Source organism: Nicotiana sylvestris, chromosome 12 (assembly GCF_000393655.2).
Source record: "Nicotiana sylvestris chromosome 12, ASM39365v2, whole genome shotgun sequence".
Taxonomy (NCBI): Eukaryota; Viridiplantae; Streptophyta; class Magnoliopsida; order Solanales; family Solanaceae; genus Nicotiana; species Nicotiana sylvestris.
The window spans coordinates 45,611,366-45,683,454 of NC_091068.1; the positions used below are offsets into that span (position 1 = coordinate 45,611,366).

The window sequence follows — 72,089 nt, forward strand, 5'->3', positions numbered from 1 at the left end:
TTAAATATCAGAAATAACACAATCTAGCATAAATACATCCCAAAAGAATATAAGTTAACTTAGAAGTTTGCTTGTTCGATATAGGATTCAATTAGGAGTTGCCAGGACCCTCCTGAATAATGGGACTTAGCTTTAAGATTTCGATTAGATAACAACGATTTAGCGTAAACACTGCTGTAGGGTAGTATAATTCAACCATGAAAGTTGTCATTCTTAAGATAAAATTGGATTTTTGATTTTAAGGACCCTCCTGGATAATGGGGAGTAGTTTAAAGATTCTCTTAGATAGCAAGATTTAGCAGAAGTCACACCTGTAAAAGATATAACTTAGATTTAAAATTGTCGTTTAGTTAAGAGTTGTCAGGACCCCCCTGCATAATGGGACTTAGCTTTCAAATTCTTAGTAATATTTGGTAATATGATTCAGTTTAACACTCACATATGTGCCCAGTTACCAAACTGGGGTAGAAAATTTTTCTTTGTTTTTATCTATTTTGTTGAAATCAGGTACCCGTCCGGAGAGCAGGGAATACTTTCAAGCGCAGCAGTCAGGAGCCCGCCTGGATAACAAGGGAGTACAATTTAAGTTTTAGCTTTCAAATTCTTGTTTTGTCTATTTTTGAAGTCAAGAGCCCGCCTGGAGGGCAGGGAATACATTTCAAGTCAGAAGTCAGGAGCCCGCCTGGAGAGCAGGGAATACTTTCAAATGCAGCAGTCAGGAGCCTACCCGGAGAACAAGGGAGTACAATTTAAATTTTAGTTTTCAAATTCTTTGTTTTGTCTATGTTGAAGTCAGGAGCCCGCCTGGAGAGCAGGGAATACAGTTCAAGTCAGCAGTCAGGAGCCCGCCTGGAGAGCAGGGAGTACATTTCAAGTCAGCAGTCAGGAGCCCGCCTGGATAGCATGGGAATACATTCACGTTTTGAAATCAGGAGCCCGCCTGGATAGCATGGGAATACATTCACGTTTTGAAGTCAGGAGCCCGCCTGGATAGCATGTGAATACATTCACGTTTTGAAGTCAGAGCTGTCACACCTCCTTTTTCTACCTACACCCCCGAAAAGGAGTATAGAGGAGTTTTTCCACTTTAAGTGACAATCAAAACGGGATTTATTTATTTAAATATTCAGAGTCGCCACTTGGGAGATTTATGGTGTCCCAAGTCACCGGTTTAATCCTGAATCAAGGAAAAGTATGACTCTGTTTAACAGTCCGCAAACCAAAAATCCGAGTAAGGAATTCTGTTAACCCGGGAGAAGGTGTTAGGCATTCCCGAGTTCCGTGGTTCTAGCACGGTCGCTCAACTGTTAACCCGGGAGAAGGTGTTTGGGCCAAATTACTGAAGCCCAAGACTTATGGAACTGCAGCTCATTCAAGTTCGAGACATGACAAGGTCCAAATCCCTTATTTTTAAATTAAGGAACCAACAATTCCCATGGTCCAAACTAACTGCTATGCCACGACTGAATTCTAACTAGCAATGCAAATAAACTTCGTACATGTGCCTTACTTTTCACAGATGTTTTCAACCTTACTCAAAAAAATCTATTTCCCAGAATGATGCTTCTTGCGATCACTGCACATTTCAATGACCATCCAGATCAAACATCAGCCCAAACAAGAGAATGAAATCTCAGATCATACATGGAAGGAAGAATGTGAAGCAACAAGTAAACACTTTGGTAAATAGAGTCCCAATAAATCTATGCCTATTTCAAAAGAGTAAGCAATTGACGTAATCCTAAGCTTAGTTCACCTGGGAATGTGCTGAATGCATAGTGCCTTTATTTTAGCATGGGAATGAAACAAACACCCTTTGAAACTAATGGAGCCATAACAGATACATCAGGGATGCTGATTCTGGCACATGAATAGAACTTATTCTAGATGAAGCTAAATGCTAGCCAATATGCATACTAGTTTGAGATGTTCAGATAACCTTACGCAACAGACTAATGCAACCAGATGCTAAGATACGCAGCCACGAACTGGGTGATTCACATTTTAAACAGCATTCCCAATTTCCTAGCTGCCAATGCAAGCCTTTCGTTTCAGTAGGTTATGCACACAGTGGACAGAAGAATGAAGTGCAACAGTCCCATTCGTAATCTGAAATCTGGAAGGAACAAGTGATGCACAACTACTATACGGCTGCTACACAGAAACTAGTATGCTAAATCCAACTGTGACTGGAGTTTTGCACGTCAGGAATCATAAGAATACCAACAGAGATCTTCTGAACTCTCCGACAAAAGGCAGCTCAGGATTTGTGATAAGAAACTCTCAATTCAAGGGAACCAATTTAGTTCATACATTTTCAGAATAACAACTTGAATTTGAGTTGATGCTGCCACCATCGACTAAAATGCATTCAATAACAGTCCCCAAAACATTTGATCACAAGTAAAATCATATCCCCAACAAGCAGTTTATGTTCGAACTCACATTTCAGCTACAATGCATCAGAAAAATCGACACAACCTGAATAGACTTTACCCTAAAATCTCAGCTAGTCGCAAATCAATAAGAAACTAAATTGAACTTACTAATTTAAGAATGAACTAAGCACACAAGTTACTTGGTGCTTAAACTATGGCCAGACCAACAAAATGATCGAACAAGCAGGTTCCAACCCTTAAAACCTCATGACTCTGTTTCGGTGCTCAAATTTTATAAAAAAACGAGTGAGACGATTTTACACAACCACATCCATTACATCATTGTGTGAAATCACTCGTCCGATGTAGAATAACCAAGAATACGAAAAACCTGAACCAAAGGCCAAAGGAACTCAGCATTCAAAATCAAACAACGAGCACTGACTTTCAAGTAGTCTTAAACAAAATCATAACAAACATGAACACATGAAATAGAACCATGAGTAATGGAAAGATGGAGAAGAGATGAACCTGAAATTTCAAATCTCCTTTATAATAATTACAGACTCGACAATACACCTCTTGACTCCAAATCTTAGCGAGGTTCAACAGCAAATCAGCAAGACGACAGTAGAAAACCAAACTCGAACTTCAATTTTATATCCTTGGAACTCAAATTTGGATTCAGAAAAAAGAAAAATTTGTATGCGTCTTTCTCTCCAACCTTGAAAGGACTCTTCAAAGAAGAATATAAACCCCAAAAACCATCAGTTCAATAAGCTTTTTAACCCTTTTTTTTCAGAAAATTCTTTTTGAGTCCCCTTTCACAAAATCGGATAACGCTTCTTTTGAAGACAAATCCTTGATGAATGTGGGGCTCGGATTGAGTGAAATCAATCCAATGCCTCACACTCATCCAGCATCTCGTCTCTAGAGCCTTCCAATCGTGCGATAAAACTCGAATTCGAGCGAGTAAGAGGAGAGGGGAATCTTTGGTGTCAGAAACCCTTAGAAATGGTGATGAGGAGAGAGGGGGAACGCGTGAGGTGTGATTTGGGATTCACTCGCCCGAATTTGGACTGAATTTGGGGCTTGGTTCGAGTGATTTTGGAGAAGAAGAACAGTAGGCATCAGTTTGGGACTTAGGGATCGTCCGCTTGTTTCATTTGGGTTTAATCCATTATTTGGGGAGCGGGTCGGGTTGCAGACGGGTTGGCCGGGCGGGTTTGGCGTAATTGGGCTGGGGTGAAGGATTTCAATTTGGGCTTGGACAAGAAAATTGGAGATGAGTCCAATTGGTATAGCTCTTCCTTTTATTTTCACCTATTTTCAATTTTTCCAAAAGTTCTCTTTGTTTTTTTTTCAAGATTAAATAAAAATCTAAATTAATTCCTAGAACTTAATTCACCTAACAAACACTAATTAAACCTAAATGATAATTGTCACAATTAAAAAAAATAAATTAAAGGGAAAGCTACTTAAAATCAAAGTTAAAATTAAAAATGTAAATTAAACTATTTTTGTGTAATTTTCCTTTTATAAACAACCTAATTGCTTAATTAGCCCTAAAATGTTAAATTAAATCCTAAATTCAAATGCACATATATTTTTGTATTTTTCATTAATTAAAATGCACAGACAAAAAAATGCAAACAATTAACAGAAATGCTACAAAAATCTATGAAATTTGCAAATAATGAAAGAAATTATTTTGTTTTGAATTTGTGGGAGTAATTCATATAGGGCAAAAATTACGTGCTCACAGTCGTGATTACTCAGGAGAGATTTACGGTAATAAGAGTGCTCATGATCGATATAGACAAGTAGGCAAATCTATGTGAAACATAACAGGAAGGGATTCCATCAATAGGGAAAATAATAACCTTAGATCCTTCTCTTATTTGTTTACAACTTAATCATAGTTAGCTGTTAGTTTACTTGCTTATATTCAGTTATAGTTAGTTAAATCATCACCAATTGTTATTTAAATATCTAGGAAGTTGATTACAAAAAATTTAGTGAGTCTAACAAAAGTAATTGGTAGGTTAATTCTCTGAGGATTCGACTTTGGGCTAAATACTCGGATTATATTTGCAACGACCGCTTTGTCCTTTTTATAAAGCATAGTTGGGCATGATCAGTCAAGAAAGAGGATAAGTCGTAAATGCTTACAAAAGTACAAAAATTATAAATTCAAATTTCGACAAGGATTAAAAATATGAAATACCACAACCACAACAACAAACAAATAAAAAGTTGAATAGTTCCAATGTTTGAAATGAAATACTTCAATATTTAATCAAAAGGAGAAAAAAAACACAAGTAGACAGCTCATGTGCATGTGATAGTAGCAGTGTAATGGCCTAGTGGGACCCCTTTAGCCTTCAACTGGGAAAAAATTTGCTGCCTTAAAAAAGCTTTTTGCAACAAAAAGTTGGCCTCTTTTTTTTTGGGTTTGTTTGCTTGTTTGTGTGTGTTTCAATTGCTTTTTGGTTGAAACTTGTTATTTTTCTATTTTCTGATTGTTTCTAGGAGAAGATTTTCTTATTTTCTTTTATTCTTTTTCAATGTTTTTTGTCTTCTTCAAGAGGTCCAAAACAGATGCAAAAGATATCTTCCAAATTATAGCCGGGATTCGATCATCTACTATTCTTTGACTAAAAAGTGCACTTGGAAGAGAGGGGAACACAATGTCACACCATTGGGTTCATCAAAATTCAGTATTTCAATATAGAATATAAATTTATTTATAAAAATTACTAAAATAATAGATATAAACTCTTCTTTAAATATATAGCGAATTTAATTTAAAAAACCTTTAAGATTTAAATCCATGAAATTAAATTTCTAATCTGCCTTGGAATATTGCTTAAGGAAGATGATAATGTATTGATGGCAGAGATATTGGTGTTCCTTGTATTCTTTCTTTATGTCCTTTCAATCTTCATGATAATTATGTACCAATTCAGATGTTAGGAAGTTTCAAAAGAAGGTGCTTTTTCAATTAATTGGTAGTTACATTATAATTTTGTTATGATTTGAAAGTACAAGAAGGGTGAATTATAGGCAATTAAAATCTTGGTTGACTAAATGTGAATTTAACTGACTAGGTTTTGCACAGTGAACAATTTCAGTAGGAATGAAGTAAGCTAATAGAAAGGTAAAGAAGGCACAATAGTTTTTATACTAGTTCAGTACCGGTGTGGTACCTACGTCTAGTTCCCTTGGGTCACAAGGGTTCTCTTAGATCTTTGATAAAGGATTACAAAAGTGATGGTTTTAGTTCGTTCACCATCAACGTTATTCAACAACAGTGATTTTTGTATTGTTGACACAACTCTCTTTTATGTTCTAATTCTTCCTATATTTTGTGACACTTGTAGCCTCAAAATACAGTGTTTGTACTAAGAATTAGAAAGGCTTAGAAAAACATTTGTGTAGTTGCGTAGCTTTCTAAATTCTTCTGTGTTACAACCCATATCCACATGTGTTAGTTCATGCCATATATTAGTTAACATAAATACAATAAGAAATTATCTTTGAGATGATAAGAAGTCAATCCTATTGGTCTTAAGTGATACAAGAGTGTATAAGGGTGATAAACAAGTATTAGAAGTTAAATGAATCAAGGATGTTGTAACTCGTATTTTTAGGTAAATCTAGCGGTGCTTAATACACTCAAGAGGTCATGTATTAAGGTATTTTAATTATATAATATCCGTATCATAAGTCTTGAAGTCAAACGAGTTATGAAACAAAAGTCGACAAAAGTTGTCGCAACTTAGGTTCATAATTTTACTTAAACATTAGGTCAAATATTTCTAATATTTTCTCCTAATTTAAAAGGAATTACGGGGTGATCTACCAACCAAATTAAATATCAATGAGTCTAGTTTCCAACGCATCAAACCGTTTATCGATACGATCTCGGAGTAGAGAGATATTCGCATTTTCGCGAGCCTGCGCCAAGCACCTCTCTATGGGGCCCACTAAGGCGGTTTAAGATATTTGGACCTATATAGGATGCCTCCAACCCGTTTTAAGTCATTTATTCTCACTATTTTCAGACCTTAGAACCCTAGGAACATCCTCTCAAGGTTCTCTCAAGATTCAAGACCCAAAAAAGGGCAAACAACACAAATCAAGTGTCGGGAATTCCGTGGCGCTAGTAAGTCTCTTGTTCTTCTTGTTGTTGCTCATTTTTGTGTCGTTCCAGCTCGTGTGGGAGGTTGTTTTAAAGGGTTTATGTTCTGTAAATACTCCCTCATGTTCTTAATATCAATCCTAGGTGATTTCAAGCCTTCTAAAGTGATTCTAGTGCCGAAAAACACTAATTGATCGCTAGTTTCGCTTTTTTGTTGTTGTGGCAGCATTGGAGGGATATTTCATGGAAATTTAAGGTCAAATTGGAGTTGTTCTTTCTGTATAAAGGTAAGGAACCTCTTACTCTATATGTATTTAAGATTATCCAAGTTGCGGCTAAGCCATTGAAGCTAGAACTTGTGAAATATATATCGAAAGGCTTGGTAGTAATGTTATTGTTTTGTGGACTATTTTGCGTTGCTGTTGGGCTGTGTATTTTACTACTGTTTTGTGGAGTTTTGGAGGAGGAAGGGTGTGGAGAAACACCATATATATGTAGGGTTGTGGGATGATAGTTATTCGTAACATTTCCGGGTCGTTTGACACGACTACGGTGGTCGTCATATGTATGGAGTGATTAGGCTGTGCGTGGACTATTTTGGGAGGCTCAATATGTTTATTATTGATGTTGTTTGGTCTGTTTGGTGATTGTTTTGAATGGTGTGAAGTCATATATATAGGGGAGGTGTTGTCCATTTCAACGTAAAATAGGTTGTGGTTGATACATAATAGTTATGACGATTAAATGATAATGATAGTATCGTTTCTCTTATTGTAGACTAAGGAGTTTTGACAATTGCATAGCTTGAGATTGGGGCAGTATATACAAGGTATGTGAGGCTATCCCTTTCCTTCTTTTGCACGACTCCGATTGTACATAATGTAATGAACGAGCTTCCAAAGATACTCTACTCTTAGAAGCTAGCAGTACTTACATTGTTTTCCCTCTTATGGAACGATTGATGTTAATGTTGCTTCTCTTATTCTTATGTTATCAATGTTGTTGGTACTTCCTGATTCTTATAAGGTTCATAGTGAAGAGTTAGTCCTAATAACGTGTACAGAGGATACCGACCTTACGTCACTCCGAAAGGTTTAGAATGTGATTCCATGAGTCGAGCATGCATTATATATATGTATCTATTTTACTCTACCGAGCCACGCTATAGTTGGCCGGGTACGGCACCTATTGTGCAACCACTGATCAGTTGGGTTTTACCGAGCTCCACGTGGCCGGGTACGATTCTACCGAGCCTATTATGGCCGGGTACGATATGATGATGATGATGCCCACAGAGGCGAATGCTTTAAAGGTTTATGTATTTATACATATGTATCATGCATTTCATGTAAGTAGCCCTCAGAGGTACTAAGATGTTACAGGTTGTATATTCTCTATCCTTGCTTACATTACTGATCGTATTTATGGTTCCTTGCCTTACATACTCAGTACTTTATTCGTACTGATGTCCTTTTATTTGTGGACGCTGCATGTCGTGCTGTAGGTCCTGATAGACAGGCAGGTGCAGCTCCCCCACCACAGTAGGCTGTCCAGTTCAGCGGTGATTGGCGAGATCCCTTCTCCGGACTTGCCTTGGTCTTGGTATGCATTTTTGTTATAGACATTATGGGTATGTCGGGGCCCTGTTCCGGCTATGTTGCAGCACTTATGTTCATTTAGAGGCTCATAGACAAGTGTCGACTCATGTATAGTTTGGTATGCCTTGTCGGCTGGTTTTTGTTATATAGTCTTTCATGGTAGCGTGGTAGCTCATACCTTATATGTAGTTTCTTGATTGTCTGGTCATCCCCTGCTATGTATGTTCATGCCGTCATATTTTATTGCTGGTTGTCCATGATCCAGGTCTACCATTTATATTGATCTCGTCAGCCCTAAAAGATAATAATGAAGGTTAGATGAAATGTACGTTGGTGCTCGGCAAGTATGGTCGGGTGCTAGTCATGGCCCTCCAGTTTGGGTCGTGACAAACTTGGTATCAGAGCAAGTCTGTCCTAGGGATTGTCTATGAGCCATGTCTAGTAGAGTCTTGATTATGGATGTGTAGCGCGCCACATTTATAATCAGGAGGCTACATGACATCTAGGGTTGTTACCTTCTTCCTGAATCTAGATCGTGCGTAGAGTTGAGTCGTAAGTGTTTGTCTCTAATATTCACCTTGTTTTCTTTCAGCGATGCCTTCGACTAGGAAGCAAACAATTAGTAGACGGCTTGATACAGCTGCGGGAGAGGGTACCAGTCAGGTGCCCCAAGCCAGAGCAGACCAAAGTGAGGCTCAGAGTGAGATGCCATCTCATACCTCATCTACCCCGTCTCCTCTAGAGGATATTAGGAGGCACCTAACACCTCCAGTTCCTCCGTCTGGCACTCCAGACCAGGATATGCGGAGTGCTTTGCAGTTATTGACTAGCTTGGTAGCTGCTCAGGCTCAGAGGCAGAATACAGGTGCTGCTGAGAAACCAGTTAGTACGAGAGTTCGTGATTTTATTAATTTAGACCCTCCAGTGTTTACCGGATCAGACCCCAAGGAGGACCCGCAGACTTTTATTGACCAGGTTCATCGTACACTTCGGGTTATGCATGTTAGTGATACAGAGGCAGTAGAGTTGGCTTCTTATCGGCTACGGGATTTAGCGGTTCTCTGGTATGATAGTTGGGAGAGATCCAGGGGTCCGAACCCTCCTCCAGCTGTGTGGAAGGAATTTTCTGAGGCCTTTCTTCGTCACTACTTGCCAGTTGAGATACGACGAGCTAGAGCTGATAAGTTCTTGAACCTTAGACAAGGTAATATGAGTGTGCGAGAGTACAGTATGCAGTTTGATTCTTTGGCAAGGTATGCTCCCCATATGGTGGCCGAGATGAGTGATAGGGTGCATATGTTCGTGAATGGGTTGGGACCACATCTGATAAATGAGTGTACGACAGCCTCCTTGGTGGAGGGCATGGATATTTCCCGTATTCAAGCTTATGCCCAGACCCTAGAGGATCGTAAGCGCCAGCAGAGGGCAGTTAGGGAGCAGGATAGGGGCCAGCATAAGAGGGCGAGATTTGCAGGGTATTCTGATGACTTCAGAGGCCGCATCAGGCCACAGTTTTCGAGGAGTTCGGCGCCACCTGTAGCTAGTGCTCCTCCACAGTTTCAGAGGCCTCGATATGATCGATCCTATTCTGGTCCAGGTCAGAGTTCGCGGGCATCTGGCTCGCAACATCACAGGGATACTAGTCAGATGAGACCCCCAACACCACATTGTGATCAGTGCGGCAAGGCCCACTTTGGACTGTGTCGTCGAGGTTCTGATGCATGCTATTCGTGCGGGCAGCCTGGCCATATGATGCGGGATTGTCCTAATAGAGGAGGTGATGGTATGGCTCAGCCGACTGGATCTGTGTCTGGTTCTTCCTCATCAGTTCGACCTCCAGCACGGGGTTTTCAGCAGTCGACAGGTCGTGGTAGGGGTAGAGGTGCAGTGCCGAGTTCGAGTGGTGCTCAAAATCGAACCTATGCTCTAGTAGGTCGACAGGATCTCGAGTCGTCTCCAGATGTTGTTACAGGTATTATATCTGTGTTTTCTTATGATGTATATGCGCTGATTGATCCGGGATCTACATTATCATATGTTACACCCTTTGTGGCTAATAAGTTTGGCATTGAACCTGAATTGATAAGTAAACCCCTTGCGGTATCTACTCCGATAGGAGATTCTGTGATTGCTAGAAGGGTATATAGAGGTTGCACTGTGATGATTTGTAGTCGTCAAACCTCGGCAAATTTATTTGAGTTAGAAATGGTTGATTTTGATGTGATAATGGGAATGGACTGGTTGGCCTCATGCTATGCAAATGTTGACTGTCGTACGAAGATGGTTAGGTTTCAATTTCCTGGTGAACCCATCATTGAATGGAAAGGGAACATTGCTACACCGAAAGGTAGGTTTATTTCCTATCTTAAGGCAAGGAAAATGATCTCAAAAGGTTACATTTATCATCTCGTTCGCGTTAGGGATGCGGAGGCGAAACCGCCTACTTTACAATCAATCCCTGTGGTCAACGAATTCCCAGATGTTTTCCCAGATGAACTCCCAGGCCTTCCTCCTGAAAGGGAGATTGAGTTTAGCATTGATGTGTTGCCTGACACTCAACCGATCTCTATTCCTCCATACAGAATGGCCCCGGCAGAGTTGCGAGAGTTGAAGGTGCAGTTGAAGGACTTGCTGGATAAGGGCTTTATTAGGCCTAGCACTTCACCTTGGGGTGCACCAGTCCTATTCGTGCGGAAGAAAGACGGGTCGTTACGGATGTGTATCGACTATCGACAGTTGAATAAGTCTACTATAAAGAACAAGTATCCACTTCCAAGAATTGATGACCTGTTTGACCAACTCCAGGGTGCCAAGTATTTCTCCAAGATTGATTTACGTTCAGGGTATCATCAGGTGAGGGTTAAGGAGAAGGATATTCCAAAGACGGCCTTCCGGACAAGATACGGGCACTTTGAGTTCTTGGTGATGTCGTTCGGGCTAACAAATGCCCCAACAACTTTTATGGATCTCATGAATACGATATTTAGGCCCTATCTTTATGTGTTCGTTATTGTATTCATTGATGACATTCTAGTATATTCTCGTTCGGAGGTGGAACATGCAGGCCACTTGCGGATAGAATTACAGACGCTTCAGGATCGTAAGTTATATGCTAAGCTCTCCAAATGTTAATTTTGGCTGAACTCAGTAGCGTTCCTTGGCCATGTGATATCTGATGAGGGTATTAGTGTCGACACTGAGAAGATCGATGCAATAAAGAATTGGCCGAGACCTACAACACCATCAGAATTTCGCAGCTTCCTAGGGCTAGCAGGATATTATAGGTGATTTGTGGAAGGGTTTTACTCTATATCATCACCATTGACTAAGTTAACACAGAAAGCTACCAAGTTCCAGTGGTCTGACACTTGTGAACGTAGTTTTCAGGAGCTGAAGAATCGATTGACATCCGCACCAGTGCTCACTCTTCCTGAAGGAACAGAAGGTTATGTGGTATATTGTGATGCCTCAGGTATAGGTTTGGGGTGCGTATTGATGCAGCGTGGGAAGGTGATTGCTTATGCATCAAGACAATTGAAGAAGCATGAAAAGAATTATCCAACCCATGATTTGGAATTGGCTGCAGTAATATATGCTTTGAAGATATGGCGGCACTACTTATACGGCATCCATGTTGACATCTACACAGATCACAAGAGTTTACAATACATCTTCAAGCAGAAAGAGTTGAATTTGAGGCAGCGTAGGTGGCTTGAATTATTGAAAGACTACGACGTCGAGATATTGTATCATCCCGGTAAAGCCAATGTTGTGGCAGACGCTCTCAGCCGTAAATCAATGGGAAGCTTAGTACATATTGAGGCAGGTAGATGGGGGTTGATTAAAGAGCTTCATCAGCTAGCCAATATGAGAATCAGATTGTTAGACTCTGATGATGGAGGTGTTACTGTACAGAATACATCAGAATCATCTTTGGTAGCAGAGGTAAAAGCACGACAATATGAAGATCCTATCTTAGTACGATTAAGAGAAAGCATTCAACAGTGTAAAAGTATGGCTTTTGGGATCGGAAAAGATGGGGCACTGAGATACCAGAGCCGATTGTGTGTGCCTAATGTGGCAGGGTTGCGAGAGAAGATTATGAATGAGATTCATCAATCCCGATATTCCATCCATCCCGGCTCGACAAAGATGTATCATGATGTCAAGGAGCAGTATTGGTGGGATAACATGAAGAAGTCTATTGCAGAATTTGTAGCCCAGTGTCCCAATTGTCAACAAGTAAAGATAGAACATCAGAAACCCGGTAGATTGCTTCAGAATATAGAGATTCCGACCTGGAAATGGGAGGTGATTAATATGGACTTCATTATTGGATTACCTCGCTCTTATCATAAGTTTGACTCCATCTAGGTGATAATTGATCGACTTACAAAAAGTGCCCATTTTCTGCCAGTTAAGAGAACTTACACGGCTGAAGATTATGTGAAGTTATATATCAAGGAGATTATTAGGATTCATGGTGTGCCAGTATCTATTATATCAGACTGAGGAGCTCAATTTATAGCTAACTTTTGGAGGTCTTTTCAGAAGGGTTTAGGCACACAAGTGAATCTCAGCACTGCATTTCATCCGCAGACTGACGGATAGGCTGAACGTACCATTCAGACACTGGAAGATATGCTACGAGCATGTGTTCTAGATTTTAATGGAAATTGGGATGACCATCTTCCACTCATAGAATTTCGCCTACAATAATAGCTACCATTCCAGTATTAAAATGGCCCCATACGAGGCACTATACGGGAGAAGATGTAGATCACCAGTTGGATGGTTCGAAGTCGGTGAAACAGAATTATATGGGCCAGATTTGATTCACCAAGCTATTGAGAAGGTGAAAGTGATACAGGAGCGATTGAGGACGGCACAAAGCAGGCAAAAATCTTATTCTGATGTCCGACGTCGTGATCTAGAGTTTGAGGTTGGTGATTGGGTTTTCCTGAGGATCTCACCAATGAAGGGTATTATGCGTTTTGGGAAGAAAGGTAAGCTGAGTCCAAGGTATATCGGGCCGTATAAAATTCTTCGACGAATTGGACAGGTTGCTTATGAGTTAGAATTGCCATCCGAATTGGAATTTGTCCACCCGGTATTCCATGTATCTATGTTGAGAAAATGTATTGGAGACCCTTCTCGAGTCGTCCCTATCAAAGATGTACAAGTTACAGAGGACCTATCATATGAAGAAGTGCCAGTGGCGATATTAGATCGGCAAGTCCGCAAGCTGAGAACAAAAGATGTAGCTTCCGTCAAAGTATTGTGGAGGAACAAAAATATGGAAGAAATGACATGGGAAGCAGAAGAGGAGATGAAGTCTAAATACCCTTACCTATTCCAGAATGAAGATAACAAGGATGCTGGTGGAAGACAGGATACATTGGAAGGTGAAACGGCTCTATGAGGTAAGCAATAATTTGAGAATACTCCTCCTTAATACAAAATGGTGATATGTAGATAATGTAAATATGCATAATGCTTTGTGTAGCCTTGTGAAGCCATATGTTGGGCTTAATTGCTTGCAAGTTTTGCTAGTGACCATTTTATAGGGGAAAATTGATCGGAAATTTCCATTGGAATCCACGATGATTTAAACTCCCCATGAACCCTTACATTCGAGGACGAATGTTCCTAAGGGGGGGAGGGTGTTACAACCCATATCCACATGTGTTAGTTCATGCCATATATTAGTTAACATAAATCCAAGAAGGAATTATCTTTGAGATGATAAGAAGTCAATCCTATTGGTCTTAAGTGATACAAGAGTGTATAAGGGTGATTAACAAGTATTAGAAGTTAAATGAATCAAGGATGTTGTAACTCGTATTTTCAGGTAAATCTAGCGGTGCTTAATACACTCAAGAGGTCATGTATTAAGGTATTTTAATCATATAATATCCGTATCATAAGTCATGAAGTCAAACGAGTTATGAAACAAAAGTCGACAAAAGTTGTCGCAACTTAGGTTCATAATTTTACTTAAACATTGGGTCAAATGTTTCTAATCTTTTCTCATAATTTACAAGGAATTACGGGGTGATCTACCAACCAAATTAAAGATCTATGAGTCTAGTTTCCAAATCATTAAACCGTTCATCGATACGATCTCATAGTAGAGAGATATTCGTATTTTTGCAAGACTGCGCCAAATACCTCTCTATGGGGCCCACTAAGGCGGTTTAAGATATTTGGACCTATATAGGATGCCTCCAACCCATTTTAAGTCATTTCTTCTCACTATTTTCAGACCTTAGAACCCTAGGAACATCCTCTCAAGGTTCTCTCAAGATTCAAGACCCAAAAAAAGGGCAAACAACACAAATCAAGTGTCGGGAATTCCGTGGCGCTAGTAAGTCTCTTGTTCTTCTTGTTGTTGCTCATTTTTGTGTCGTTCCAGCTCGTGTGGGAGGTTGTTTTAAAGGGTTTATGTTCTGTAAATACTCCCTCATGTTCTTAATATCAATCCTAGGTGATTTCAAGCCTTCTAAAGTGATTCTAGTGCCGAAAAACACTAATTGATCGCTAGTTTCGCTTTTTTGTTGTTGTGGCAGCATTGGAGGGATATTTCATGGAAATTTAAGGTCAAATTGGAGTTGTTCTTTCTGTATAAAGGTAAGGAACCTCTTACTCTATATGTATTTAAGATTATCCAAGTTGCGGCTAAGCCATTGAAGCTAGAACTTGTGAAATATATATCGAAAGGCTTGGTAGTAATGTTATTGTTTTGTGGACTATTTTGCGTTGCTGTTGGGCTGCGTATTTTACTACTATTTTGTGGAGTTTTGGAGGAGGAAGGGGAGAAACACCATATATATGTAGGGTTATGGGATTATAGTTATTCGTAACATTTCCGGGTCGTTTGACACGACTACGGTGGTCGTCATATGTATGGAGTGATTAGGCTGTGCGTGGACTATTTTGGGAGGCTCAATATGTTTATTATTGATGTTGTTTGGGCTGTTTGGTAATTGTTTGGAATGGTGTGAAGTCATATATATAGGGGAGGTGTTGTCCGTTTCAACGTAAAATAGGTTGTGGTCGATACATAATAGTTATGACGCTTAAATGATAACGATAGTATCGTTTCTCTTATTGTAGACTAAGGAGTTGTGACAATTGCATAGCTTGTGATTGGGGTAGTATATACAAGGTATGTGAGGCTATCCCTTTTCTTCTTTTGCACGACTCCGATTGTACATAATGTAATGAACGAGCTTCCAAAGATACTCTACTCTTAGAAGCTAGCAGTACTTACATTGCTTTCCCTCTTATGGAACGATTGATGTTAATGTTGCTTCTCTTATTCTTATGTTATCAATGTTGTTGGTACTTCCTGATTCTTATAAGGTTCATAGTGAAGAGTTAGTCCTAATAACGTGTACAGAGGATACCGACCTTACGTCACTCCGAAAGGTTTAGAATGTGATTCCATGAGTCGAGCATGCATTATATATATGTATCTATTTTACTCTACCGAGCCACGCTATAGTTGGCCGGGTACGACACCTATTGTGCAACCACTGATCAGTTGGGTTTTACCGAGCTCCACGTGGCCGGGTACGATTCTACCGAGCCTATTATGGCCGGGTACGATATGATGATGATGATGCCCACAGAGGCGAATGCTTTAAAGGTTTATGTATTTATACATATGTATCATGCATTTCATGTAAGTAGCCCTCAGAGGTACTAAGATGTTACAGGTTGTATATTCTCTATCCTTGCTTACATTACTGATCGTATTTATGGTTCCTTGCCTTACATACTCAGTACTTTATTCGTACTGACGTCCTTTTATTTGTGGACGCTGCATGTCGTGCTGCAGGTCCTGATAGACAGGCAGGTGCAGCTCCCCCACCACAGTAGACTGTCCAGTTCAGCGGTGATTGGCGAGATCCCTTCTCCGGACTTGCCTTGGTCTTGGTATGCAATTTTTGTTATAGACATTATGGGTATGTCGGGGCCCTGTTCCGGCTATGTTGCAACACTTATGTTCTTTTAGAGGCTCATAGACAAGTGTCGACTCATGTATAGTTTGGTATGCCTTGTCGGCTGGTTTTTGTTATATAGTCTTTCATGGTAGCGTGGTAGCTCATACCTTATATGTAGTTTCTTGATTGTCTGGTCATCCCCTGCTATGTATGTTCATGCCGTCATATTTTATTGCTGGTTGTCCATGATCCAGGTCTACCATTTATATTGATCTCGTCAGCCCTAAAAGATAATAATGAAGGTTAGATGAAATGTACGTTGGTGCTCGGCAAGTATGGTCGGGTGCTAGTCATGGCCCTCCAGTTTGGGTCGTGACAAACTTGGTATCAGAGCAAGTCTGTCCTAGGGATTGTCTATGAGCCATGTCTAGTAGAGTCTTGATTATGGATGTGTAGCGCGCCACATTTATAATCAGGAGGCTACATGACATCTAGGGTTGTTACCTTCTTCCTGAATCTAGATCGTGCGTAGAGTTGAGTCGTAAGTGTTTGTCTCTAATATTCACCTTGTTTTCTTTCAGTGATGCCTTCGACTAGGAAGCAAACAATTAGTAGACGGCTTGATACAGCTGCGGGAGAGGGTACCAGTCAGGTGCCCCAAGCCAGAGCAGGCCAAAGTGAGGCTCAGAGTGAGATGCCATCTCATACCTCATCTACCCCGACTCCTCTAGAGGATATTAGGAGGCACCTAGCACCTACGGTTCCTCCGTCTGGCACTCCAGACCAGGATATGCGTAGTGCTTTGCAGTTATTGACTAGCTTGGTAGCTGCTCAGGCTCAGAGGTAGAATACAGGTGCTGCTGAGAAACCAGTTAGTACAAGAGTTCGTGATTTTATTAATTTAGACCCTCCAGTGTTTACCGGATCAGACCCCAAGGAGGACCCACAGACTTTTATTGACCAGGTTCATCGTACACTTCGGGTTATGCATGTTAGTGATACAGAGGCAGTAGAGTTGGCTTCTTATCGGCTACGGGATTTAGCGGTTCTCTGGTATGATAGTTGGGAGAGATCCAGGGGTCCGAACCCTCCTCCAGCTGTGTGGAAGGAATTTTCTGAGGCCTTTCTTCGTCACTACTTGCCAGTTGAGATACGACGAGCTAGAGCTGATAAGTTCTTGAACCTTAGACAAGGTAATATGAGTGTGCGAGAGTACAGTATGCAGTTTGATTCTTTGGCAAGGTATGCTCCCCATATGGTGGCCGAGATGAGTGATAGGGTGCATATGTTCGTGAATGGGTTGGGACCACATCTGATAAATGAGTGTACGACAGCCTCCTTGGTGGAGGGCATGGATATTTCCCGTATTCAAGCTTATGCCCAGACCCTAGAGGATCGTAAGCGCCAGCAGAGGGCAGTTAGGGAGCAGGATAGGGGCCAGCATAAGAGGGCGAGATTTGCAGGGTATTCTGATGACTTCAGAGGCCGCATCAGGCCACAGTTTTCGAGGAGTTCGGCGCCACCTGTAGCTAGTGCTCCTCCACAGTTTCAGAGGCCTCGATATGATCGATCCTATTCTGGTCCAGGTCAGAGTTCGCGGGCATCTGGCTCGCAACATCACAGGGATACTAGTCAGATGAGACCCCCAACACCACATTGTGATCAGTGCGGCAAGGCCCACTTTGGACTGTGTCGTCGAGGTTCTGATGCATGCTATTCGTGCGGGCAGCCTGGCCATATGATGCGGGATTGTCCTAATAGAGGAGGTGATGGTATGGCTCAGCCGACTGGATCTGTGTCTGGTTCTTCCTCATCAGTTCGACCTCCAGCACGGGGTTTTCAGCAGTCGACAGGTCGTGGTAGGGGTAGAGGTGCAGTGCCGAGTTCGAGTGGTGCTCAAAATCGAACCTATGCTCTAGTAGGTCGACAGGATCTCGAGTCGTCTCCAGATGTTGTTACAGGTATTATATCTGTGTTTTCTTATGATGTATATGCGCTGATTGATCCGGGATCTACATTATCATATGTTACACCCTTTGTGGCTAATAAGTTTGGCATTGAACCTGAATTGATAAGTAAACCCCTCGCGGTATCTACTCCGATAGGAGATTCTGTGATTGCTAGAAGGGTATATAGAGGTTGCACTGTGATGATTTGTAGTCGTCAAACCTCGACAAATTTATTTGAGTTAGAAATGGTTGATTTTGATGTGATAATAGGAATGGACTGGTTGGCCTCATGCTATGCAAATGTTGACTGCCGTACGAAGATGGTTAGGTTTCAATTTCCTGGTGAACCCATCATTGAATGGAAAGGGAATATTGCTACACCAAAAGGTAGGTTTATTTCCTATCTTAAGGCAAGGAAAATGATCTCAAAAGGTTACATTTATCATTTCATTCGCATTAGGGATGCGAAGGCGAAACCGCCTACATTATAATCAATCCCCGTGGTCAATGAATTCCCAGAGGTTTTCCCAGATGAGCTCCCAGGCCTTCCTCCTGAAAGGGATATTGAGTTTAGCATTGATGTGTTGCCTGACACTCAACCGATCTCTATTCCTCCATACAGAATGGCCCCGACAGAGTTGCAGAGTTGAAGGTGCAGTTGAAGGATTTGCTGGATAAGGGCTTCATTAGGCCTAGCACTTCACCTTGGGGTGCGCCAGTCCTATTCGTGCGGAAGAAAGACGGGTCGTTACGGATGTGTATCGACTATCGACAGTTGAATAAGTCTAGAATAAAGAACCAGTATCCACTTCCAAGAATTGATGACCTGTTTGACCAACTCCAGGGTGCCAAGTATTTCTCCAAGATTGATTTACGTTCAGGGGATCATCAGGTGAGGGTTAAGGAGAAGGATATTCCAAAGACGGCCTTCCGGACAAGATACGGGCACTTTGAGTTCTTGGTGATGTCGTTCGGGCTAACAAATGCCCCAACAGCTTTTATGGATCTCATGAATACTATATTTAGGCCCTATCTTGATGTTTTCGTGATTGTATTCATTGATGACATTCTAGTATATTCTCGTTCGGAGGGAGAACATGCGGGCCACTTGCGGATAGTATTACAGACGCTTCAGGATCGTAAGTTATATGCTAAGCACTCCAAATGTGAATTTTGGCTGAACTCAGTAGCATTCCTTGGCCATGTGATATCTGACCAGGGTATTAGTGTCGACACTTAGAAGATCGATGTAGTAAAGAATTGGCCGAGACCTACAACACCATCAGAAGTCCACAGCTTCCTAGGGCTAGCAGGATATTATAGGCGGTTTGTGTAAGGGTTTTCCTCTATATCATCACCATTGACTAATTTAACACAGAAAGCTACCAAGTTCCAGTGGTCTGACACTTGTGAACGTAGTTTTCAGGAGCTGAAGAATCGATTGACATACGCACCAGTGCTCACTCTTCCTGAAGGAATAGAAGGTTATGTGGTATATTGTGATGCCTCAGGTATAGGTTTGGGGTGCGTATTGATGCAGCGTGGGAAGGTGATTGCTTATGCATCAAGACAATTGAAGAAGCATGAAAAGAATTATCCAACCCATGATTTGGAATTGGCTGCAGTAATATATGCTTTGAAGATATGGCGGCACTACTTATACGGCATCCATGTTGACATCTACACAGATCACAAGAGTTTACAATACATCTTCAAGCAGAAAGAGTTGAATTTGAGGCAGCGTAGGTGGCTTGAATTATTGAAAGACTACGACATCGAGATATTGTATCATCCCGGTAAATCCAATGTTGTGGCAGACGCTCTCAGCCGTAAATCAATGGGAAGCTTAGTACATATTGAGGCAGGTAGATGGGGGTTGATTAAAGAGCTTCATCAGCTAGCCAATATGAGAATCAGATTGTTAGACTCTGATGACGGAGGTGTTACTGTACAGAATACATCAGAATCATCTTTGGTAGCCGAGGTAAAAGCACGACAATATGAAGATCCTATCTTAGTACGATTAAGAGAAAGCATTCAACAGTGTAAAAGTATGGCTTTTGGGATCGGAAAAGATGGGGCACTGAGATACCAGAGCCGATTGTGTGTGCCTAATGTGGCAGGGTTGCGAGAGAAGATTATGAATGAGATTCATCAATCCCGATATTCCATCCATCCCGGCTCGACAAAGATGTATCATGATGTCAAGGAGCAGTATTGGTGGGATAATATGAAGAAGTCTATTGCAGAATTTGTAGCCCAGTGTCCCAATTGTCAACAAGTAAAGATAGAACATCAGAAACCCGGTGGATTGCTTCAAAATATAGAGATTCCGACCTGGAAGTGGGAGGTGATTAATATGGACTTCATTATTGGATTACCTCGCTCTTATCATAAGTTTGACTCCATCTGGGTGATAATTGATCGACTTACAAAATGTGCCCATTTTCTGCCAGTGAAGACAACTTACACGGCTGAAGATTATGCGAAGTTGTATATCAAGGAGATTGTTAGGCTTCATGGTGTGCCCATATCTATTATATCAGACCGAGGAGCTCAATTTACGGCTAACTTTTGGAGGTCTTTCCAGAAGGGTTTAGGCACACAAGTAAATCTCAGCACTGCATTTCATCCGCAGACTGACGGACAGGCTGAACGTACCATTCAGACACTGGAAGATATGCTACGAGCATGTATTCTAGATTTTAAGGGAAATTGGGATGACCATCTTCCACTCATAGAATTCGCCTACAATAATAGCTACCATTCTAGTATTAAAATGGCCCCATACGAGGCACTATACGGAAGAAGATGTAGATCACCAATTGGATGGTTCGAAGTTGGTGAAATAGAATTATATGGGCCAGATTTGATTCACCAAGCTATTGAAAAGGTGAAAATGATACAGGAGCGATTGAGGACGGCACAAAGCAGGCAAAAATCTTATTTTGATGTCCGACGTCGTGATCTAGAGTTTGAGGTTGGTGATTGGGTTTTCCTGAGGATCTCACCAATGAAGGGTATTATGCGTTTTGGGAAGAAAGGTAAGCTGAGTCCAAGGTATATCGGGCCATATAAAATTCTTCGACGGATTGGACAGGTTGCTTATGAGTTAGAATTGCCATCCGAATTGGAATTTGTCCACCCGGTATTCCATGTATCTATGTTGAGGAAATGTATTGGATACCCTTCTCGCGTCGTCCCTATAAAATATGTACAAGTTACAGAGGACCTATCATATGAAGAAGTGCCAGTGGCGATATTAGATCGACAAGTCCGCAAGCTGAGAACAAAAGATGTAGCTTCCGTCAAAGTATTGTGGAGGAACAAAAATATGGAAGAAATGACATGGGAAGCAGAAGAGGAGATGAAGTCTAAATACCCTTACCTATTCCAGAATGAAGATAACAAGGATGCTGGTGGAAGACAGGATACATTGGAAGGTGAAACGGCTCTATGAGGTAAGCAATAATTTGAGAATACTCCTCCTTAATACAAAATGGTGATATGTAGATAATGTAAATATGCATAATGCTTTGTGTAGCCTTGTGAAGCCATATGTTGGGCTTAATTGCTTGCAAGTTTTGCTAGTGACCATTTTATAGGGGAAAATTGATCGGAAATTTCCATTGGAATCCACGATGATTTAAACTCCCCATGAACCCTTACATTCGAGGACGAATGTTCCTAGGGGGGGGAGGGTGTTACAACCCATATCCACATGTGTTAGTTCATTCCATATATTAGTTAACATAAATCCAAGAAGGAATTATCTTTGAGATGATAAGAAGTCAATCCTATTGGTCTTAAGTGATACAAGAGTGTATAAGGGTGATTAACAAGTATTAGAAGTTAAATGAATCAAGGATGTTGTAACTCGTATTTTCAGGTAAATCTAGCGGTGCTTAATACACTCAAGAGGTCATGTATTAAGGTATTTTAATTATATAATATCCGTATCATAAGTCTTGAAGTCAAACGAGTTATGAAACAAAAGTCGACAAAAGTTGTCGCAACTTAGGTTCATAATTTTACTTAAACATTAGGTCAAATGTTTCTAATATTTTCTCCTAATTGACAAGAAATTACGGGGTGATATACCAACCAAATTAAATATATATGATCTAGTTTCCAACGCATTAAACCGTTTATCGATACGATCTTGGAGTAGAGAGATATTCGCGTTTTCGCGAGACTGCGCCAAGCACCTCTCTATGGGGCCCACTAAGTCGGTTTAAGATATTTGGACCTATATAGGATGACTCCAACCCGTTTTAAGTCATTTCTTTTCACTATTTTCAGACCTTAGAACCCTAGGAACATCCTCTCAAGGTTCTCTCAAGATTCAAGACCCAAAAAAGGGCAAACAACACAAATCAAGTGTCGGGAATTCCGTGGCGCTAGTAAGTCTCTTGTTCTTCTTGTTGTTGCTCATTTTTGTGTCGTTCCAGCTCGTGTGGGAGGTTGTTTTAAAGGGTTTATGTTCTGTAAATACTCCCTCATGTTCTTAATATCAATCCTAGGTGATTTCAAGCCTTCTAAAGTGATTCTAGTGCCGAAAAACACTAATTGATCGCTAGTTTCGCTTTTTTGTTGTTGTGGCAGCATTGGAGGGATATTTCATGGAAATTTAAGGTCAAATTGGAGTTGTTCTTTCTGTATAAAGGTAAGGAACCTCTTACTCTATATGTATTTAAGATTATCCAAGTTGCGGCTAAGCCATTGAAGCTAGAACTTGTGAGATATATATCGAAAGGCTTGGTAGTAATGTTATTGTTTTGTGGACTGTTTTGCGTTGCTGTTGGGCTGCGTATTTTACTACTATTTTATGGAGTTTTGGAGGAGGAAGGGGAGAAACACCATATATATGTAGGGTTGTGGTATGATAGTTATTCGTAACATTTCCGGATCGTTTGACACGACTACGGTGGTCGTCATATGTATGGAGTGATTAGGCTGTGCGTGGACTATTTTGGGAGGCTCAATATGTTTATTATTGATGTTGTTTGGGATGTTTGGTGATTGTTTTGAATGGTGTGAAGTCATATATATAGGGGAGGTGCTGTCCGTTTCATCGTAAAATAGGTTGTGGTCGATACATAATAGTTATGACGCTTAAATGATAACGATAGTATCGTTTCTCTTATTGTAGACTAAGGAGTTTTGACAATTGCATAGCTTGAGATTGGGGCAGTATATACAAGGTATGTGAGGCTATCCCTTTCCTTCTTTTGCACGACTCCGATTGTACATAATGTAATGAACGAGCTTCCAAAGATACTCTACTCTTAGAAGCTAGCAGTACTTACATTGTTTTCCCTCTTATGGAACGATTGATGTTAATGTTGCTTCTCTTATTCTTATGTTATCAATGTTGTTGGTACTTCCTGATTCTTATAAGGTTCATAGTGAAGAGTTAGTCCTAATAACGTGTACAGAGGATACCGACCTTACGTCACTCCGAAAGGTTTAGAATGTGATTCCATGAGTCGAGCATGCATTATATATATGTATCTATTTTACTCTACCGAGCCACGCTATAGTTGGCCGGGTACGACACCTATTGTGCAACCACTGATCAGTTGGGTTTTACCGAGCTCCACGTGGCCGGGTACGATTCTACCGAGCCTATTATGGCCGGGTACGATATGATGATGATGATGCCCACAGAGGCGAATGCTTTAAAGGTTTATGTATTTATACATATGTATCATGCATTTCATGTAAGTAGCCCTCAGAGGTACTAAGATGTTACAGGTTGTATATTCTCTATCCTTGCTTACATTACTGATCGTATTTATGGTTCCCTGCCTTAGATACTCAGTACTTTATTCGTACTGACGTCATATTATTTGTGGACGCTGTATGTCGTGCTGCAGGTCTTGATAGATAGGCAGGTGCAGCTCCCCCACCACAGTAGGCTGTCCAGTTCAGCGGTGATTGGCGAGATCCCTTCTCCGGACTTGCCTTGGTCTTGGTATGCATTTTTGTTATAGACATTATGGGTATGTCGGGGCCCTGTTCCGGCTATGTTGCAGCACTTATGTTCATTTAGAGGCTCATAGACAAGTGTCGACTCATGTATAGTTTGGTATGCCTTGTCGGCTGGTTTTTGTTATATAGTCTTTCATGGTAGCGTGTAGCTCATACCTTATATGTAGTTTCTTGATTGTCTGGTCATCCCCTACTATGTATGTTCATGCCGTCATATTTTATTGCTGGTTGTCCATGATCCAGGTCTACCATTTATATTGATCTCGTCAGCCCTAAAAGATAATAATGAAGGTTAGATGAAATGTACGTTGGTGCTCGGCAAGTATGGTCGGGTGCTAGTCATGGCCCTCCAGTTTGGGTCGTGACATTCTGCTTCTTCCTTTATAGTCTATTTGAGTGTTCTGCTTCCTTGTCTTCCGGAATTGTATTGCAGCAATTCTAGGAGTCTGTTCCTTGTGAGGCATATACATCTAAGAGAATTACCCAAGGGTTGCCTCATGAATCCAACTTAGAATGGTAGCTAGATTCATCTTTATTCCTTACGAATTGCTTTCCTTCAATCTTCCTTGATTTGAGACAATTTTGGCTGATTGCTTTCTTCATTCCAATCTTAGCGGATTGCTTCCTTCTTGAGCTTCTGCAGAATCTTCTAGATTTGATTGCTATTCATGATTTACTCTATTCTTGCGCGCTTGAGGATCTTGGTCAATACTGATTGATTCCCTTCTTCTTAGGCTTGATTGATGTACTTTCCATGCAAAGAGAGGTTCAAGATATTTAGTTGTTGAATAGATCATCTTTCCTATTAGCAATGCTGTTGCTTACCAGAATCTGCGTACACGAGTATATCATTAGTCAAAGCTTTTTTTAGGATTATTGATCATTATTAAAATTCTAAACTTAACAATATCCCTCTTTTTTATGATGACAATAATCTTAAAAAGAGTTTGACTAATTTATGGATTCTTCCCCTTTTCTAATGTGCTCTCCCTGTCTGGTGTGCTCCCCCTATCTTCAAGCTGGTTCTTGTGTGTTGTTTTTCTTTCTTCTCCCCCTCTGACATCAATCAAAAAGAACAAGAGAAGCAATGTGCAATAGTAGTTCTAACTAGGCAGGCAAAAGTTATTTACAACTAAGAAGTTATAGGGAGCATAGTCGACTAACATGCTCATCCAAGACACAACCAAAAGACACAACCAAAATTGATAGTCTTAAACCACCACATAAAATAGAAAGAGTAAAAAGGTTGTCTTAAGCATCCAATCATTCAATTCCTTCCAATGAAGTACTTCATGGTGTTGATCACTTTAGTGCATAAGCTATCATTAGAGGCATCAATATCTTTGCTGACTTTGGTCATCTTCTCAATGACATCCTGCATGGCCCTGATTCCTTTCCTCCTTGTAGCTTGGAGAGTGATCCTTAGCTTACCACGTCTGCTCCAGTTTTCTTGGTTACTTCCCTGATCTTATCTACATGCTCCTGCATAGAGGTTGGTAATTCCTTGATACCTGCAATGTTTTGCTGCATCAGCATCAGCTGGTCTGAGGAGAAGGATATGTTGGTTTCAGATTTGATCCTCCCACTATTCTGAGTAGGGATGAGCTCTGGTGCTTTGTCTTTCTTAAGCCAAGTTCCCTTAATCAAGGTATACCCCATCATGGCAATGACAATCTTGTCATAGGTGCTGGAGATAGTTTTAGGAGCATAGAGAGACAGATCTACTTTAATGACTTTCAAAATGTGAGAGATTCGTAAACCTTAAGGCAGTGTTCTCGCAGAAGATGAAACATCCATGATACTTCTAAGTATGTACTATCGTATCCAATCAAACCAATTGATAATTTTACCATTCACCAAACAATATAGAACGAATACATCTCTGAGAGACAGAGTACTCAGTGAGCCACTACGAGGTAGCAGAGTTGTTGCAATATATGGGCTAAAACACGATGTTCAAACTTCAAGTTCTTTGGTCTTATATCAGGTACGCGGTAGAGGGGGGTGGGTTCAGACAGTACACTCTTGGCCTCTTCTAAAGATACTTCAAAATTATCTGGCCAGGAATGTTGCACAAAGAAATTGTATCCAACAAACTTTGTAGCAAAGATTTTCTCAAACTGATAAGAATCAAGGATAATGCAAGTTCCTAAGACCATGGATTCTAGATCGGCTTTATCATTCACAAACAATTTTGCATAAAACATACGCACATGTTCTTCATAGATAGAATCACCAATAATAGCAGATTGAGAGACAAGTTTCTGAGTTTCAAAAATAGACAGAACATCATAGTGAGAATTTTGCATAGACTTTAAAGTTACAGTATGACCAAAATCAATCGATTTCCCTTTGCAGGCAGCAAACCTAGCCGTCTCTTCAGGGCCATAGAAATTCATCTTGTCTTCAGGACCAAACTCTACACTTCCAATTTTTCTCTTTTTCTGAGAGGATTGTTTGGGGATGGACTCCATTGATTGTTTTCCTGCCCTCTTTTGGGAGATGAGGATGTCTTCTTGAGAGCTACTCGAATCTTCATCTGTCAGTAAGTGATCTGTGCTTTCATAGGATTCGATATCAACAGGGTCATCTTTGGTTTTCTTGAACCGGTGGCTTCTTCTGGGTGTGGAAGAGGAAAGAGAGGGTTTGGTTTTAGCCATGAGTAGAAGAGGACAGAGGCATAAGAGTTTGGTTTCTTTGACAGAATGAGAGATATACTCGAGGGAAGAGGGGTTAAAAAGAATTAAGAGAGGTCGCCTCAATTCCTAGAGAGACGTATGAAAGTCAATTGAAAAGTTGCCTTATGCAAAACCTGCCGTACGTTCATAATAAATGCATGTGTAGACTAATCAAGTACTTAAAAAAATTTTTGGGGCGAAAATAACGAGATATATGGAAATAAACTAAAGCAATGATGGAAAACATTAAACAAAGTTATGAGGGAATTGTACAAATACCATTTTTTTTCAGAAGGAAACAAAATGTTTCTTCAAGTAAAAGCTTTGTAAAAATATATGCTAACCGATTTTCAGTGTTTAAAATTCTAGCATAATATCTCCTTTAGCAACATGATAATACATAAAATGATGCTTAATCTCAATAAGTTTAGCCCTAGAATGATGCACAGAGTTTTTTGATAAACAAATAGCACTAGTATTATCACACATAATAGGAACAAAATTAAGGCATAAATCATAATCTAATAGTTGATGCATGATCCATAGTACTTGTGTGCAATAGTTGCCTACTACCAAATATTCCGCCTCTGTGGTGGATAGGGCCACACAACTTTGTTTCTTGCCGTGCCAGGATATAAAGGATTTTCAAGTAATTGGCATGTTTCACTTGTGCTTTTTCTATCAAGTTTATCTCCTGCAAAATCTGTATCTGAGGTCAAAACTTTCTAAACTTTCATACCATAAACCATAGTCGACTGTCCCTATCAAATATCTGATAATACGTTTAACAACAATCAAGTGAGATTCTTTAGGAGCCGACTGCTATCTAGCACATTTGCAAATGCTAAACATAATATCTGGTCGACTAGATGTAACATAGAATAATGATCCAATCATACCTCGATACATTATTTCATCAACACTCTTACCGTTTATGTCTTCATCCAAAGTGGTTGATGGACTCATAGGGGTTCCTACGACCTTTGCATTAGTCATACCAAATTTTTTGATGAGTTTTTTCATATACTTTGTTTGACAAATGTAGGTCCCTTTCGGTACTTGCTTGATTTGAAGTCCAAGGAAGAAAGTTAGTTCTCCCATCATACTCATTTCAAATTCTCTTGTCAGGATGTTTGAAAAATCCTTGCTCAAAATAGGGTTAGTACTGCCAAAAATAATATCATCGACATAAATTTGTACAATTAAATTACCTAGAGAAGATCGTTTGATAAAAAGAGTGGTATGATTATTACCTCTGTCGATCCCATGTTCAACCAAAAATGAACTAAGCCTTTCATACCAAGCTCTGGGAGCTTGCTTTAGGCAGTACAATGCTTTGCACAATTTGTAGACATGATATGGAAAGGATTTATTTATAAATCCTGGAGGTTGCTTAAAAAGGACTTTCTCAGAAATGAATCCGTTTAAGAAGACACTTTTCACATCCATCTGAATAAGTCTGAAACATTTATGAGCAACATAGGCTAATAGAATGCGAATTGATTCTAACCTGGCATCAAGTCCAAGGTCTCTTCATAATCAATTTCTTCTTGTTGTAAATAACCTTTTTGCAACTAGTCTGGCTTTATTTCACACTACTTGTCCATATTTATTCAACTTATTTCTGAATACCCATTTTGTTCCAACAATGGATGCATTTGGCGGCTTAGGAGTGAGTTCCCATACTTTGTTTTTCTCAAATTGAACAAGCTCTTTCTTTATTGTAGTTATCCAGCTTTTGTCCCTAAGTGCCTCATCTACCTTTTTTTTTGGTTCAAACTGATATGAGAGCAATATTCGATGTCTACTTTAGTGATCTTCTAGTTTTCATTCCTTCCTATGGATCTCCAATGATATACTTATGTGAATATCCATACTCACTCTTCCATTCATATGTGACAACTAATGTTGGCTATTTTCCGACAGAATTTGTTGGATCGATTGTAGTAGACTCCTGATTTTCTGAAAGATTCATAGTCGACTGATCCTGTTGATCAGTCATTTCTTCAGGAGTGATTTTACCTGTATTGATAGACTTTGGCACTATGGAAATTTCCTCATATTCAGGAAGTTTTTCATTCCTTGGGCGAGGGTTAGTGTCTACAAAGACAACATGAATTGATTCTTCAATGAATAATGTTCTTTTATTGTAAACTCTATATGCTCTACTTAAGGGAGAATATCCAAGAGAAATACCTTCGTCGCTCTTTGGATCGAGCTTACCCAGATTGTCCTTTCCATTATTATGAATGAAGCATTTGCATCTAAATGGGTGAAAATATCTGATGTTGGGTTTCTTACTGTTCCATATGTTAATAATATGACATGCCGTGCTCACAGCTTTTGCCTAGAAGTGGTGGGGTAGAGAGTTTTCCATAATCATAATTCTTGCCATGTCCTGCAACGTTCTATTTTTATGTTCTACCACTCCGTTCTGTTGAGCTGATCTTGGAGAAGAGAAGTTATGAGAGATTCCTTGATCATTGCATAAGTTTTCAAAAGCCCTGCTTTCAAATTCTCCTCCATAGTCACTTTTGATAGTGGAAATGTAGTAACCTTTCTCACATTGAACCTTCTTACAAAAAACTTCAAAATTCCTTAGAGCTTCATCTTTATGACTTAGAAAAATAACCCAAGCGAAATGAGAGAAATCATCTAAAATAACAAAAACATATTTTCTACCACCAATGCTAGCAGTTCTAGTTGGACCAAATAGGTCCATATGCATGAGTTGAAGAGGTTTAGTAGTAGAGACAATATTTTTGATGTTGAAAGAAGAACAAGTTTGTTTTCCTAATTGACATGCATCACAAAATTGATCATTTGAAAAATCTAGTTTTGGAAGACCAATGAGAAGATCATTTTTGGGGAGTTTTTGAATAGTATGCATGCTAGGATGGCCAAGCTTTCTATGCCATACCCAGGGATCATCAATCATAGATACTAGACAAATTTGATTATCAAGATTATCTACATTACTGATAGTATAGATATTTCTGTCTCTATTACCAGAGAGAATAACTTTACCCGATTCGTCTTCTATAAACCAACCATGTTTCTTAAAACGAACCTCATAGTCATCGTTATATAGTTGAATAATACCGAGAAGATTGTAACTAAGTTCATCAACCATGTATACTTTATCTACATCACATGTTGAGATGAGGGGAACCTTTCCAACTCTAGTTATGTTTCCTTTTGATTTATCTCCAAAGGTGCTGTTCCTCCATCTAGATTGGTGACCATTTTGAATAACTATTTATCACCAATCATATGTTTGGAACACGTGCTGTCAAGATGCCATTTTCCTTTGAGATTCTTCTTGCGGTGTTCCTACAAAAAAAGATTACCTATTTTTAGGTACCCAAGCCTACTTAGATTTCTGAGTATTAGCTTGACTGAAAGATTTAGGTCGCCAAACCCATCTCCTTTTGTCCTTGAACCTGAAACGGTTAGACGTGTGCCCAAGCTTTCCGCAATAGAAACAAGAAGGATTATTGGGATTTTAGAGCCTCTTTCTTCTCTAATTCTATTCCTGCATTGGTTAGTGTTATGACCATTTTTGCCACAGTAGGAATATGTAGTAGGATTTCTAGTCCTAATCAAAGATATGTGAGGAACAATCTGATTTGATTTGACAGAACTATGACTGGTGGATTTTTGCAATCTATTCAGTTGAAGTTGAAGTCCATTAACTTCATCTTGAAGCATATCACGCTCAATTTCATAAACTTCCAACTTCAAAGCCCAGTCTTTATTTTCTCTTTTGATTTTTCTGAGTTCATTTAGAACTCTCTCAATATCTGCAAGAGCAATATCAACAAACTCTTGAAGTTCATAACAATTAGGACATGTAGGAAGACATACCTCACTAGTTCTTTCATCTGCCATAAGACCAAGTTCACATGAGTCTTCTTCATCATCCATTCTTTTGTCTGCCATGAGCCCAAGTTCACCTGAGTCCTCATTGCTGTCTTCTTTTATGGCCATGAAACACATATTTGCAATTTTTTCATGGTCAGATTCCTCTTCATCACTCCAGGCTCCAAAAGACTTTTTCTTTTGAAAGTTCCTGTTGAGTTTCTTCTTCAATTCGGGGCATTCAGCTTGAATGTGTCCATGTTTCCCACATTCATAGCACCTTCCATCATTTTTGTCATTATCATTATTCAACCTTCCATTTCTAAAGTTTGTTTTACCTCTCCTACTGTTTCTATTTTTCCTCATCATGCTTGTTACAATTTGAGTGAGCATGGATATGTTTTCATCTTGTTCTCCTCCTTCTTCTTCCTCGTCATTTCCTGGTTCAGCCACAGTCGCTTTGAATGCAACTATTTTCTTCTTTTCTTGTTGAATCTACATGTCCATACGAGTTTTCTCGAAGGCAATTAGATCACTTCTAAGTTCATCATAGTACATTTTGTCAAGATCCTGACACTCTAAAGCAATAACTTTGGGTTACCAAATCGTGAGAAAACTTCTTAGGATTTTTCTGACATGTTCTCCATTTTTTATTGGTTTACCAAATGACTTTAAGTCTCCAAGGATTTAGCTGAATCTTGTAAACATTTCCTCTACTGATTCTCCATCCTTCATTTGAAGTAATTCATAGTCCCGAACAAGGAGATTGATCCTTGTTTCTTTCAGTTTGTTGGTTCCTTTATATGTGACCTCTAATTTATTCCACATTTCCTTAGCAGTTTCATAGCTTGATATCTTTTCATATTCTTCTCCATTGATAACATTGTATAACAGATGTTTTGCTTTGGTATTCATTGTTACAACGACTAATTGCTCATTAGTGTAGTCATCTAAGTCAAGTGGATCAGTTGATATTATGACTTGACCATTTTCATCTTTCTTTCAGAATTGGAAGATTTATCTTTTTGATCACACACCAAACTTTAATGTCATATGACATAGTGTATGTTTTCATACACACTTTCCAGTGAGAAAAGTGTTAACTGTTGAAATATGGAGGTCGTACATGAGAGGTTCCTTCTTGAAATAGTACTCCAATAACTGTGTTAGATCCCATGATCTTTTCCTCACTAGCTGTTAAGTAAAGTTTGTGAGCCTTGCTTTGATACCAATTGAAAGTACATGAGGGAAGGGTGAATTATAGGCAATTAAAATCTTGGTTGACTAAGTGTGAATTTAGTCGACTAGGTTTTGCACAGTGAACAATTTCAATAGGAATGAAGTAAGCTAATAGAAAGGTAAAGAAGACACAACAATTTTTATACTGGTTCAGTATCTGTGTGGTACCTACGTCTAGTTCCCTTGGGTCATAAGAGTTCACTTAGATCTTTGATAAAGGATTACAAAGGTGATGGTTTTAGTTCATTCACCATCAGCGATATTCAACAACAATGATTTTTGTAATATTGACACAACTTTCTTATATTCTAATTCTTCCTATCTTTTGTGATACTTGAAAACTCAAGAATACAACGTTTGTACTAAGAACTAGAAAGGCTTAGAAAACAGTTTTTGTAGTTGCATAGCTTTCTAAGTTCTTCTGCTTCTTCCTTTATAGCCTTTTTAAGTCTTCTGCTTCCTTGTCTTCCAGAATTGCATTGCAGCAATTCTAGGAGTCCTTTCCTTGTGAGGCATATACATCTAAGAGAATGAATCAAGGGTTGCCTCACGAATCCAGCTTAGAATGGTAGCTAGATTCATCTTCATTCCTTACAAACTGCTTTCCTTCAATCTTCCTTGATTTGAGACAATTTTGGCTGATTTCTTTCTTCATTCGAATCTTGGCGGCTTGCTTCCTTCTTGAGTTTCTGTAGAATCTTATGGATTTGATTGCTGTCCGTGATTTACTCTATTCTTGCACGCTTGAGGATCTTGGTCAATACTGATTGATTCCCTTCTTCTTAGGCTTGATTGATGTACTTTCCATGCAAAGAGAGGTTCAAGATATTTAGTCATCGAGTAGATCATCTTTCCTTGCTTACCAGAATCTGCGTACAAGACTATATCATTAGTCAAAGCTTCTTTAGGGTTATTGATCATTATTAAAATTCTAAACTTAACATGATTAGCATTGAGAATTGAGATACTACAGAAATTACTTAATGAAAAAACTAACTTTAAGGAAAGTTTGTATTATCTCTGTGGTTAAAACTAAACTAGTTCGTACCGATAATCTATTTATTGTACTAATAGAGTTCTACTTAAATGCCTCTTGGATACAATATTAAAACACAATATCTTGATTATATTGTGTGCAATATAATCCTAACCCTACACACATAGAAAAGAACGAAGTATCTTGCCTATCAAAAAAATTCTAAAGTAATTTAGAGTTGGTTGAAAAAAATAAATTTAAAAAAAGGCTAAGGAAAATGGTTGTACCTACCATGAATTCTCTTTCTCTCTTTTTCCTTCTTTACTTTAAACATGACAACTTATAAGCTACAGACTCGTTTAACATAAGGATTCTTTAATTAAAATACAACTATAAAAAGGAAGGTGACTCCTTTTAAAAGAATCTCAGGTTTCTATGTGTCACGATCCAATTTTCCACTATATGCCGTGATGACAACCAACGTCACCGCTAGGCAAGCCAACAGTGAACTACCCATTAAATTTTTATTTTAATATTTTTAAAGTCTTTGATTTTTATTTACTGCAGAAACAAATAGTAAGTGAGCATAGTAATGTAAAGTATAAACTAAACAGGGAAGTAAGATAGTAAATTAAGTAATCAAATCCCATGAGTGTATACTAGAATCTCCAAAATTCGGTGTCACAAGTGCACGAGCATCTCGTAGAGTATACAAAACTATTTGAGAACTACTGTTTGAAACAAAAATAGACAGAATTGATAAATCATAACAAGAGGAGGATCCAAGTGCTGCAGAATGGAACATGGGAAATTAAAGTATCTCACCACTAAGCCTCCAGGTAATGCGGATATGCACCCGGACAAACTCCAGATGCACCAACTTCAGAACCTGCACAATATGTGCAGCAGTGTAGCGTGAGTACATAAATAATATGTACCCAATAAGTATCTAGTTTAACTTCGAAGAAGTAGTAATGAGGGATCGACTTCGACGCTTACTAGTGGGAAATTTACAAGACTATTTAATAGGCATAAAATACATCATCAATGATGGAATAAAAGGCAATATTTAAAGACCATTTGTGAAAATAGCAATTAAAAGTCCCCAAGTATCACATACTAATCTCAACAATTAAGGGTTCAACATATACTTATAAATCTTCAAGTCACGAAAGACATATCAAGTGTAATCGGACTCCGAGTGACAACACACACGAGTTATGTCGAGGTCGTACAGTCCGATCCATAAATGCCTTCCATAATACGCCGAGGAGTTCGGCCCGATCCAGAAGACTAGGGAAACTCTTCGGATTTCGAATTGCATATTTACAACTCCAAGGTAAGCCCATGAAAGAATATAATTTTCATCAAAAATTAAATACTCCACCAACTCTCTAAGCAATGAAGCTCAATTAAACATATTCTTTAGCCAAGTTTTGCTTACTAATACAAGAAATTAAACTAGCAAGTTGAGTCCAAATAGTACAAGTAGTGGCATAATAAAGGCCTATGTCTACCCAAACATAACATGAATTTTAGCTACGTACGGACTCTAGTTACTTCATGTATACGTAGCACCCACAATTTGTAGCAAATAACAATTAACAATTTAAACACCTATGGGGTTAATTCCCTCTTACAAGGTTAGGCAAGAGAATTACCTTATTTCCAAGTCCACTTTCTAGTCCACAAATCGCTCTAAAACCATCAAGTTGGTGCCAAACAATCTGAAACTAGCCAAAGGTTGTACAAACTAATCAATAATTGCTCAAAAATTCATAATTTAACTATTAGAGTGATTATCCAACCCAATTTTGAAGATTCCTAAACTTCACTCCCGGACCCACGTGCCCCGGACTCTAGATATTTTTGAAGAATGCTACCTACGACCTCCCGAACTCAAATATATAATTCATTCCAATTTCCATAACCAAATCCATGACCAAATCTCAATTTTACTCAAACCCTAGGTTCTTCACAAAATCCCACAAGTTTCACCAATTTTCCACATTTAATCTAACTATAATTCGCTATTTAACTTAAAAATGGATAGAGTTTACTTACTTTGTGATGTTGATGAGAATCCCCCACATAAATGCTCTTAAAATCATCCAAGATCAAGTGAAAGTGTGTGAAAAATAGGCTAAGTCTCGAATTAAATGCCCTCCACTGCCCAACGATACCCGTTTCTGTGGCCTAACAATTGCACCTGCGGCCTGTACCTACAGAAAAATCCATCGCAGGTGAGGTCCTAACTTAGGCCAGCTCTCTTCGCTTATGCAGACAATGCTCGCTTCTGCGAGCCCGCTTTTATGGAAAATGGATCGCGCCTGCGGTCCTACATAATCCCCTCACAGTTCCGCTTCTGCAGAAGAAAACTCGTGCCTGCGGAAGCGCATCTACGCCCAAGTGTTCGCACCTGCGAACCCAGGCCTGGGCTGGCCACCTCCACTTCTGTGATGAACAACGTGTGCTTGCGTGTCCGCACCTGCGACCAAACCCTCCACAGGTGCAAAGCAAAACAGTAGCAACTTCAGCCAAAACAACTAAGTCCAAAAAAATGCTCTGATTCACCCCGGGCCCCCCCTCCAAATATACCAACAAGTTCCAAAATATATAACGGGCCTACTCGAGGCTAAAATCACATCAAACAATATCGATTCTACGAATCACAAGCCAATTTAAGCCTATCAAAACTATGAACATCCGACTTCCAAAACTAAGGCAGAATCATACCAAAACAACTCTTACTGACCTCAAATTTTGCACAAAAGTCATAAATGACACGACGGACCTACACCCAGACTCGGAATCTCAAACGGACCTCAATAACACCAAAGTCTACCCTAAACCAGATTTAAAGAAATAGAAAACCTTCAATAAACCAATTTTCAACATCAAGGGCCGAAATACTCTCGGATCGCTCGAAACCCGATCCGAACACACGCCTAAGTCCAAAATTATCACACGAACTTGTTGGAACCATCAAATACCGATTCCAAGTTCGTTAACTCCAAACGTTGACTCAAATCAAACTTGACCATCATAGGCCACTATTAAGGAACTAAGTGTTCCGATTTCAACCCGAACCCTTCCAAACCTAAACCAACCATCCCCGTAATTCATAAAATAGTAAAAGTACATATAGAGAGTTTTAATTAGGGGAATGAGGATCTAGTAAGCAAAACGACTGATCCGGTCATTACATTCTCCACCTCTTAAACAAATGTTTGTCCTCGAACGGGTCTAGAATCATACTTGGACTACTGAATAAATGTGGATATCTGTTCCATATGTCCTCATCGATATCCCAAGTCGCCTCCTCGGTTAGTTGACCCCTCCACTAGACTTTTACCGCATAAATCTTCTTGGACCATAACTGGCGAGCCTGCCTGTCAACAATAGCAACTGGCTCTTCCTCATAACCCAAGCTCTCATCTAGCTGAACCGTGTTGTAATCTAACACATGCGACCTATCGGCATGGTACTTCCAAAGCATAGACACATGAAAGATCAGATGAACTCCCCATAGATTGGGAGGTAAAGCAAGCTTATAAGCAATCTCCCCAACTCGCCTCAACATCTCAAATGGGCCAATAAACCTAAGGCTCAACTGGCCATTCTTTCCGAGCGTCATGATACCCTTCATCGACAAGACTTTCAAGAGAACCTTATTGCCCACCATAAATGAAGAATCACGCACCTTCTGATCTGGGTACCTCTTCTGCCTGGACTATTCCATGCAAAGCCGCTACTAAATCAACTTTACCTTCTCTAAGGAATCCTTCACTAAATCAGTGCCATATAACTTAGACTTGCCAGGCTCAAACCATCCGATGGGCGAATGACATCACCAACTATATAGAGTCTCAAATGGATCCGTCTCTATGCTAGACTAATAACTGTTGTTATGAGAAAACTTGGCCAAAGGCAAGAATCGGTCCCACTGCCCTCCAAAGTCAATCACACACGCTCTGGGCATATCCTCCAGAATCTGAACCGTCTACTATGACTTCCCGCCAGTCTGCGGATGGAAGGCTGTGCTGAGCTCTACCCGGGTGCCCAACTCACTCTGTACTGCTCTCCAAGAATGCAAAGTGAACTGAGGGCCTTTATCTGAAATGATGGAAACAGGCACACCATGCAACCAAACAATCTCCTGAATGTAAATTTGGGCCAATCTCTCTGAAGAGTACGTAGTCACAACCGGAATAAAGTGTGCCAACTTGGTCAGCCTATCCACAATGACCGAAATGGCATCAAACTTCCTCAACATCCGCGGCAACCCAACATAAAGTCTATAGTGATCCGCTCCTGTTTCCACTTCGGATGTAAGTGGTGCAACACCGGTTAGCCTACTCAACTCATAGGCCTCCCACCATCTCAAGGCTGCCCTCAATAGCTAAAACATAGTGAGCGAGACTCCACTAGTCACCAGAATACTCGCCATGTGAAGTATCCACTGGCACTTGTTTAGGAAATTCTAAACGGCCTCTGACTCAACCCCACTGAACCTTGGAGGCCTTGGCCTCCCAAACTGCTCTAGTCTCTTTTGTTCCTCATTGCTCATAGGTTGACCAATGGGCCCGAGCAGCTGTAACCGGCTCGGCTGGTAGTACCACTAGTGTTTGAAGTCCTTAAACCACCTGCTCTAAAGTGCGGGCGGTGGGAGTCTGAGCACCTCCCCTGACCTAAGTAGTGTTTGTGCAGCCTGAAATGAAACTACCTGAGCAAGGATAGTGCATACAATCAATATCTGGGCTAAACCCTCCTGAAGGCCTGGAATCACAATAGGCATAGCTGGTGCTTGAGCCAATCCCATCAGATCAACCACATATGGTATCTGCTCCTGAGCTGGAGCAACTGGTGGCTTTACATGTGATAGGTAGATCAATGCGTCTGACATCCCAGGCCTCCTTTTCCTTCATCGTGAATGCAGTACCTCTCACGCAAACGCATAGCACTAAATCCCCAAGGTTCGCAATCCCATACTAAATCATGCAAACGCATAGACCAACTTCGCCAATCACCCAAACAACCTTTCGCGATCACAGACCTTCCCTCGTGATCGCATATAAGGAAACCAAAACCAAACATAACAATAGTCCTACCAATCCAACAATGAGCTGAACATGATCCGAATCATACCCAAGGCCCCCGGGACCTTATCCAATTATACCAACACATCCTAAAACATCATACGAACTTAGTCGAAGCCTCAAATCATATCAAACAACATCAGAAAACACATCACACCTCAATTCAAGCCTAATGAACTATTAAGCTTCTAACTTCTAAAACCAATGCCAAAACACACCAAATCAACTCTGTAGATTTTGCATACAAGTCATAAATGACAGAATAGACCTATTCCAACTCTTGAAACCAAAATCCAAACCCAATAACAACAAAGTCAACTCTCGGTCAAACTTCTCAACTTTCCAACTTTCGTCAATTCAAGCCAAAATGACCTACAGACGTCCAAATCAAAATTCGAACATACTTTTAAGTCCAAAATCACCATACAAAGCTATCAGAACTCTCAAAACTTCATTCCGGAGTTGTTTACCCATATGTCAACATCCAATCAACTCTTTTAACTTAAACTTCCAACCTTGGGATTAAGTATCCCAATTCATTCTGAACATCCTAATCACGCCCAACTATGCATTATAAAAAGGACTAAGCAGTTGTCGCGCCCCATTTTTCCTTTGCGGAGTTCGGGTTTCAACATTCATAGGGAACAACTCGTTTCCTTTTGGGAATTGGGTATTTGAAGAGTCGCCACCTAATGGATTAAAGTGCTTTAGGGCACCAATAGAAATTAACTCAATAACCAGTTTGTATTACCAGAGATTAGGGTAAGGGCTCGAAATAACCTTGAGGGTAAGGTGTTAGGCACCCCTCGCGGTCCACAATGGTGGGTCCCGGTTGAATATAAACTATGTGAATTAGTTATTTAACAAGTAAGCGATCATAGTACAGACTTGCAAATAAAGGTAGTTTACACAGTCTAAATACATATACAATCAAGAAATATAAGCGTAAATTAAGGAGGTTTAAACAGTTCGAGCATACATAAAACAAGGAAGTTTAGGAGGTCTGATTACACATATGTAAAAGGGATAAGGGAGGTCCTAAGTTGTTTATCCTATAGGATCAATCTGTGTAATGCTCGGTATTCCTCCTCAACTAGAGGGGCTACACGTGACATTAGCGCATAGGTCATCATATTCTTTTACTACCCATTACCCTTCCCTTAGTGGTTATATAAGCAAATTTGATTAACGAACTCTAAGCATGTTGTTACCGTCCCTTCCTTGCGGTCCTGAAGGAGTTTAGGACCTCTAGACTTAGGCAGTTCTAGACAATCCTAAGGTGTTCAAAAGGGCAAAAATCTAGGTGACAACAAATAACACATAGGACTGTCAAATAAGAAGCAGATAGAAGGCTCATGTTTACTCCACATATACATAGACAAATAAGCAGCACGTCTCAAACATAGATTTTTAGGTAATTTAAGAGAAATCCTAGAACAATGTATCTAGGTGAGAGTCAAAACTAAGAATGTGCAACGTTGTTCTTAAACGAAGTGGTAGAAACTTAATTAGTTTGCCTACTGATATTAAAAAACCTATTAAACCTGAGCAGTTTATCAATAATCAGGGCGTAGTTTCTCAATTTTTACAAGGACATTAATCACCTAAGGTTTGCCTAGGCATGGGTCTATATGCAATCATAGTTATAGAGGACGTTTAAACAATTCAAAGTTGTTTCAACCTATAGGTATGCTGATCTAAGTGAACATGTGATTTTATACAGATTGCTGCTGAAACATGATACCTATGTGTGAGACTATTTTAACCCATTTTATTTGAGCGAGATGAAGCAAATGCACGTATAGTCCTAAAAACAGGATCTCTAATACATATGGAGAAGGTTGTTTATTAAGCAATTTTAATAATCTAGCGACATGATTTCTAAATGATCACGAATTATACAGAATCAAAAATAGAGTTATGATCTACCTCATGTTTCTAGTATGCAAAGTAGTAAACGTGAGTGCTCTAAAACAGGATATCTAATGCACAGATTTAGCATGATTTAATGCAAACAACCATATCAATCCTAAGCATGGTATCTAGTGCATCACACAGATCTAAACATGATTTCTACAGCAGGTAAACATGTAGCACAACCTAGAAACATGATTTCTACAGCAAGTCATCGTATGACAAAGCCTAGAAAACATGATTTCTACCCAGTTTTATCCCATAGAATCATATAGCTACCCTCCCTTTTCACTATTTGCCCCAATATTTGTTACAAAGAATTATTACAGACCAGGATTGCATAAATTACAAAAATGAAATATAAATTAGACTATCGGGAGCCTGATGCAGGCCCAAAATAATCCTGGGAGTACCATGCCTTCAATGGTAGTCTCAAATGCCAAGAACCTCATATCCAATGAATGTCTAAGTGTGTCAGAGTTCCCTAAGGACCTCAAAGATCCCAGGCAGTGCTCATACCAAGACCTTCTCACAATAGGGACTAGTTATGTGCAGTGTGGAAAGGCCAGCCCCAGTGTGCTAGAGTTCAAAGGAATCTCAGGGGATTCCAAGGCAGTACACACACTGGAGGGGCAGAATCTAATGATCTAAGAGAGAGTGAGAGTGCTTGACATAATTTTGAAAGACTTAGTAAAAAATAGTGTGGAGATGACTTTTAGGAGTGAAAAAGAAGATTTTCTGAAATATACTAGTTTTAAGGAGATGCTAAGAGTGAAAACTAGTTTTAGAAGAATACTAAGAATAGTTTTTGAAATCAGTTCTGAAGAGAGCAGATTGAGTAAACAACCAATCAGTCATAGAATACTCAGATTCATATGCACTTAGCTAGAAGGTTTGCACACAGGGGTGAAAGGGATTGGGAACATATAGGAATCACATTAAGGGTATATGAACAGGGTACAGGGGAAAAACAAATGCATAGAACACTTAGGAGCTTCATAGCCTTAACAAGTGTTTACCGTGAAAATGGTAACAATAATTGAATTTGTAAATGGGACTCTAAAAATATGTGATCTATTTTATGCTAGTTGTTAGAGTAGTAGATGCCAAGGGTATGAGGTTTAACGAAAAAATACAAGCTAAAGTGGGGCAGTAATGAAACCGAGATGCTTGCAGCCCGAGCCTCGGAATGGTCGATGAAGGACCTCGAGGTCGATATATGACTCAAGCTCGAGCTACCGGGGGCAGTCAGGAATGGGATAACAACTAAGGTATAATCAAATAAGGCACTTTATGGCTAATACAAAGCAATAAATAAAGAACAAGTATGAAAGCAATAAATGCTAAGAGTAACCTCGAGCTAGTATGGACGAGTAAGTTAGAGAGAAGAAAGAGATAGAGATATTATTGATCTTGTGGAGAAATAGATGGAGAAATATCCGCCCCTTACAAAGTAATGTGGGTTCCCTTTATATAGGAGGGGAACCCAGTTATAGTACAATATGCATTAATTGTAAAGTATGGAGATGGGACAGCTAGATGTGATGCTTCAGCATAGGCTCTGGATAGGCCGGCTTTGTCAGAATTAGCTGTGTGCCTTGGGAACTTCCTCCTCTGCTCTAGCCTCGACCTTCATCTTCTTTGAGTCGGGCCTCGACGAGCCCCGAGGGAAGGGACTCGGTCGCAACTCCACGTCCTCGGGGTCTCGAGGTATTCTTCTGAAGTGGCTTGATAGCAAGAAATTAAGTCCTCTGATTTCGCCGCATACACATAGTCTCCTCATTTCTTAGAGGGAAGCGATAATAAATGATTTTGACACCCACTTCGCGGGCTCCCGTAGTGACGTCGTGCTAATGGCACAACCCCTTTATACAAGTGCCGACGCATTTCACCCTTTCACTTCTTTAGTATCATCCGATGTATCGTGACTCCTCATTCTCGGGGTCATATTATTGCCGTCAATTTAGCTTCCATGAACATATTGATTGTGCCTGCTATTACGCTTTTCGAGGGCGGTAATGGCACCGTCGATTACTTTGCTCTCCCCCTATAAATAGGGATTCTTATTATCAGTTTTTCATCCAAATTTCCTTTGATACCCATTCTTTCCTCCTTTCTTGCCATTTTTAGTCCTTGTCGTCTCGTAATGTTTGAGGCCTATGGCCTTAAGATCTTACGTCATGTGTGCCATGGCCCAACTCTCGATCCTTCTTCGGTTGGACGAAGTTATGCTACTGTGATGATATTGTTGTTGCTGTTGTTGTTGTTGTTGTTGTTGCTGTCATTGCTATCTCCGTTGGCTTAGGGCGATGAAGCTGGGGACTGATTTCCTCCGACCCGGGGAGATACTTGGATTATGCACCACTGCTCAAGAGAGGGCTCGGATTATACATCGCTGCTCACCCTCCTTCCTCGGCTTGGAATGTTACACCCCCTTTGGATTCCAGGGGGTATAGCGATAGTCTCTACTGGCTGTTGCTCCCCGGGCCGAGGCAACGTCTCAAGAAGTGGCTTTATAATGGTAGTACTGGCGGAGTTCGTACTAGCCAAATTTTTCACCCAGTCACTTCTTGTCTTCTTCTGGCCTCTCCTTAGTCATTTTGCTCTTCTCCCTCGTCTTTCTCTTCTATATCCTTCCTTTTGAAGATGCCATTTCGGGAGGATCGGGATGAGGTCTCCGAGGGGGTTGGACTTGGAAGATATTGTCTTTGAGGTTATACGCCTGGGGAGATGATGCCGGAGATGCCGCATTTTGGGAATAGGCTAGATTCTTAGGCTCTTGTTGTATGCATATCCTTGAACTTCTTTATTTCTGTGTAAGGATCCCCTTGCAGGCTTTTGTAATCATATGTAAGGACCCCTCGAGGGCCATTGTAAGCGAATGTTTTTATGAATACAAAGATATTTCCTTGACTCCTGCCTTTGATACTTGCTGTATTTCTTTATGTTTGTGGAAGGTCTGAATGCATGATCCTGTCTTGTTGTTGCTAACACTTAACCCGGACGTGAGTATTTCTTCCGGCCTTCGTTTGATGGAAACGGCCTCATGTGGGGATTTTCACGGTTCCTAGGACCGAACCCTAATAAGGCCAATAACCTCGGGCTGCCGGGACCCTGACTTTGCGTGAAAGCGAAGATAGTGTTTTAGGCCTCATAATGACCTTTGAGAAGAAATTTTCTCGGGGACCCATGGATGGGGGATGCTGGTGATTTTCTGAAAGCAACCCCTGAACGGAGGCTCGCTCGTGCTCGGACCATCCTGAACAGCACCCGGATCCTAGTTTGTATGGGTGTCATTTAAAAACACTTATTTCTTCACAGACTGGTTTCCCTTGGCGGAGATCTTCGAAGTTGCGTGCCAGTCTTGTTTTGGTGAAGGCGTTGTTGGCTCTCTAGAGCTCCGTCTTACTATGACGAAGGCCTTCGAAATTGAGTATCGCCTTGAGGCTGGAGATGGTGCTATTGGTTGGCGTCTTCAGTCGGCTTCGAATCGTTGTAGTTCTTCCAATGTATGACATAAGGCTGTTTCTGCCCTCCCAGGGGTTACCCTGTCACATGCAGTTGCCATTTTCTACGCCATGTTTTTGGTATCAAAATGCCTGTACGTATCTCCGCCTTTTAGCCTTCCAATTTTGCGACTGCTATGGCGGCAATGATGAGACTAATTTGACATGGGGGGAAGCTTCCCCCCGATTTTCGGGGCCATCGGGGTTTGTTAACTCCATGGTGCTGGTTGATCACGCCCTTAATCATTGTTGTCGGGGATGACAGATATCGAACATGGACAAGTCGCTCTACTCGGGTGCTGACTGCAGGTATTATACCTTAGGAACCCGTATTATTTGCTCGAAAAATGGAGCAATACTCTTTAGGTGGCGTGCCCCGTGTTTTGCCAGTTCTACCTTCTTCTGTCATGTTTAGACGGGCGTCTGTAGGTATCGGATGGTCCCCCAGGGGCGAGATCGTGCTCCTCCAGAGAGGGTTAGGAGTTGTAGGCTTCCGAGCCAGGAGACGATGAAGATAAATGGGATATACACTCGTAGTGCGATGGAGCTTTTAGCGAGGCTCAATGGGTCCGTGCCTCCGACGAGAGAACATCGTCCGAGCCTGCTATTTTTGAAGTTTTTGATTCCGGAGCGGTGGTTCTTCTTAGTGATCATGCTTCAACCGAGGTCGGTTCTTCCCAAGGCCGAGGGTTCTAGGCCAACAGGAATGTGCTTTGTCCTTCGTGGAAGTCCGACGACTTCACTTCGCAGTAAGCCTCGGCACAATTTTTCTACATCTCGTGTCTTCCCTTCTTTATCATGTTTTCCCTCTGCAGTACTTTGATAGGCTTAAGTTTAAGTTGTTCTGCCATGGGGCTAGACCTCAGAGGGCTCTGGATGAGGGTGAGTCCCTTAGGCTCCTTAGCTTGGAGAAGGAGGTTGAGTTGATACACTAGCAATGTGGGGCATACTGGAGCTCGAGTTATGAGAGCTATTTGATGGGGCATGCAACCTCTCGTAGTAAGCATTTCACTTTTTTAACCTTTGAGGTCAAGCTTTTTCTTATTCTTTGGTTGCAGAAAAAAAGACGAAGGCTCAGGAGTACCTTAGGGGCGAAGCCGACCGAGTTAGGAATGCTTGTGGTGAACTGAGGGCTCAGGTGCAGGTTCAAGATTCGGTTCGAGTGGATATGATCATAAAGCTGGAGTCTGATCCCTTAAAGGTCCGAGTTGAAATAATCGATGCTTGGACTAAAGCAGCATTGGGTTGGACCAAGGCTGATGATGAAATGGTGATCCAATTGAAGGACGTCACTAATGTCCGAGCTGAGTTGGAGCGGGACCTCGATCGTTAGAAAAGGATCGAGGGATACGTTCATTATGGATCCCGAGGAGAGATGCCTTAAAAGATCAGCGCCAGGGGTTTTGTCCTCTTGGAAGAGTTTGAGTGAAGCTGGGGCTGGTAGGCCGTAACCTTCCGGAGCAGAGCGTAGATTTTGCTACTTTGTATTTGCTATTCACAGAGCATGTTTGTAGATGGAGAGCGCACCTTTTGCGCATGTAAATAAGAGAAACCTTTGAAGTTTTATCTCTTTTGTATCTCTTTCTGTATTGCTTTCGACCAGGCGGGCTGATTTCGGTGTCTGGCGGGGGCCCTGTGGATACAGAGCTTACTAGATAGGCCCGGAGGCTCTTAAGTGCGATTTTTGATATGAGTAGGCATTAGGGCCTTTGTGCTTTGCCCAGCTATTTAAGCCTAGTCTTCGAGTCAGGTTTTGACTTGAGCTTACCTGACCTTCAATCTCCCGTGCCCGCATGGGCGGATGATATTGTTGTTATTCCTTGCCCTTGGGCATTTGTGTTTCAACTATTTTGGGTTCAGTCTCCGAGTTGCATTGCGACTCGAGCTTTAATTGAGCCTCAAGTTTTTTCGTGCCTGCGTGGATGATGATGGCTCTTGCACTTCGGGTCCAAGTGACTTTTTAAGTGTGTGGCCCGGAGGCTTGTTTGGCTGGCAACAATGGCACTTACGCTGTGCCCTTAGGCATGTGTAGTTGACTATTTTGGATCCGGTCTCCGAATCGGGTTATGACTCGAGCTCACTTTAATCCTCAAGTTTTCAATTTTCAAGATAGCGACAGTGGCTCTTACACTGTTTGGTCGTTAAGACCTTTTAGTGTGCAGCCCAGAGGCTCGTTTGGCTGGCGACAATGGCTCTTACGCTTTTGCCCGTGGGCATTTTGTAGGCATTATTTTCCTCTCATTAAGGTCTTTTTGAAATGATTTTGCCTGACCCGTCGTTGGTTCGGGAAGAACCTCAATTTCAAGTTGTTAGCGGCGATGTTCGAGCACCTCGAAAGGTTTTTAGCTCATAGGCTGAGCAACTCGAAGCCTTGATTTAGAGCTGACATGGTCGAAGCTCGTTTGCCTGTTGAGGAAGCCTATTTTAACTGGTTCTTTTCGAAGTATATTCAAAGTAATGTCCTGTGATTTTGTTAGTGACGGTTGGGTGTCCCTGAGTCGCGTTAATTTGGCTAGAGCAACCGTTTTGACCATAGTCATATGTGTTTGTCCAGAGCCATTTTTAGATCCCGAGTGATAGTTTAGGCGTCTACACCGGGGGTATTCCCTTTTGGGATTCTTACAAATGCGATGTATAGCCTAAACTTCGGGATTGAGTTTTACGCCTGTAGTAAGGTCTTACAAAATTTTCATGTCTATTGAGGTCTTATAGTTTGTCATGCCTGTTAAGGTCTTACAGTTTGTCATGCTTGTTGAGGTCTTATAGTTTTGTTTTTGTGTAAAATAGATCTAGCTAGACCGAGTCTGCCCACTTGGGGTCTTACGGCCTCGGGTTTTCCAGTGTATGGTGAGTGACATTAGTCTCTGAGTCATCGAATTTGCTTAGGCTCGAAGGCTGTTATTCGCGAGCTCGGAGTTGCCTTGTTGGGCCTTATGATCCTGTAGTTCCAACCCTGGGGTTGTGTGGGTGCCGAATTGTTGGCGCTAAGTCTCCGAGTATTTCGAGATGCATTTGGTGGAGGGATCCCTACTGTGATCATGCTGAACTTTCTCTTTGGAGTACGAGGTGCCTTTGGCGATAGATACCCTTTGATCCATTGATGTGAATATGTGTCGTTGTGTTGAATAGATCCATGCTAAACCGAGTTTGCTCGCTCGGGGTCTTACGGCCTCGTGTTTTTAGACACGTGGCAACCGATGGTAATCTTCGAGTACTCAAGGTACCCCTGGTGTTGGTGACACTTGGTGATTTCCGCGTTTCCTTACCTGAAGCTTTTGTGATTTTGGAGTTTTGACTCTGAGGTCATCTGAGCGATGAATTGCCGGCGTCAGTCCCCGAGTGTTTGGGACGTTTTTGGGAAAAGAATTGTTACCTTACTTCACAAAAGTGTATTTGACAAAAGGTATTCTTTGATTTCCTGGTACAATAGTACACGCATTTGTCGATGGAAGCCTGACTATATGGACACGTTCTTTTGGCCGTTTGGCCTAGTACATTGCTTTCCTACAAGAACCCTGTTCGGCGTTTCAAAATCTTTTCGAGCGGGTAGCATTTTTTGGGGAATTCTCCTCATCGTTCAAAAGTTGTATGCAAGAGAAGTTTTGAACATTTGCGGAGTTTTCCTTAGGCAGCTCGCAAACGTTGCCTCGTTAAAAACCTTGCCGGTAAAACCCTTCTTTTGGGACAAAAACTCGGTCGAGGGAAAGAGTGCAACAGGTGCATTTTTAGAGACTTGAGGTCTTCAGGCAGTGCTAGCATTATGACAGCTTCGGTCGGGGCCTGCTTAAGTGTTAGTTCTAAATTCGAAACAAAAAGGAGACGGTCGTACCTTGAAGTGAGATATGGTGGTGATGCCTCGGGATTGATTCGTTATAATTGCCTGAGGTGAAAACGCGGTATGGATTTCTACTTTGTTCTGTCAAGTTCGATCGAGGGTGAGGCTCGATTTGCCCTTTTTACTAGGGGCAGAGTTACGAGCATTGGTACCACATCGTGTATCATGAACATTTCCCTTGTTGCGTGCTTTTCCCCGTAGACAGTTTTAATTCCGTCCTTTGTTGGAAATTTTATCATCTGGTGAAGGGTGGATGGCACTGCTCTCATGCAGTGTATCCATGGCCACCCAAATAAGGTATTATACCTCATGTCTCCCTCAATGAAATGGAATTTGGTGTCTTGGGTCGTGTCGGCCACGGTAACCGGGAGGATGATTTCTCCTTTCGTTGTTTCACTTGCCATGTTGAATCCGTTGAGGACCCGAGTGGAGGGCATGGTTTGGTTGAGTAGTCCGAGCTGTTCTATTACCCTAGACCTGATAATATTGGCCGATCTAACTGGATCCACGAGTACACGTTTTATCTGAAAAGAATTTACAAGGAAGGAAATTACCAGGGCGTCGTTGTGGGGTTGAGACAAGGTCTTGGTGTCCTCTTCGCTGAACGTGAGGGCGTCTTCGGGGATATATCCCCGAGTCCGCTTTTCTCTAGTGATGGATATTTTTGTTCTTCTCATTACGGGTTTCTGTGAGGTATCGGTACACCCCATGATCATGTGGATGGCGTGTTGCGGCTCATTTGCCTCGTTCTTCTTGGTTGCCTCCCTTTCTCGGAACTGATTTTTGGCTCGATCATAACAGAATTCTCAAAGATGTCCTTTGTTAAGTAGCCGAGCTACCTCCTCTCATAGTTGATGACAATCCTCGATCCTGTGGCCGTAGTTGTGAAACTCGCATACTGAGTTGTAATTCCTCTGTGAAGGATCTGACTATATTGGTTTGGGCCATTTGGCGTCTTCGATCTTACTGATAGCGAACACGATGTCTGACATATCGATGTTGAAGTTGTATTCTAATAGGTGGGGTACACCTGTTAGGACTACGTTCGATCGAACATGGGTCTGTTGATGAGCCCTCGAGGGTCCTGTCTTTGATCCACCCTCCGATCATTGCGGGGTAGGTTGCGCCTCGGGGTGTTCCTCCTATCCTTGAGGTATGGCTGATACCTTTCTTTGTTTGGCTTTGGTTCCTTTGCTAGGAGCGTGTTTGGGTACACTGAGCCCGAAGGGGCTCCCAACTGATCATCCTCGGCTCTGATCTTCAACTGGTACCGGTTGTGGACGTCCGACCAAGTCACGGCCGGATACTCGATCAGGTTCTGTTTCAGTTGTTTTAAAGCCACTACGCTTCGTTCGTTTAAGCCTTGGGTGAAGGCCTGTATTGCCCAGTCATCGGAGACTGGCGGTAGCTCCATTCGTTCCATCTGAAAGCGAGACACGAATTCTCGTAACATTTCATTCTCTCTTTGCTTGATTTTGAAAACGTCGGATTTCCTTGTCGCTACCTTGATGGCTCCGACATGTTCCTTTACAAAGGAGTCTACTAGTATGGAAAACGAATCTATGGAATTAGGAGCCAAGTTGTGATACCATATTATGGCCTCCTTCGAGAGTGTTTCCCCGAATTTTTTCAGCATTACAGACTCAATTTTGTCATTCTTTGTATCGTTTCCTTTTACTGCATAGGTGTAGGCAGTAACGTGTTCATTAGGGTCGGTGGTATCGTTGTACTTAGGGAGTTCCGACATTCTGAACTTCTTTGGAATGGGCTTCGGGGTCGCTTCCTCAGGGAACGACCTTTGTATGCACTTCTTTGAATCCACGCCCTTGAGGACCGGGGACGCACCCGGGATCTGATCGACCCTAGAATTGTAGGTCTCGACCTTTTTATTGTTGGCTGCTATCATTTGCTCACCCGATTTGATACGTTTGGTGAGGTTTTCAAGCATCTTTACTATGGCAGGGTCGGCTACCGACCCGTTATTGCTTGATATCTTGGGTACTTATTCGGCGGGGGGAACTGTTTCCCGCGCTGCTGTGCTGGGAGTCTTCGGATGGCTTTGTAACTGCGCGATGGCCAACTATTGTACCTGCAACATTTCAAAAATAACATGAAGACTAACTTCCTATTCTTACCGGACTGGGGTTTTTTGGGCTTCCTATCGGTCGCTATGTTGTATGCTTCTGTTGGTATGTGAGGTTTCGTCCACCTGTTGTGCATCCTGTGAATCCGCATCCGCTAGAATCGGTCGAGGCACATTATTGGTGTTCTGTGGTTGCGTTCCGGCAGCCGGAGCAACCATGCTGTTTTCCCCGTGGTTTTTGAGGTTGTCGTTCTCGATTCTGTTCATCGACCTAGACATTTTGACCTAAAATCAAGAGATCTTGGACAAAAAAAGTGTGAAAGATAACTTGCGTTTGTGCAATGAAACCAGCAAGAAAATAATCACTATTATTTTTAGCCCCACGGTGGGCGTCAAACTGTTTACCATGAAAATGGTAACAATAATTGAATTTGTAAATGAAACTCTAAAAATATGTGATCTATTTTTATGCTAGTTGTTAGAGTAGTAGATGCTAAAAGTATAAGGTTTAACAAATAAATACGAGCTAAAGTGGGACAGTAATGAAACCGAGATGCTTGCAGCGCGAGCCTCGAACTAGTCGATGAAGAACCTCGAGGTCGATATATGGCTCAAGCTCGAGCTACCGGGGGCGGTATGGAATGGGATAACAGTTAAGGTATAATCAAACAAGGCTCTTTATGGCCAATACCAAGCAATAAATGAAGAACAAGTATGAAAGCAATAAACGCTAAGAGTAACATCGAGCTAGTATGGACGAGTAAGTTAGAGAGAAGAAAGAGAGATGGAGAGAGATTGATCTTGTGGAGAAATAGATGGAGCAATTTCCGCTCCTTACAAAGTAATATGGGTTCCCTTTATATAGGAGGGGAACTCGGTTATAGTACAACATGCATTAATTGTAAAGTATGGAGATGGGACGGCTAGATCTGACGCTTCGGCATAGGCTCTGGATAGGTCGCCTTTGTCAGAATTAGCCGTGTGCCTTGGGAACTTCCTCATCTGCTCTAGCCTCGACCTTCATCTTCTTTGAGTTGGGCTTCGACGAGCCCTGAGGGAGGGGACTCGGTCGCAACTCCATGTCCTCGGGGTCTCGAGGTATTCTTCTGAAGTGGCTTGATAGCGAGAAATTAAGTCCCCTGATTTCACCGCATACAACAAGTTAACCAAGATAATAGGCAATTAAGACATGGAGCAAGGATGTAGTGGATAGAATCAGACATACAAGCAGGGTTAATCACATGCACTAAGTAACCAACATGATAACATGATTAAGGGATCAAACAGAAATCAACAAACAGGCTGGTCAAGCATCAGATAACCAGGTGAAGTGTAGACATACTAGTTATACATTGAACATGACATAATTTAGACATGCTAAGCAATGAAGTAAACATGAAAACAGGTTGAATTCATAGTCAATGAACTAGTGCAGGAATGAAACACATAGAGTTTGGGTTTTAAAATTTAACTAGAGACATACCAGTTGAAGAAAAGAATGCAGAATATAAAGCAGGTGTATTTCTAATATCTAGCCTTGGCTTTCAGCCGGCTAGATCAAGAGTTATCACAAGTAGCAGAGAAAGAAAAGAGAGTTTGAGTTTGAGTGTGTGTTCTTTGAACTTGTGTTCGTGTGTTAAGAAGTGACATAGGGGAGTTTATATAGTAGTTCAAGAGTAGAAAAAATAAGGTAAAAGAATCAATAGTCAGCAATTAAGGGATCATAGAATCAATCACACAAAGAGGTTCAACACAGTCTTCCCCTTAATTAAGGGCAACTAGCCAATGGTAATGACATGAACTAATTAAGGCAAGAGGTTCAAATCAGACTAAATAAAGGAGTAAAGAATTAGAGGTCTAATTAAGGAAAGGAGTTCAAATCAAACCAAATAAAGAACTTCAGAATAAAATAATCAAGGGTTTAATTAAGGGAATAATCATGTAAAGGAATCAGTAAATATACAACAATCAAATAAGGCAAGAACAACTAATTAGGGTCGTAATCATAGAAACTGGCAGAACTTATGCGTACAGATTCTTAACAGCAAATCAATCAACTAGATTAACAACAATGCTGGAAAGAATATATCGATTCCCATAAATAGAATAGACTAAGTAAAACTTTATAAACACAAAAAAGCTAGACAGAAAATTGATTCAGAAACCCTAATAGAGATTAATTAGGGTAAAAATCACAAAGCAATGAACTTGACTAAGAAAAATAGCGTAAGTCAAAAATACAGAGTGAATCAACAAAACTGGTAACATTGAAAAACTCAGAATCGAAACAAAAAAATGAGAAAGTTTGAGTTTTCACATAAATCGACTAGGGTCTAAGCAACCTTTTCATAAATCAGTCAAGAACACTAAGGATAATCGATTAAATGTTTAAGAATCAGAAAGGCCTTTGAGAAAATGACTTGTCATGAACCCTAGTTTAGGAAAAATAGGGAAATCAGTTAAAACCGGAAAATTTTCAAGGAAAACACGTAAGAGTTGCTCGATTCGTCTGAGATCTATACAGATCTGAGATGGTCGGGGATAATAAATTAGGGTTTTTTAGAAAGCATAATAGATACGAGATCATAGACCTAGAAAATCATGGATTCATAGCAAAATAAGAGATGTTTCTTACTCACGATCGATCAAACGGCCTGAAACATGCAAAGAAATCAAAAGTTGCAAACCAAACCGTCTAAGTCCCTTGAAATCTCCTCAAGGATCCAGGAAACTAATGGACCATAGCAAGTAGGAGGCCAGTAGAGGCTTGATATGATGAAGAAACATCATCAAATGGTAGTGTGAGCCGATGACGACGCCTGAGGATTAGGGTTCAGATAGAGAGCATTTAAGAGAGAAAGGAAAGGGTGACGGCAGGGGAAATAGTGAGAGTGAAAGGTTTAGTGGGGGGGGGGGGGTTATTAGGTTAATTATGGTAGGGGGTAATCTGGACCATTGATCAAAATGATCAACAGGCAGGATTGGCCAGGGTATTGGGTCGGGCAGGCTAAGGGCTCAAAGGGTTTGGGCCAAATTATAAGGGGTCTTGGGTTGGTATTTTAGGTTCAAATTGAAAACAAAAGGGGCTATTTATTAAATACCCAAACAATTGAATAAAATTAATTTGTGAAATAATTAACTAATTATAAAAAATGATTTTTATGCATAGAAATATTTTAAATAATTATTTAGTATTTTAAAAATACAATGGACCAATTTTTGGTAAAATAATGCAATCATGTATGCATGGGCTACAATTACAAAGTTATTACAATTGTAACCAAAAAGTACCAATCTGGCCATTTATGAAATAATTTGGACTTAATAGGACCATAAATGGTAATATTAAATCAAAAAATATTTTAAAATCATTTGTAATGCAATTTTGTAATTATTTATATGAATAAAATACTGAGATAAATTAAGTTAAAATGTAGAAATTATGAAAAAATACCAATTGATGCTAATGCATAGTTTTAAAGGTATATATGCATTTCCAAATATTGAAGGAAAATATTGGGTATCAATAGCTGCCCCTCTTTACCCGGAAAGGATGAAAGAATTGTCGGGTAAAGATATGATGGCCAATTTTGACCGAGCAAGATGGTTTGAGAGAATTAGGCCGCACTCTAGTTTTCGAGCTGCCTATATATCCCTGGTTTTACAGGAATCAGGCTGTGTGTAGTTTTGGATCCATCGGCGGAATATACCGATGAAGTCATTACAAGAACAAACGCGAGATTTCAGGATGGGTGAAAGGTCAGGTTTGAGATAGTTGAAGGAACTGGAGTGAGGTCGCTCATGCTGGGATAACGGTTGCTTACTGGTTACCTGCAGATAAAGAGATGCTACGAACATGTATTTGTGCGAAAATTTAAACATGATGCAGATTCCCTTCGTACCTTGAAAGTTGTCTTCGGACGGTTAAGGATGACGTCTTTAGACCATGATGTCCTGGGCTATGAATTGTTCAGTGACGGATTCGCAGGCCATAAAATGATATTCTCGGGCCATGAAGATGGTGCCTGCGAACCATGACACTTTTGAATAATGATATGCAAATTTTAGAGATCCTCAGGCCATGACATGGTGTCTTCCGGCTATGAGGATGATGCCTTTAGATGCCTTTAGACTATGGAGCCTTTGGATAGGTTGGAGACATTTCAGCCCATGAGATGCAACAATATAATGTTAACAAGACAAGGCTTACTCTTGTGAAATGGAGGGCAGAGCTTAGCTGGAAAGAAAAGCAAATAGGTAGTACTGGAGAGACAACGCTTAATCTCGGTGAAAGAATATAAATTGAAGGCAGAGCTTAGCCTCATGCGGGACAGGGCTTAGTCCCATGCAAGATGAAGGTAGAGCTTAGCCTTGTGCAGGATGTGGAGGCAAGGCTTAGCCTTATGCAGATGTGGAGGTAGAGCTTAACCTCATGCAAGATGCAAGACATGGCTTAGTCCCATGCAGATGAAGACAGAGATTAGCCTTACGCAAATGTGGAGGCAGGGCTTAGCCTCATATAAATGTGGAGATAGAGATTAACCTCATGCAAGATGCGGGACAGGGCTTAGTCCCATACAGATGAAGGCAGAGATTAGCCTTATGCAAATGTGGAGGCAGGGCTTAGCCTCATGCAAGTGTGGAGGCAGGGCTTAGCCTCATGTAGATGGAGACAGAGCTTAGTCTCATGCAGGAGGTGGGACATGGCTTAGTCCCATGCAAATGGAAAGCAGAGATTAGCCTTATGCAAATATAGAGGCTGGGCTTAGCCTCATGCAAGATGGAGATAAAGCTTAGTCTCATGCAGGATGCGGGACAAGGCTTAGTCCCACGCAAATGGAAGGTAGAGCTTAGCCTTATGAAAGTATAGAGGCAGGGCTTAGCCTCATGCAAGATGGAGACAGAGCTTAGTCTTATGCAGGATGTGGGACAGGCCTTAGTCCCATGTAAATGGAAGGTAGAACTTAGCCTTATGCAGATATAGAGGCAGGGCTTAGCCTCATGCAAGGTTTGGGACAGGGCTTAGTCCCATGCAAAGAACGAATAGCAAATAAGAGTAGAATGTTTCTTAGATGGAGATACGTTTAGTGTCTGGTGGCCCATTTGATAGTGATTTTGCTTTGTGTATATATATTTGCGAATGCTACTGCTATGTCAGATGTGCATGTGCTCAAAGAAAAATTGTAAGTTTCGTAAGGGGAGATTGGTTCGTGCCTTTGTCTGCTGGCCTTGCTTCTCCGTGCTGGATGCCTTGTTTGAGTTTCCCTGGGTAACACCTGGCTGTTACAGAAATAGAGTTTTCAAAAATATGCAATTATTGATAAAAATAGAGTTATTTTAGAAACATGGTGAAATATCAAATGATTTTAGATGAACTAGTGACTGTAACACATTTCAGAGACATCACAGCTTTCTCGTGTTAGAATTTTGAGGGTCCTCCTCAAAATTCTGCCCCAGTTTGGTAGATGATCCTTCAACCATTTGTGAGCAACGAACTCGTTGAGCCTTCTTCGGAATTGAGAACCCTTCTCAAAATTCTGCCCCAGTTTCTTAAAAAATTTCTGATTTTCTAGCATGCAATGGCGTTGGCTGGACTTGCTTCGGAATTTTGAGGGTCCTCCTCAAAATTCTGCCCTAGTTTCTGATTTTAGGGGAAATGGAAATTTTATTATGATATGATCGAACCCACAGGGCTGCCTACGCATCCTCTCTTAAACAGTAATTAGGTCAAGAGTAGTTCAATTACATTAGATGAAGAAATATAAGTAGTCTAAATGTAGTATCTCTTGACTGCATCTAAATTAATTGGTTTTGGCCAGATTTCTCCGTCCATTTCTGCAAGTATGAGCGCTCCTCCTGTTAACACCCTATGAACCATGTAGGGACCTTGCCAGTTAGGAGAGAATTTCCCTTTGGCTTTATCTTGATGTGGGAAGATCTTCTTCAGCACCAGCTATCCTGGTGCAAACAGTCTTGGTTGACCAGTTTGTTGAAAGCTGTGGACATTCTATTCTGATAAAGCTGACCGCAACATACTACGTTCATTATTTTTCCATCTATAAGGGCCAATTGCTCATAGCGACTCCTTATCCATTCTACATCGCTAAGTTCGGCTTCCTGTATGATCCTTAAAGAAGGAACCTCTACCTCGGCTGGGATGACAGCTTCGGTACCATAAACTAGCATGTAGGGAGTTTCCCCAGTTGATGTGCGAACTGTAGTACGGTATCCCAACAAAGAGAAGGATAGCTTCTCGTGCCATTGTTTGTGGTTTTCTACCATCTTCCTTAGTATCTTCTTGATGTTTTTGTTGGCAGATTCTACGACTCCATTCATATGAGGTCTATAGGCTGTGGAATTCTTGTGCTTGATTTTGAAAGTTTCACACATGGCTTTCATCAGATCACTGTTGAGATTGGCGGCATTATCAATGATAACGGAACTGAGAACTCCGAATTGGCTGACAATACGATCCTTGACAAAGTCTGTGTTGACTTTCTTATTTACAGCTTTGTAGGATGTAGCCTCTATCCATTTTGTGAAGTAGTCAATGGCCACTAGAATAAATCTGTGCCCGTTTGAAGCAGTAGGCTCGATCGGACCGATGACATCCATTCCCCAGGCGGCGAATGGCCAAGGTGAGCTTGTTGCATTGAGCTCATTTGGTGGCACTTTTATCATATTGACATGCACTTGACATTGGTAGCATTTTCGGACATACTGGATGCATTCTATCTCTATGGTCATCCAAAAGTAACCCGCCCTAAGTATCTTCTTGGCCAAGACAAAACCATTCATATGCGAGTTGTAGGTCCCGACATGTATCTTATCAAGTAGCTTAGAAGCCTCTTTTGCGTCGACACATCTTAGCAATCCCAAATCAGGAGTTCTTCTGTATAAGTTTCCCCCGCTATGGAAGAAGTGATTGGACAATCTCCGAAGTGTGCGTTTCTGAATATGGTTCGCATGCTCTGGAATTTCTCCTTTTGCCAAATACTCCTTGATGTCATGGAACCAAGGTTTTCCATCCGTCTCTTCCTCGACATGAGCACAGTAAGCCAGTTGATTATGGATTCTCAGTGGGATGGGATCAATGAAATTCTTATCTGGATGTTGTATCATGGATGACAAGGTGGCTAAGGCATCGACAAACTCATTCTGAATTTTGGGAACATGCCGAAACTCCATCTTCGTGAGCCTCTTTCTCAATTCCTGTACACAGTGTAGATATGGAAATATCTTGGAATTCTTGGTGGCCCATTCTCCTTGTACCTGGTGCACAAGCATATTTGAATCACCGATTACTAGCAGCTCCTGAATATTCATGTAGATTGCCATGTTGAGACCTAGTATGCAGGCTTCATACTCTGCTATTTTGTTGGTGCAGGGAAATCTGAGTTTAGCAGACACCGGATAATGCTGGCCGGTTTCCGATACCAAAACCACTCCAATGCCCACTCCTTTGAAATTTTCAGCTCCACCAAAGAACATCCTCCAACCGTCGTATGCTTCAGTAATGTCCTCTCCTATGAATGACACTTCTTCATCAGGAAAATACGTTTTCAAGGGTTCGTATTCTCCTCTCATAGGATTTTCAGCAAGATGGTCTGCCAATGCTTGTCCTTTGGCCACTTTTTGAGTTACATAGATGATATCGAATTCACTTAATAGTATCTGCCACTTGGCTAACTCCCCAGTCAGCATGGGTTTATGAAATATGTACTTTAGAGGGTCCATCCTAGATAAAAGGTATGTAGTGTAGGCATAGAAGTAATGCCTCAATGTTTGAGCTGTCCAGGTTAAAGCACAACAAGTGCATTCTAATAGAGAGTATCGTGCCTCGCAAGGTGTGAATTTCTTACTCAAGTAGTATATTGCTTGCTCCTTTCTTCCCGTCTCGTCATGTTGTCCCAAAACACATTCGAAGGCTCCATCTAATACAGAAAGATAGAGTAGCAAAGGCTGCCCTGGTTCCGGCGGGACCAAGACTGGTGGTGTGGACAGGTACTCTTTGACTTTGTCGAAAGCTTTCTGACAATCTTTGGTCAAACTTGTTTCGGCATCTTTCCTCAACATCTTGAAGACGGGTTCACATAAAACTGTGGATTGTGCTATGAAGCGACTGATATAGTTGAGATGCCTTAGGAAGCTCATCACGTCATTCTTGCTCCTTGGCGGCGGTAACTCTTAAATAGCCTTAACTTTGGATGGGTCCACCTCAATTCCTCGGCGGGTGACGATGAATCCCAATAACTTTTCTGCAGGAACCCCGAATGCACATTTTGCGGGGTTCAATTTTAAGTTGTACCTCCTTAACCTGTCAAAAAACTTTCTCAAGTCTACTATGTGATTTGCGGCCCTCTTGGATTTGATAATGACGTCGGCGACATACACCTCTATTTCTTTGTGCATCATATCATGGAAGATGGTGGTCATGGCTCTCATGTAAGTAGCCCCAGCGTTCTTTAGACCAAATGGCATTATCTTGTAGCAGTACACCCCACATGGTGTAATAAACACCGTTTTCTCTGCATCTTCTTCATCCATCCAGATCTGGTGATAACCCATGAAGCAATCTACAAAGGATTGGAGCTCATGCTTGGCGCAATTGTCGATCAGGATGTGTATATTTTGCAGTGGAAAGTCGTCCTTGGGATTTGCTCTGTTTAAGTCTCGATAGTCAACACATACTCTAACTTTCCCATCTTTCTTCGGAACTGGTACAGTGTTGGATAACCAGGTTGGGTATTCAACTACCCAAGGACTTTGGCTTTGATCTTCTTAGTAACTTCCTTCTTGTTTTTCAGGCTCATATCTGGTTTGAAATTTTTGAGTTTCTGCTTCACCGACGGACACATGGGATTGGTAGGCAACTTGTGAACCACCATGGACATGCTCAAACCGGTCTTGTCATCATCTGACCATGCAAAGATATCCTCATGCTCCTTTAAGAAATGAATGTACTCCTCCTTCTCTGTCGGTGATAAGTGAATGCTGATGCGAGCCTCCTTGACGGTTTCGGCGTCTCCCAAATTTACTGCTTCGGTTTTGTCCAAGTTGGACTTAGGCTTATTCTCAAAGTTCTCAACCTCCCTGATAACTTCCTCAGGTATTTCATCATCTTCATCCGAGTCACGATCCTTATATTGCGTTGCCTCATTACATGTCACTGTCACCGGTTCATCAAGAAAAGTAATAATAACACTGTGAAGAAAAGTGTGAACGGTAATGACGAATAATAAATAGCAATGCATTGATTAGAACTAAAAACATCCAAAACAAGTACGGCTTGATAAACCAAGCATTTATTTGAAACAAGTAAGTCTTTAAAACAAAACTACTGAAAATCTTAGATGCCTAGCATGGCTATAGAAATAAAATCAAGTTGATTGTCAAGCTACCCAGGGACTCGGTGGGCCCGTAATGGTGTGGCAGTCTAGTTTCTGAAAATAGCTCCTTTCTATACAGTCTAAATAGCGAGGCCTTCTTCTTCCTCCTCCTCAATTATTGCACTGTAATCCATGTCTTCGTCCTCCAAGAACAGATTCCTCAGCCCAACTAATGCTTCTTCTTCTGTAGTTCCCCATATTGTATCAGCTTGGTGAAAAGTCTGACCCAGATGTGGCACTGGTTGCTCGAGAAATGTTGAGGCTTGAACCTCCATCGATCAGAACTCTAGCGATGAATTTGTCTTCAAATTGTACCATGGTGTGCAATGCTCGGTTATGATTCAACCCTTCAGCCAGTAGCTCATCCTCGTAGAAGATTATCTTATTACTTTCCAGCACCTGCCCTACCATATTGGCCATCTCTCCGCAGGTGATATTGTTGGGTACGTAAGCTTCACTCAACACCTTTATCAAAGCATTCTTGTGCACCTCTGAATTTTGTAACAGTGATAGTATGGATATCCGAGCTGGGGTTTTGTTCAAATGATCAATGACGGAGTATTCCCTTTCTTGTACTTTCCTCCAAAGGTCATCTGGTCCTGTTTCAATGACAGGCTACTTGGTAGTAGCATCCTTACTTGGTCCTCCCAAGTGTTTAGGTGTATAGATTCTTCCGGTCCTAGTCATTCCTTGTGTAGTTTCGGATTCCTCCATCTTTGCCTTTCCTTTTTGCCTAGCTTCGGCAACGTAATCTCAGGATATTGCTTTTGAATCAAAAGGAGGTGTGGTTTATATTGTCATTGTGAAAGGTGTGGCCACTTTTACTTCAAATGGAATAGGGGTGGCCGCAGGTGGAGCTACTTATACCTCAAATGGAACCGATGTAACTACCTCAACCTCGATTGGTGATTGAGTCTGTACTACAATAGTAGTGAGTGTGACTGTGGGTTTAAAGTCGTCGCCTTCTCGGATAAGCCCGATTGACCCCTCAGGATCCCATTCTTCATCCATCTCTATCACATGTATCCCACCACCCCTATGATCCGGGAGAGGATTGTTGCGGATATTGGGTGCAACTTCTTTCGCCTAGTATGACCTTGTTGTCAATCAGTTTCTGGATTTTATCTTTCAATGTTCGGCACTGTTCAATGGTGTTCCCCTTCATACCGAAATGGTATGCACAAGTTTTGTTTGGGTTGACCCATTGGGATGGGTTCTCTACTGCCACAACGGGAATATGAGTGATGTAACTAGCGGCTTTCAACCTTTCATACAACTGGTCAATGAGTTTAGCAATAGAGGTGTATTGTCTGGGTGGTTTGCGGTCAAAATTAGGTCGTGGTCTTGGATAATTTTGGCAAGTTGGAGGTGACTGAAAATGAAATGGTTGGGAATTATAGGCGTGATAGACAGTGTCCAGTTGGGAATACCTGGGAGATGAGGGTTGATATATAAGTGGAGGTGCTTCGTATGTGGGTGGGGGTGCTTGGTATGCGGGTGGAGGTGTTTGGTATGTGAGTGGAGATTTTGGGCCTTGAGCCACCATTACTACCCCGACGTCTTTCTTTTTTGATATGCCGCCTGATTGTAGTGCTTTGTTTGTGGCCTGTAGTACCTCAAAGTTTGTTACCATCCCGCTTTTGATGTCTTATTTGATCCTTTCACCAAGTTTGATGATATCAGAGAATTTATGGTTTTCAATAACCATCAACCTTTCATAATATTGTGGATCCTGTGCTCTGACAAAGAATTTGTTCATTTGCTATTCGTCCAATGATGGTCTGACCTTGGCCGCTTCCGACCTCCATCAAGTAGCATACTCACGAAAAGTCTCGGTGGGCTTCTTCTTGAGGTTCTGAATGTAGAAAACATTCGGTGCATTTTCTGTGTTGAACCTGAATCGGTCCATGAAATCAAACGCCATATTCACCCAGTTGGACCATTCTTTAGGATCCTGACTGATGTTCCAGGACAAAACATCTCCCGTAAGACTCCTCATGAAAAGCTTCATCCGGATCTTTTCATCCTTTACGAACCCGATGATTTTGTCACAATAGGTCCTTAGATGAACCCTGGGATCACCTGTACCATCAAACATCTTGAACTAGGGAGGTTTGTAACCCTCTGGCAGTTCTACATCCGGCTATATGCATAGGGTTTTATAATTCAAACCCTCTATCCCTTTACCTCCTTTGACACCCTGAACCCGACTTGTCAATTTCTTGAGTACCTCATCCATGTTCTTGATGATCAGGTCCTTCTCAGTGGATTCTGGTGTATAGGAGGTTGGTTGGGTAGAGTGAGGTACAGTTTCCACGTATATAGGGTTGTTTTGGTGAGTGCTAGGAACCTGGGTGTAGTGGTGGTCATTGGTTGAGTTTTGAGGATCATGAAAGGGTTTTGGTGTATTTTGGGGAGTATGATAAGTAGCGGTTGGTGTGTACTAGATTGGTTGATGATGGTGTTGTGATGGAGTTGGTATCGGTAAGGGATTGAGATTTTGAGGTGGAGTTGCATATTGATGCTGTGCAGAGGGTTTTGTGGAAGCCGGTTTGGTGTGTTTTGGGGAGGCGCTGGGTTTTTGGTATTTTGTTGGTTGATATCGGGGACATTCAGGGTGAGGAATAGGTTTGCCAAGTTGCGGACCTGCTCAAGCTCTCCCTGTAGCTCCAATATCTTTTGTTCCAACCTCAAAACTAAATCATTTGGCACCGGAGTACTCCGACCGTCTGAAGTTTCCACATTCTTAGCATTTTCCTTTCGAATACCACTTAAGTCATTCATTTAAGCCTTCCCTTAGCTTATCGTATTATTTGGAGGAGGAAAAGGTGGAGGTCCTCTAGATCTGGTGTTGATATGCTGATGATGCTAGTATGTGCGAACCAACCTTAGGGGATGGGAATAAAGAATAAAGAAAAACAAAAGGTAAACAAGTCAGTAAGGGTTCTGAAATGTTTGCAGTATTTAAACACGTATTGCAGGAATGTAAATTCGCATCCTAATTTGGGAGCCTCATTGTTCCTGAGGTAGGCCTAGCAACAAATAGATTTGGAGAAATTCAGTGCCAATAATTTCCTCATTTCATTAATGTAAAAATAAACGACCCAAAATGACACTAAATAAGATAATGTTGCTAATGGCACTTGGCCTTATTACATTTAAAAGAAAAGCAAGTAAATCTAATCTACTTGGTCCTAGAAGGACCCTCTCCAGACCGGATGCTATTGTCGATCAACTCTCCCAAATCGCGCAGGTTTAGCAATAAGAATGCCCTTGCCCAATTCCCTCATTCGTTTCCCTCAGCGTTCTCGCAGTCGGTGACTCTCTTTCTTATTTTCATTTTAATTCCATTAAATTGTACTCCAGATATTCTAGCCTTTCGCTGGATTTAACATCTCTCTCTTTTCACTCATTAATCATTTCCATGTCGGCCTTATACTGCTCTATATGCTCAGCTTGAGACTCTCGAACTCTTTTGCGCAGCTTGTTATACTTCACCTTTGCTTGGGCAAACTCATCTATGACCCTATTTCCTAGACCAACCCTTGGCTCAAAGACTCCTGATAGATTATCATCCAACTATAAGAGGTAAAAGTATGAATGGCCCACATTATATCGGTCCGGCTCGATAGTATCCTTCCCCACAATAATCTTCAACGTCCACATATGTTGTGCTTCATTCTTATATGGGATGGCGTCGCCCTAGAAGTCAGCTATGAAATGACTTATTTTAGCGACCCATGGTATGACCTTTCTCCTGCCTGCCTATCTCATAACCCTGAGGGGAGCACAAGGGTATATCCCCTTTAACCCAATCAACACCAAATATGGGACGTCTCTGGATCTGATGATGAACTCGTCGGTGGGGAACCACTCGAACATCCATTGAACCTGGTCCTCAGTCAACTTATTGAAGAACTGCACCCATCCTATAGCATCCTTAGGTTGAGCAAACATGTCCAGAATGTAAGTCATTCTCTTAGGGTGATGGAAGGCTATGTGGTCATTCCACGACCTTCGTGGAAACTCTTGGCGGTATTGACCCCTTTGAAGATGCTCCAACAGCCAAACATGTAACAACAAATTGCAACCCTCAAAGAATCTAGACCCCTTCTAACAGCGTTCCAAGGCCCGGTACATATCCGCAATGATCATAGGGACAATAGTATATGTATGTCCCTCGATCCCGTCCATCAAAGTTTTGGCCACCATGGCCAGCCTGGTATGGATTCTATCCACTTGGATTGGGAATACCAGCATGCCCAAGAAACACACAATGAACACGAAGACCGTACGATGAACCCAACCCATGAAAGTGATTGAGAACTCATCATCAAAAATACGGTAAAAGCTGATGTGACCGTATCTTTCACAGAGGAAGTCAAAAGGTATGTAGAAATTCTTCAGGCACTCCAAATCATCATTTTTATTCAGCCCCATCATCTTAAGGAACCCTCTAGTAGTGCGATTTTTGGGTGCTAACAGACCAGGGCTATCCCAAGGCAACCCATCAAATCCTCCTATATCTTCTAGAAGAGGAGTCATTTCTATGTCCCCAAAACGGAACACGAGCCTTTCCTTGTCCCAAAACATAGTGGCCGCCTAGATCAACATTTTGCTTGGCTGAAGATCCAACAGTGAAGGCAAATTTCCTAAGACTCGTTTCTCATGATTTTGGTCACTTGAGGGAAGATCCCTCCACCAATCTAGCAAAAGTGGAGGTATGCTACCAACCATACCGAATCTGGGGACTTCGTGCCTCATTTTGTGCAAAACAAAAGATGGTTAGGCCCTCCCCCCTCCAGGTTCATCTATTTATACAATAAGGATTAACATTTTGGAACTTATTTCTCTAAAATTAATGTACACAATCGTGGTAGCGTCCGTTGGGATTATGGAAAACCCAAGGGACTTTTGGACGAGTTTTGTATTAAAGGGTTATTATGAGGACAACATATTAACCCGGCTAGGTTTGACCATGACGCATGTACAATTAATCAGAGTAAGGTTGCTATAGAGGTCTAGACTAGGACTCTCAAGCGGACACCTTAAGGGGGAAAGGCATGGAACCATCGAACGCACCATTGATCAACTAGTTTTACCGCAAATATGCCTTTTCGAATTTAAAAGGGTGATATATGGGAAGAGCACAAACACTCATCAAGCATTGTTGTAGTATTGATTACGCACGAGTGGAATATGATGTTAAGAATGATTTATGCAACAATACATAGCATGTTTTCAAGTATTTGCACGTAAAAAAAATGATAAATGCAGCATTTAAATAATTGAAAAACAGTTACGGAAAAAGAAAATAAAGAGACAAGTCAGTTTCGGGAAGTAAAGGAAATCATAAATGCTTGAAAATAAGTATGTAAATCCAAGTAAAGGGGAAGGGTGCACGGGATAAGGCATGCTTAAGACTAATTCATAATAATAAGTTCGTTATGGTAAGAGCCTAAAATTGTCCCCAGCAGAGTCACCATACTGCCACGCCCCCTTTTTCCTTTGCAGAGTCCGGGTTTCGAAATTCATGGGGAACAACTCGTTTCCTTTTGGGAATTGGGTAATTAAAGAGTCGCCACCTAACGGATCAAGGTGCGTTAAGGCACCAAGAGCAATTAACTCAATTAACCAGTTTGCATTACCAGAGATTAAGGTAAGGACTCGAAATAACCTTGAGGCACCCCTCGCGGTCCACAATGGTGGGTCCCGACCGAACTTAAACTATGTGAATTAGTCATTTAACAAGTAAGCGGTCTCAGCACATACTTGCAAATAAAGGTAGTTTACACAGTCTAAACGCATATACAATCAAGAAAGATAAGCGTAAATTAAGGAGGTTTAAACAGTCCGAGCATACATAAACCAAGGAAGTTTAGAAGGTTTGAGTACACATATGTAAAAGGGATAAGGGAGGTCCTAAGTTGTTTATCCTATAGGATCAATCTGTACAATGCCCGGTAATCCTCCTCAACTAAAAGGGCTACACGTGACATTAGCACACAGGTCATCATATCCTTTTACTACCCATTACCCTCCCCTTAGTGGTTATATAAGCAAATTTGATTAACGAACTCTAAGCATGTTGTTACCGTCCCTTCCTTGCGGTCCTGAAGGAGTTTATGACCTCTAGATTTAGGCAGTTCTAGACAATCCTAAGGTGTTTAAAAGGGCAAAAATCTAGGCGACAACAAATAACACATAGGACTATTAAATAGGAAGCAGATAGAAGGCTCATGTTTACCTCCACATATACATAGACAAATAAGCAGCACGTCTCAAACACATATGTTTAGGTAATTTCAGAGAAATCCTAGAATAGGGTATCTAGGTTAGCATGAAAACACAGAACGTGCAACATTGTTCTTAAACGAAGTGGCAGAACCTTAATAAGTTTGCCTACTGATTTTAAAAAACCTGTTAAACCTGATCAGTTTATAAATAATCAGGGCATAGTTTCTCAGTTTTTACAAGGACATTAATCACCTAAGGTTTGCCTAGGCATGGGGCTATATGCAATCATAGTTACAGGGGACGTTTAATCAATTTGAAGTTGTTTCAACCTATAGGCATGCTGATCTAAGTGAACATGTGATTTTATACAGATTGCTACTGGAACATGATACCTATGTGTGAAACTATTTTAACCTGTTTTATTTGAGCGACATGAAGCAAATGCACGTATAGTCCTAAAAATAGGATCTCTAATGCACATGGAGAAGGTTGTATATTAAGCAATTTTAATAATCTAGCGACAGGATTTTAAATGATCACGAATTATACAAAATCAAAAATAGAGTTATGATCTACCTCATGTTTCTAGTATGCAAAGTAGTAAACGTGAGTGCTCTAAAACAGGATATCTAATGCACAGATTTAGCATGATTTAATGCAAACAAACATATCAATCCTAAACATGGTATCTAGTGCATCACACAGATCTAAACATGATTTCTATAGCAGGTAAACATGTAGCACAACCTAGAAACATGATTTCTACAGCAAGTCATCGTATGACAAAGCCTAGAAAACATGATTTCTACCCAGTTTTATCCCACAGAATCATATAACTACCCTCCCTTTTCACTATTTGCCGCAATATCTGTTCACAAAGAATTATTACAGACCATGATTGCATAAATTACATAAATGAAATATAAATTAGAGTATCAGGAGCCTGATGCAGGCCCAAAATAATCCTAGGAGTACCAGGCCTTCAATGGTAGTCTCAAATGCCAAGAACCTCATAGCCAATGAATGTCCATGTGTGTTAGAGTTCCCTAAGGACCTCAAGGATCCTAGGCAGTGCTCACACCAAGACCTTCTCAAAATAGGGACTGGTTATGTGCAGTATGGAAAGGCCAAGCCCAGTGTGCCAGAGTTCAAAGGAATCTCAGGGGATTCCAAGACAGAACACACACTGGAGGGGCAGAACCTAATGATCTAAGAGAGAGTGAGAGTGCTTGACATAGTTTTGAAATACTTAGTGAAAAATAGTGTGGAGATGACTTTTAGGAGTGAAAAAGAAGATTTTCTGAAATATACCAGTTTTAGAAGAATACTAAGAACAGTTTTTGAAATTAGTTCTGAAGAGAGTAGATTCAGTAAACAACCTGTAACGACCCAGCCGGTCGTTTCATGAGTTACCACTCTATTTCCCCATTTCTGCTTCTTATTGCCTTGTTCAACTGTATTTTTGTGTTATCGGGTTAGTTTGCTCGGGTTCAGAGAGGTTTTGATGAGGTTTGAGACACTTAGTCTCTTTTGAGAAAGCTTAAGTTGGAAAAGTCAATCGGATGTTGACTTATGTGTTAGAGGGCTCGGATGTGTGTTCCGATGGGTCGGATAGCTTCGGGAGATTGATTTGAGACTTAAGAGCGTGATCGGAATGCGTTTTGGAGGTCCGGAGTAGATTTTGGCTTGAATTGGCGAAATTGGAATTTTGGCATTTTCTGGTTGATAGGTGAGATTTTGATATAGGGGTCGAAATTGAATTCCGGAAGTTGTAGTAGGTACATTGTGTCATTTGGGAGGTGTGTGCAAAATTTCAGGTTATTCGGACGTGATTTGGTAGACCTTTTGATCAAAAGTGTAATTCGGAAGATTTTGGGAACTTTAGGCTTGAATCCGATGTGTTTTGGTTGATTCGATGTTGTTAGAGGTGTTTTGAAGATTGGTATAAGTTTGAATAGTAGTATATGGCTTGTTGGTGCTTTTGGTTGAGGTCCCGGGGGCCTCGGGGTAATTTCGGATGGCTAGCAGAAAGTTTGGAAGTTGGATGCAGCAGTTGTAGCTAAGTCTGTTGTCATAACCGCACCTGTGGCTAGGGGACCGCAAGTGCGGGCTTACAGAAGCATGGAAGGAGATGCAGATGTGGCCAAGAGGAGGATCACCTGGAACCGCAGAAGCGGTAAGGGAGCGCACCTGCGATTGCGCAGGTGCGGGCAATTGCATCGCAGATGCGTAAATGGCCACTTAAGTGATGACCGCAGAAGCGGTGCTCAGACCGTAGAAGCAATTGCGCAGGAGCGAGATATGGTCCGCCAGTGCGAAATGCCTGGGCCAGAAGGTATAAAAGAATTCCTTCACGATTTTAGAGTTGTTCTTCACAATTTCAAGTTGGTTTTAGAGCTTTTTTGGGAGATTTTGAAGAGAGATTCAAGGGATAACGTCTGGAGGTAAGATTTTTGAACCTAATAATCGATCCTATAGCATTATTTCACTGATTTGGCAAGAAATTAATGGAGATTAAGGGTTAAAAATTGGGAAACTAGGGCTTGGTATTGAAGACCTTGACTTGAGGATTTGAGGGGCCATTTGTGGTCAAACTTTGGGACTTTTGATATGTATGAACTCGTGGGGAGATAATGAATCTATTGATGTAAATTTTATCGAATTCTGAGATGTGGGCCTAGGGGTCGGGTTTTGGTTAATTTCGGGATTTATGTTGTAAATTAATTATTTTCGCATGGGCTTTGCTCCTTTAGCATATTTTGACGTCGTGATTCTGATTTTGGATAGATTCGACGCGAGTGGAGGCCGATTCGAGGGGAAAAGGCATTGCGGGCTGGAGTTTGGACCGGATTGAGGTGAGTAATGAGTTTAAATATTGTCCTGAGGGTATGAAACCCCGGATTACACATCGTTGTGCTATGTTGAGGTGACGCACACGCTAGATGACGAGCGTGGGGTCATACACTATTGGGGATCGAGACTTAGTCCACCCCGAATGACTATTTTACCACGTATTTGATTGAAAACTGTTTGCTATCATCATGTTTTAGGCTGAATGCCATATTTGGGCCTCGTGCCAACTATTTGGACCCTTAGGGGAATGCCATATTTCCTCACTATTTTGATTTTATATCTGTACTTAGTCATGCTACATTATTCTGTTTTTATAACTCAGCCATGTTTCCTCTGTTTTAATACTTTAAATGATATTTTGGACTGAGCATCATATTTTACTATGCCCGAGTGGCTTTTAGAGATATCTGATTGAGTAAGGCCGAAGGCCTGTGTTGTGAGGATACTTTTGGGTCGGGCTGCACGCCACAGCAGTGATACACTGATTTATGATTATGAGGACGAGGGCCTGACATTGTACGTGTAAGGCCCCAGAAAATTTCGCCAAGTAACCTAGGATTTCGTGGTGCCACGTAGGCTTATTATAATATTTTATGTGCTATTAACATGGTGGACATCAATTGAATTTGGTAAATAAGTGTACAAGTTTTGTGGTACGTAATTTGGGGCCCAAGGAAAGGCCTAAGCCTAAGTCAAATTGGAAAATATTCATAATAGGCTAAGATTTCAAATGAGTTCGCACAAGTCCCTATTTTGAACGAGCATATCAAAATATGTATAAGGTATTATATGATGAACAACCTATCATATGAAAGGTCTTCGAGTCTAGTTTCCAACGCTTCAAACCGTTTGTCATTTGGACATTCCTACACAGAGTTATGATCAAATTACCAAAGGCTGGAATAATGCGATCCTGTGTCAGATATGCGATCGCAAAAACCATTATGCGGTCCGCATACTCGATATGCGATCGCAAATCTGGTCGCAAACTTGACCAGTGTAGCCCGGTTTTGGGCACCGAGTTTTTCGATGCGTTTGCGGCCAACATACCCATTCTGCAGTCCATTATGCGACCGTAGACCCGTATTCGGAGGGTAAATCTTCCTATTTTTTTAACCCGACCCTATTTTAATATATAGTTTTTGGGTCTTCATTTGGGGTCATTTTCTACTAATTTTAGAGAGAGTTGAGAGCATTTTAGAGAGAGAAGGAGGAACCCAACATTCAACCATCTAATCTTGCATCAATTTTCAAGAATCAAAGAACCCAATCACAAGTTCTTCATCTAAGAGGTAAGATTCTATACATTAGACTGTAATTTCGTGTTTGGGGTACAAGATGGGGTATTGAGGTATGATTCTTGGGTGTAATACTGTTATGTATACATGCATGTACAAATTAGGTTTGTGGAAAGATTGTTGAACATAAATAAGTAAAGATTGGGTTGGGAAATGAAGGAAAGCTTGTAAAAGAGATTTGAAATCAAGATGCACAACTAGTATTTGATAAAATGCTCAAACGAGCTAAAACCATGAATACCTTCCTAATTTGTGTTCAATTTTGTTATGTCTCAAAGTAGATTGAGATTGCTAGAATTTCCGGAACGTCGTAGTAACTTAAGGAAAGCTTAAACAAGGTATGTATGGCTAAAATCCCGTCTCTTAGAAATTGAGCTTCCATGGTGCCGTGTAAATGTTGTAAGTTCGAAACGTGATTGATGCAGTACTTGTTTTTGTTATGTTAAGCGAATTATTGTTGTGAAAATGTATGTGGTAGGTACTTCTTTATGTGTTTAAGTGCTATTCTTGTAAATGGAAGATGTGTGGAGAACATGATTTATTTGCTAAAATGCCTAGATTTCAAGTCAAGTTTAAATTGAAATTGTTATGCCAAACTATGTGAAATCCTCTATGTGTAAAGATGTTTGAAGTAATCAAATGAATTTAGGAAATAGAGTGTGACCAATGTACCGAGAACTTGAATTATAATTGTACCTGGTGATGCCTATGACATGAGAAAATATGAAATAGATTATGAAATGAGCCTCGACTTTGTTTTCCGTAAATGCCTTCAATAATAAAGTGCCCTAAAGGCTTTGTACACAATTTAGCCATAAGTGGTTGTTCGAGATAATGTTTTGCCTTGTGAGTACATCCAATATGATCCGAGTTGTTACATACTTTGATGATGAAATTGTATATTGTCATGATTGGAAAAGAGTAATTCAAGAACAATTGGTATAATTGCTTGCTTATGCCTTTGATGTGTGTTTTTATTGCGGGTTGGTGTATCCCCTCCTTTTGGAAGAATCCGTTGTGTTTAAAGTTCCAGTGTTAATAAACTTGAGGTGTATGATTTCTGAAATATTGTATATGCCCATGATTCATGATTCCTCTCATGTGTACTTGACATCTTGAATTGAATGGATTGTTGTTGAAATTGATATTGATGTGGAAATGATGTGAAATGGGGAAAGAAGAGATTGAGTTATGAAATGTGGCCTTGTGCCAAGTATGATATGATAATTGTGGCCCTAAGTGCCTATGAATTGATATATGTGAAGTAAAGATTGAAATGAAATTGTGATTGAGGTAACATCTTGTAAGACGGCTTAGCCGATCGGGCTGTGATCGGACGCCGTGTTATACACACATGGTGGTAATGTATTGATAATTGAAAGTGGAAAGTGAGAGTGAAATGATGGTAACGTCTCGGGGAGACGGCTTAGCCGATCGGGCCGTGATCGGACTCCGCTCAAGGAAGCGGTGGTAATGTGGATAATGATGCAACAATATGGAATGCCCCAAACTAAAGTTATGAAAATTGTGTGAAAGCTATGTGATCCCTTATTTGTATTTGATGATGTAGTGATTTTTAAAGCTTTGGTTGAATACTTATGATTTCTTTGTTCATGTATGGTAGTTCTTTCTCTTGAAATGGTGTTTAAGATTTCTTTGTTCTTTTATGGTAGTTCTTTCTATTAAGATGGTGTTTAGTTATACCTACTAGTGCTATTCAAAGGCACTAACATCCCTTTTGCTGGGGGAGCTACGTCTTTTAATGGATGTAGGTGTTTCTATAGCAGGCAGTGTTGGTCGCAGCTAGTGTCGCATCATCCTTCCAATTGACTTGGTGAGCCCCACTTCGTTTCGGGGTCCTATTTCATCTATTTATGTTGTACGTTGTATTTGAGGTATAGCCGGAGTCTTGTTACCGGCATTTCTATATTACATTACTCTTCAGTTGTGTTTAGAGGCTCCGTAGACAGGTTGTGGGTAGTGTTGGGTGTTGGAATTAAAGTAGAAGTATTGATGTTTGGCAAAGATTTATAAAACTTGTAATATTTTGACAATTATGATTTAAGTTGCTAATGGAAATGAAATGGAAGTTGTTAATGAAATACTTACTAAATCTGATTAATGGAGTCCGTCTCCTATTTAATCATGAGTTGGTTTGGGTAGAATGAAACCTAACAGGCTTGCTCAGTTGGGTTTACTCGGTTGAGCCCCGGTCGCGCTCCTCGAATTTTGGGGCATGACACACTTGGTATCAGAGCCTAAGGTTTTAAAGTGTCCTAGGATGTCTCGGAGCCGTGTCTAGTAGAGTCCTTCTTATCGGAGTGTTGTCGACCACATCTATAAGTTGGAGGCTATTTGGACATTCAGGAATTTCACCCTTCTTTGATACTCTAGATCGTGTGATATATCTCATGATAGGGAGCTGATTTCCTCTCTAAGTCTTATTCTCAAGATTGGTAATCCTCATACCATAATCCACGAATTTGAAGCATGTAAGGAGGGATTGATCCCACCATTGAATCCGAGTGGATTGCCCAAGGACTTGTTAGGAGAATGTGTTGAGCCATGGAGGGATTGGTAGAACTTATTGCTAAGGGGAGTACCCTTGTTCCTATTAGTGTCACTGCACCACCAGATCATGTAGTATATCAGTATGTTACCAATGTATGTTATAGATGTGGGGTCAGGGTGCATCAGTTAAGGCACTGCCCCGCCAATCTAGAGTCACCAAGTAAGTGACCCATTAGTATGTCATTCTGAACTCCACATACTTTTCCTTATTATATACGTACACCTGTATGGGGAGCGTACATAGATATGGCCTTAACAAGAATCTGAATCACAAAACATTGCATGCAACTGCTCTTTGAATGAGACATATTATCACAAAATCTCCCGATCACAGTTCTCTTACTTACAGCCTCCTATGGAATTGAGCTCTATAATTATGTTCCTGAATTGAGTTATAACACTATTGATACTTCCCACTTGCTTTTCCTAAATTCTCAACAAGGGACAATTCCTGATGAATTTCTTATAGAAACTTTTTATTTAAATGAACAACATCTACTCCCTTGTGCCTATGCATGCACCGTCGTAAAGTTTACCT

The 72,089-nt window shown here is 40.9% G+C and overlaps 1 protein-coding gene and 1 long non-coding RNA gene across 2 annotated transcripts; one reads left to right on the plus strand and one right to left on the minus strand.

Moving 5' to 3' along the window:
• Positions 1–21,426: 21,426 nt before the first annotated feature.
• On the plus strand, positions 21,427–23,953 carry LOC138884343 (uncharacterized). Its single transcript, XR_011404518.1, has 3 exons — positions 21,427–21,479; positions 23,171–23,222; positions 23,898–23,953. It is a non-coding gene; the product is annotated as an uncharacterized lncRNA (long non-coding RNA).
• A 4,649-nt stretch (positions 23,954–28,602) lies between these two features.
• Positions 28,603–31,466, minus strand: LOC138882978 (uncharacterized). Its single transcript, XM_070163628.1, has 4 exons — positions 31,269–31,466; positions 30,041–31,046; positions 29,116–29,945; positions 28,603–29,037 (listed from the first exon to the last, which is right to left on the minus strand). Exons 1-4 carry the CDS (start codon positions 31,464–31,466, stop codon positions 28,603–28,605), a joined length of 2,469 nt encoding a protein of 822 aa, XP_070019729.1.
• Positions 31,467–72,089: the final 40,623 nt, after the last annotated feature.

Coding starts and splice junctions, on each gene's coding strand:
- LOC138882978 (XM_070163628.1), bottom strand. CDS start 31,466: ATGAATACCAAAGCAAAACATCTGTTATACAATGTTATCAATGGAGAA. Junction 29,946..30,040: donor GCTTGGGTACCTAAAAATAG/GTAATCTTTTTT, acceptor GGTGATAAATAG/TTATTCAAAATGGTCACCAA. Junction 29,038..29,115: donor CAGCTCAACAGAACGGAGTG/GTAGAACATAAA, acceptor CACCACTTCTAG/GCAAAAGCTGTGAGCACGGC.